General features: G+C 38.7%; 4 protein-coding genes and 1 pseudogene across 4 annotated transcripts; 2 read left to right on the forward strand and 3 right to left on the reverse strand.

Moving 5' to 3' along the window:
- Positions 1-2,913: 2,913 nt before the first annotated feature.
- On the reverse strand, positions 2,914-18,782 carry LOC109561020 (olfactory receptor 14A16-like; annotated as a pseudogene).
- Positions 18,783-20,657: 1,875 nt separating this feature from the next.
- On the forward strand, positions 20,658-21,626 carry LOC109561021 (olfactory receptor 6E1-like). Its single transcript, XM_019963451.2, has one exon. The coding sequence runs from the start codon at positions 20,658-20,660 to the stop codon at positions 21,624-21,626; it is 969 nt and encodes a 322-aa protein (XP_019819010.2).
- A 1,272-nt stretch (positions 21,627-22,898) lies between these two features.
- On the forward strand, positions 22,899-23,630 carry LOC139183987 (bromodomain and WD repeat-containing protein 3-like). Its single transcript, XM_070792283.1, has one exon. It carries the CDS (start codon positions 23,055-23,057, stop codon positions 23,628-23,630), a length of 576 nt encoding a protein of 191 aa, XP_070648384.1. The 5' UTR covers positions 22,899-23,054.
- A 5,471-nt stretch (positions 23,631-29,101) lies between these two features.
- Positions 29,102-30,022, reverse strand: LOC109561022 (syntaxin-17). Its single transcript, XM_019963453.2, is given in 4 exon segments — positions 29,102-29,280; positions 29,283-29,475; positions 29,478-29,875; positions 29,878-30,022. Coding segments are annotated over 4 exon segments (915 nt in total).
- A 39,930-nt stretch (positions 30,023-69,952) lies between these two features.
- LOC139183911 (olfactory receptor 11L1-like) lies at positions 69,953-70,924 on the reverse strand. Its single transcript, XM_070792207.1, has one exon. The coding sequence runs from the start codon at positions 70,922-70,924 to the stop codon at positions 69,953-69,955; it is 972 nt and encodes a 323-aa protein (XP_070648308.1).
- Positions 70,925-72,089: the final 1,165 nt, after the last annotated feature.

The raw sequence follows: 72,089 nt of genomic DNA on the forward strand, positions 1-72,089 counted from the left end.
AAAATAGAGATACCAAGGGAACATTTCATGCAAAGATGGGCTCAATAAAGGACAGAAATGGTATGGACCTAAATGAAGCAATTAAGAAGAGGTGGCAAGAATACAAAGAAGAACTACACAAAAAAGATCTTCATGACACAGATAACCACGATAGTGTGATCACTTACCTAGAGCCAGACATCCTAGAATGAAAAGTTAAGTGGGTCTTACCAAGCCTCAATATGAACAAAGCTAGTGGAGGTGAGGGAATTCCAGTTGAGCTATTTCAAATCCTAAAAGATGATGCTGTCAAACTGCTGAACTCAACATGCCAGCAAATTTGGAAAAGTCAGCAGTGGCCACAGGACAGGAAAAGGTCAGTTTTCATGCCAATTGCAAAGAAAGGCAATGCCAAAGAATGTTCACATTACCACACAATTGCACTCATCTCACATGCTAGCAAAGTAATCCTCAAAACTTTCCAAGCCAGGCTTCAACAGTAAGTGAACCCAGAACTTTCAGGTGCTCAAGCTGGTTTTAGAAAAGGCAGAGGAACCAGAGGTCAAATTGCCAACATCCACTGGATCATCAAAAATGCAAGAGAGTTCCAGAAAAGCATCTACTTCTACCTTATTGACTACACCAAAGCCTTTGACTGTGTGGATCACAACAAACTGCGGAAAATTCTGGAGATGGGAATACCAGACCACCTGACCCGCCTCTTGAGAAATCTGTATGCAGGTCAGGAAGCAACAGTTAGAACTGGACATGGAACAACAGACTGGTTCCAAATGGGAAAAGGAGTATGTCAAGACTGTATATTGTCACCCTGCTTATTTAACTTTTATGCAGAGTATATAATAAGAAATGCTGGGATGGATGAAGCACAAGCTGGAATCAAGATTGCCAGGAGAAATATCAGTAACCTCAGATATGCAGATGACACCACCCTTATGGCAGAAAGGGAAGAAGAACTAAAGAGCCTCTTGATGGAATTTAAAGAGGAGAGTGAAAAAGTTGGCATAAAACAGCATTTACAAAACTAAGATCATGGCAACCGGTCCCATCATGTCATGTCAAATAGATGGGGAAACAGTGGCTGACTTTACTGTGGAGGGCTTCGAAATCACTGCAGATGGTGATAGCAGCCATAAATTTAAAAGACCCTTGCTCCTTGGAAGGAAAGTTATGACCAATCTAGACAGCATATTAAAAAACAGAGACGTTACTTTGCCAACAAAGGCCCATCTAATCAAAGCTATGGTTTTTCCAGTAGTCAGGTATGGATGTGAGAGTTGGACTGTGAAGAAGGCTGAGCACCGAAGAATTGATGCTTTTGAACTGTGGTGTTGGAAAAGACTCTTGAGAGTCCCTTGGACTGTAAGGAGATCCAACTAGTCCATTCTAAAGGATATCGGTCCTGGGTGTTCTTTGGAAGGACTGATGCTAACGCTGAAACTCCAGTACTTTGGCCACCTCATGCGAAGAGTTGACTCATTGGAAAAGACTCTGATGCTGGGAGGGATTAGGGGCAGGAGGAGAAGGGGATGACAGAGGATGAGATGGCTGGATGGCATCACCGACTCAATGGATGTGAGTTTGAGTGAACTCCAGGAGTTGGTGATGGACAGGGAGGCCTGGCATGCTGCAATTCATGGGGTCACAGAGTCGGACATGACTGAGTGACTGAACTGAACTGAACTAAATTTTTGAAGATGTAGGTGTTTTATGTTATAATTTTAATTAAGCATAAATATGTGTCAATGGCAATAGTGGTAAAAATTATAATTTATTGAAAAAAACTATGTAAGTGATTTCAAGGAATATCTATTTTGCAAAATAATGACAGTATAAGCAAATCAAAGACATCATCACCCATTCCTTATACACTAGTAAATTCTAACTACTGTCTAAGTCGAAATGTTTGTTGGCTAAATATTTGCATTTAACCAAGATTTGAGCAAGAAAAATATAGAATATTATAAACAAAACATATATATCAAGCAGCATAGTTTTCTGAGAAACCTGTCTGAGTTTGGTTTATAGCAGCTTGTTTTTCTCCTATGTTATTTGGGCAAGAGTTTGAATGAGCAGTGCCAAAAGAAAACACTAACAGATCATACATCAAAAGATACCACATAAATTATTTCTGTGTACTGGTCAGTTATAATAAAGAATTTAAAAACTTTTCAAAATATTGGATAAGAAAAAATAAACAGCCCAATCAAAAAGTGAGCAGATCTAAATAGACATTTCTCCAAAGTAAATCTTCCAGGAAAAAGCATCTCTCCTGTTTTAATTTTCAGTGATACTTATGAAAACTTTTGAGACAGAAGCAAATGTTTTATTTAGCTATGTTCCAGTCTTATAGATTTAGATTATATGAAAGACTGACAATAACCTATCAATGCATACTCAGAAAAGGTTTGTTACTGTAAATTGTACAATGCAACAGGAGCAAGAAAGTGTAATGCAATATTAAGGAGATTCAGAACGCCCTGGCTCAGCTTCCAGGGGCCATTCTCAGTCACATTCTCCAGAGAGGATGTACTTCCTCTCCAGAATACAAAGCAGGACACCTGGGAATCCAGGTTCACTCAAGGAGGAAGCTGCTCTCTAGTTAAGAATCCAAAACCAGGATGTGTGAGCTGACTCAATAAACAGAAATTAAATTGGCCTAATGGTAACTATTTATGAACTATGAATGCACATTTTCTTTAGCAAGTCTCCAAAACTGGAACTGTCAGACCTGAGTGCAGCTTCATTAATACTAGATTTTATAGTTTATTGCAGATTGACCAAGCATCATCACCATGGGTCCAGGTAATCCTGGAGATTAACACAACAAATCAGCCAGATCCATCTTGTACTTATACAAATATTAAGAAGAAAAATACCTCTATTCTTGGAGGAAGATAAGGATATTCTCCTTTGTCAGAGCTTTCTAGTGAGCGAGTTATTTAAACCTGTCTTCATGGCCTTGTTTCTTAGGCTGTATATGATGGGATTAAGGAAGGGGCAGTAAAATATAGAAAGAAGATAAAATGAGATCAGTGAATGATGTATACTCTAAAATAGGTTTCAAGCATGCAATAAATGCAGTTGAGAGAAAAAGTGCACTAACTGCCAAGTGTGGGAGGCAAGCAGAATAGGCTTTGATGGCCCTTCTGTAGACAGAATCTTTCTGACAGTAGAGAAGATGTAGATGTATAAGATTATGATGCACATAAAGCAACAGAAATCCAAGACTGCATTAGCAAGTATAAGCACAATTTCTGCAGTTATATTCTTTGAGCAAGTAATAGCTAACAACTGGGGAATATCACAGAATTGTTGGATCTTGTTGAGCCCAGAGTAAGATAAAGAAAATGTTTCTGCTGTGGGCATAACAGATAGTAAGCCACCACTGAACCAGGATAGAACCACTGTCTGGACACATGTGCCTCTGTTCATAATGACTTCATAGTGCAGGGGATGGCAAATGGCAACATACCAGTCAATGGACATGCTTGTGAGGAGAAATTGTTCTGCCACTGCTGAAAAAGGCACCAGAAACATCTGGGTGACACAATTAAGAAAGGTGATGGAATTCCTGTGGGTCAAAAAGTTGACAACAGCTTTGAGCACAACAACTGAAGTGAGGTAAGTATCAAACAGGGACAAATTTCTTAAGAAGTACATGGATGTGTGGAGGCATGGGTCTAAGGATGTTATTGAACTATGGTGTTGGAGAATACTCTTGAGAGTCCCTTGGACAGCGAGGATATGCAACTAGTCCATCCTAAAGGAAATCAGTCCTGAATATTCATTGAAAGGACTGATACTGAAACTCCAATACTTTAGCCACCTGATGTGAAGAACTGACTCATGTGAGAAAACCCTGATTCTGGGAAAGATTGAAGGCGGGAGGAGAAGGGGATGACAGAGGATGAGATGGTTGGATGCCATCACCAACTCAATGGACGTGAGTTTGGGTGAACTCTGGGATTTGGTGATGGACAGGGAAACCTGGTGTGCTGCAGTCCATGGGGTCACAAAGAGTCAGACACGACCAAGCGACTGAACTGAACTGAAGGATGTTATAGTAAAAATGAGGCCACTCCCCATTAGGGCTGCCAGGTAAATTACTATGGAAAAACCCAGCTTGTAAGAACTGAAAGATTCATGGGCCAGAAAACAAAAGATAAGAAATTTGGATACCCGTGGAGATATTGTTCATTCTTGATGAAATATTCTGCATTAAGAAAAAAGAAAAAAACTTTGGTTAAAGTGGTCATAAATCCTAAATATAGTTAATATTACCTCAGCATACCTGAAAAATAACAACTCTAATAAGTGTTCCTATTTAATGATCATCTTTTTAATGAACGTGTTGAGTGTGTGTGTGAAAGAGATAGAAGTAAAAAATAATTTCAATAGTATATGTTCTCCATCAATATAAGCCTGTACATTAATCATATACTTTATATGTACTTTATGACATTTTTTAAAATTTCTCTTCATGTGTCTACAAACTGTTATAATGTTATGCAACTATATAACAAATTGTTTCAGATTCTCAACATAATAGAATCCTAATTTACATATGAATTAGTAAGAGAAAGATATGGAGTATACAATGATGCTGTGTCACATCTTACATCTATTTGTCTTGTATTTTTTTGTCTTTCAATCAATTGACTGACATAATTATTTGCTCCAATTTTTGTCTTAAAAATAAACTTCACAACATAATAAAAATTCTTCTCTCTACTTTAAATTTGCTTCCTTTCTACACAACTCTGGGCTTCCCAGGTGGCACTAATGGTAAAGAATCTATCTGCCTGCCAATGCAGGAGATGCAAGAGATGCAGGTTTGATCCCTGGTTTGGGAAGATCCCCTGGAGTAAGGAAATGGCACACCCCACTCCAGTATTCTTGCCTAGAAAATTCCATTGGCAGAGAAGCCTGGTGGGCTCCAGTCCATGAGGCCCCAAAGAGCTGGACACAACTGAGCGCACACACAATTCTAATCTTTTCTTATATCTTCTAAGATTTTAGATTATTGAATAATGGATTAAATGTCATATCTCAGAATTTCTTCTTTGGGCCTTTTGGGTTTCTCTACATTCTCCCTTGACATTCTCATATCATTTTGATTACCCGGTTTTCACCTTTTTAAAGTCAATTCGTTTATTTTTAAAATTCATCTGCCTAGATAGATGATAGAAAGTTAGAAACAGATATAAACTCACACATATGTTTATTAGATCATACTTCAATATATTACTACAAACATGGAAATATAAGAAGAGCTAAATTTCTATCTACAAAACTACATTTCCTTTCTCTATATTTTAATTGCCGATGTCATTTTTCTCACCCCTGATGTGTATGCTTCCTAGATGTCATGAGCTCTTTCCAAATGTTTTGCCTAAGTATAACTCCATATTAAAATGTAAATTCTGCCTTCTTCTCTACTTGATTTAAAATCTGTCAATCCCTTGGTAGGAAAGATATAGACAAATGAAAGCATAGCTATAGACATAGGCATAGATAGAAATATACATGGGTACATATATTTAAAAGCATATATTTATAAGTTTATCTCTCTATCATCTATATATTTATTAATAGTCTTACCTCAACATATTTCTGGTTTAATTTTTAATGCCATAATTGAGACTATTATCTCTGGCCTGTCTTTCTCACTCAATGATCAACAATTATTTTTTACCCATTTAAGAATTCAATTAATAAAACTGAGTAAAATGGTTAAGAAAATAGAGTTGTTTAAAAAAGTTGGGTGAACAAATTTAGTGTAAAATGCTGAAATTAATTGACATCTCTGATATGTGTGTATCCTTTCTTCAGTGCATGGTTTTTATTAAAATACACCTTCATGTGTTTTGTGATTATATATGTGTGTGTGTGTGTGTATATATATAATTTCCCAGATTGGCTAGTGTCATTATATTTTCACTTAATGTCATCTAAAATCTCTCATACTCTCTGTCAACCTGTCTCTATAGATAGATAGATAGATCTCCTGTTTTTATACTTTGAATAATGTAGATAAATAAAAATTAAATGAATATAAAATATTTGTGATGGAATATTTAGAAGGCAATGTATTTCCTCTTATACTTTATTAGAAAAAATTACCTAAAACTAATCATTCCAAAATTATATTCATTTAAGAGTTATCAAATTTAACAAAGTGGAAAGATATAGTTGAACTATAATTGAGCTTACATTTTAGAGGCTCAAATGTATAGAATTCCAAAAATACTTTAAACAATCTAACCTCCATATGTGTATTGTGTAATTCAAAGCAATGCTTTACATAAATCAAAACTAAACAAAGCTAATTGATAATTACTATAGTAATTATTTGCTTCCTCCAGTAATATCCAGTACATTTTAGTGGTAATGCACTGCCAAATTATATATAATTTTTGATCTCTCACTTCAGCATTTTATTTTCTTTGCTATTTTTTAATTGTGGTTAATTTACCTAGTATTTTCAACTGATTTTTCATTCATTACAGTGAATCAGAGTGCTGTTGTGCATTACAAAGAAGTTATGTAAATAAAGAGTTACAAAGACTAATATATCTTTTGTATATGAGTTCATTTTAGAATATAGATAGATACCGAAAACTTCTTGTGGCCTATACTTAGCAACTCATGTTTTAGAGATATTAAATTAAGTATTATTACAGAAGAAACTTTCTAAGTACAAAATTTAAATAAGACTTTTTTTTTTTTGCAGGTTTCTCATATTCTGACTGAAATTATAATCAGCAGTCAGAATGAAAGAAAATAAAACTCACTAAAGTATCTGTTTTATAGATGAAAGAATACAGCAGGCTTCATGTCGTAGTCACTGTTCAAATTATTACTGACAATTCATCCAGATGGACAACACTAACTTTGACTTTCAAATATGAAAAAGCTCTTTTTCTCTACAAGAGGCACTACACTTTCTGTGAGCAAACATATTTGTCGGTGAGTACAGAGAGATTAAGAATGGTGACGATTTTATATCTGCTGCCCATGTCTCAGTGGCTTAAAATTGGAAATATTCCAAAGAGAGAGGCTGCCACTTTTGTTGAAATTGGCTTATCTATCCCTTTCAATTATGAGACAAATCTTGGCACTATCTGATATGAAGAAATTAAGTACGACAACTGACTTTTCCTTACCAATAAGTAATTTCAAGGGTTTCGCTGGTGGCTCAGACGGTAAAGAGTCTGCCTGCAATGTAGGAGACCTGGATCCCTTCCCTGGGTCTGGAAGATCCTCTGGAGAAGAGAATGGCTACCCAGTTCAGCACTCCTGCCTGGAGAATTCCACAGATAGATTAGCCTGGTGAGCTAAAATTCAAATACTGGCATGTAAATCAAGAGACCCCATAATTAGTAAGAAGGTATTTAAGGAACATATTTATCCTATCACCTATTGAGCTCATACAGACAATAATATATGTAATTAGCATATTCTTAGGTATTGGTTATGTCACTCATAGAGAGCATGTATGTGCTAAGTCACTTCAGTTGTGTCCGACTCTTTGAGATCCTATGGACCTTAGCCCATCAGGTTCCTCTGTCCATGATATTCTCCAGGCAAGAATACTGGAGTGGGTAGCCATTCCCTCCTCCAGGGGAGCTTCCTGGACCAGGGAGCAAACCCGTGTCTCTTACCTCTGCTGCATGGGCAGTTGGGTTCTTTACTGCTAGCACTACTTGGCAAGCCCTGCAGCACAAATATATTTTTATTAGTTTCTTGAAATAAAAAAGCCATATTTGCATTTATAATGGTGATATGTCAGTCATATTTTCTACTAAAGAGCTATACTAGCAAATACTTGATTCTATTGAGTGAAACCAATCAATCAATATCATAGAGTCAAAGCCTCCAATTTGTATAGGCAATGAAGCACACAGAAAGTGACTTCACCAACTAAATATTAGTTTGCTTATACTTTGGTAAAAGCATAATATGTTAGCTGGAATTGAATTAGTGTTCATTTGTGATAGACTTTCATGTATACAAATTCCTTGAGACAAAAGTGTAATGCAAACATTCATTATTGTAATACCTAAGTAAATTTCAATCCAAATACTGAAAAATGTGACTTTTTTTTTTATAAAATGTTAGCAAATAAGTTAAATATTTTTAACAATGTCATCACGACTAGGCTGCCATACAAGAAATGCAAAACAGAGTTTTTCAAGTTGAAATAAAAGGAAACTAGTTAGTAATATGAGGACATATGACTGTATAAATTTAAAGGTAAATGTAAACATATAAACACATTCAGCATAATACTGTAATTGTTACATAAAATCATTATTAGCTGTAGTATAAATATTAAAAGACAAAAGTATTAAATAAAGTTGTAACTACAGTAATTAATAAGGGCACAGTAAAGAAATATGACTGGTAATACAAAAAAAATAAAATATTTTAGAAGGCAGTAATTATGCTGAGCTTAAAGCTAAGTTGTTATCAATTTAAAATAGACTGTTATGACTTCTGATTCAAGAGTCAGAGTAGAAGGACATGTGCTTATTTCCTCCTGTGGGAACACCAAAATTGCAACTAGCTGTTGAACAACCATCTACAGAAGGATGCTGGAACACACCAATAAAAGATTCCCCACATCCAAAGACAAAGAAGAAGCTTCAGCAAGATGGTAGAAGAGCCGCAACACAGTAAAATCAAATCCCATACCAACCAGGTGGGTAAGCCACAAACTGGAGAACAGTAATACCAAAGAAGTTCTCCCACTGTTGGAAAGGATCTGAATGCCACCACAGGCTTCCAGTCCTGGGGATCTGATAAAATAGAATAGAGTAAAAGGAATGAAAAGAAATGAAGACAGCCTAAGACACCATTGGGACAACAGTAGGTACACTAACATTCACATTATAGGAGTCCCAGGAGAAGAGAGAGAAAGGACCTGAGAAAATGTTTGAAGAGATAATAACTGAAAACTTCCTTAACATGGGAAAGGAAATAATCAACCAAGTCCAGGAAGCACAGAGAGTCCAAAGCAGGATAAACCCAAGGGGGAACACACCAAGACACATAGTAATCAAACTAAAAAAAAATTAAAGACAAAGATAAAATATTAAAAGTAACAAGGGAAAAATGACAAATAACATACAAGAGAACTCCCATCAGGCTGTAACAGGAGGAAAAGGGGCAGGGCACAACTTTTGAAAGAATGACATAGCCCAAAGACACAACAAAAACCAATTAGAATCAAATAAGACCAAGATGACAGACAAGACTAGACCTTAGTCCTCAATCAACAAATGAAATGACACACCCAGAGGTGCCATGACAGTTCCACAGCACTGTTAAAAGACCAAGGATAGGGAGGTGACCCAAATCCTTGAAATCTCCACCCCTTCCCAAAAATAGTTGAAATAATCCTCCCATTCAATAAGTTCAGTTCAGTTCAGTCTGCCAGTCATGTCCAACTCTTTGCAACCCCATGGAGTGCAGCACGCCAGGCTTCCCTGTCCATCACCAACTCCCGGGGATTACTCAAACTCATGTCCATCGAGTCAGTGATGCCATCCAACCATCTCATCTTCTGTCATCTCTTTTTCCTCCTGCCTTCAATCTTTCCCAGCATCAGGGTCTTTTCCAATGAGTCAGTTCTTCCAATCAGGTGGCCAAAGTATTGGAGTATCAGCTTCAGCATTAGGCCTTCCAATGAATATTCAGGACTGATTTCCTTCAGGATGAACGGGTTGGATCTCCTTGCGATTGAAGGGACTCCCAAGAATCTTCTCCAACACCACAGTTCAAAAGCATCAATTCTTTGGTGCTCAGCTTTCTTTATAGTCCAACTCTCACATCCATACATGACTGCTGGAAAAACCATAGCTTGGACTAGATGGAACTTTGTTGGCAAAGTCTCTGTTTTTTAATATGCTGTTTAGGTTGGTCATAACTTGGCCATTCCAAGGAGAAAACATCTTTTAATTTCATGGCTGCAGTCACCACCTGCAGTGATTTTGGAGCCCCGCAAAATAAAGTCAGCCACTGTTTCTGTTGTTTCCCCATCTATTTGCCATAAAGTGGTGGGACCAGATGCCATGATCTTAGTTTTCTGAATGTTGAGTTTTCAGCTAACTTTTTCACTATTCTCTTTCACTTTCATCAAGAGGCTCTTCAGTTCTTCTTTCTTTCTGCCATAAGGGTGGTGTTATCTGCATGGTGTTATCTGAGGTTATTGATATTTCTCATGGCAATCTTGATTCCAGCTTGTGCTTCTTCCAGCCCAGCGTTTCTCATGATGTACTCTGTATATAAGTTAAATAAGCAGGGTGACAATATACAGCTTTGACATACTCCTTGCCTGATTTGGAGCCAATCTGTTGTTTCATGTTCAGTTCTAGCTGTTGCTTTTTGATCTGCATACAGATTTCTCAGGAGGCAGGTCAGGTGGTCTGGTATCCCCATCTCCTACAGAATTTCCCACAGTTTGTTGTGATCCACATAGTCAAAGGATTTGGAATAGTCAATAAAGCAGAAAGAGATGTTTTTCTGGAACTTTCTTGCTTTTTCTATGATCCACTGGACTTTGGCAATTTAATCTCTGGTTCCTCTGTCTTTTCTAAATCCAGCCTGAACATCTGGAAGTTCTCAGTTCAAGGACTGTTGAAGTCTGGCTTGTAGAATTTTGAGCATTACTTTGCCAGCACGTGATATGAGTGCAATTGTGCAGCAGTGTGAACATTCTTTGGCCTTGCCTTTCTTTGGAATTGGAATGAAAACTGACCTTTTCCAGTCCTGTGGCCATGGCTGATTTTTCCAAATTTGCTGGCATATTGAGTGTAGCATTTTCACAGCATCATCTTTGAGGATTTGAAATAGCTCAACTGGAATTCCATCACCTCCACTAGCTTTGTTCGTTGTGATGCTTCCTAACCCCATTTGTCTTCACATTCAGGATGTCTGGCTTTAGGTGAGTGATTACACCATCATGGTTATCTGGTTCATGAAGATATTTTTTGTATGGTTCTTCTGTGCATTTTTGCCACCTCTTCTTAATATCTTCTGCTTCTTTTAAGTCCATACCATTTTTGTCCTTTATTGGGCCCATCTTTTCATGAAATGTTCCCTTGGTATCTCTAATTTTCTTGAAGAGATCTCTAGTCTTTTCTATTCTATTGTTTTCCTCCATTTCTTTGCATTGATCACTAAGGAAGGCTTTCCTATCTCTCCTTGCTATTCTTTGGAACTTGACATTCAAATGGATACATATTTCCTTTTTTCCTTTGCCTTTAGCTTTTCTTCTTTTCATAGCTCCTCAGACAATCATTTTGCCTTTTTGCATTTCATTTTTTGAGGATGGTCTTGATCACTGCCTCCTGTACAATGTCGTGAACCTCTATCCATAGTTTTTCAGGTATTCTCTCTATCAGATCTAATCCCTTGAATCTATTTGTCACTTTCACTGTATAATCATAAGGGATTTTATTTAGGTCATACCTGAATGGTCTAGTGGTTTTCCCTACTTTCTTCAATTTAAGTCTGAATTTGGCAATAAGGAGTTCATGATCTGTGCCACCATCAGCTCCCAGTCTTGTGTTTGCTGACTGTATACAGCTTCTCCATCTTTGGCTGTAAAGAATATAATCAATCTGATTTCTGTATTGACCATCTGGTGATGTCCATGTGTAACGTCTTCTCTTGTGTTGTTGGAAGAGGGTGTTTGATATGACCAGTGCTTCTCTTAGCAAAACTCTATTAGCTTTTGCCGTGCTTCATTCTGTATTCCAAGGCCAAATTTGCCTGTTACTCCAGATATTTCTTAACTTCCTACTTTTGCATTCCAGTCCCCTATAATGAAAAGGACATATTTTGGGGGTGTTAGTTCTAGAAAGTCTTGTAGGTCTTCATGGAACCATTCAAGTTCAGATTCTTCAGCATTGCTAGTTGGGTCATAGACTTGGATTACTGTGATATTGAATGGTTTGCCTTTGAAATGAATAGATCATTCTGTTGTTTTTGAGACTGCATCCAAGTACTGCATTTTGGACTCTTTTGTTGACTATGATGGCTTCTCCATTTCTTCTAAGGGATTCTTGCCCACGGTAGTAGATACAATGGTCATCTGAGTTAAATTCACCCATTCCAGTCCATTTTGGTTCACTGATTCCTAAAATGTCGATGTTCACTCTTGCCATCGTCTGTTTGACCACTTCCAATTCTTTGTGACACCATGTACTACATAGTCCAAGGAATTCTCAGGCTATAATACTGATTGGATTTTCTTGCAGTCCAAGGGACTCTCAAGAGTCTTCTCCAACACCACAGTCAAAAGCATCAATTCTTTGGCGCTCTGCTTTCTTTATAGTCCAACTCTCACATCCATACATGACTACTGGAAAAACCATAGTTTTGACTAGATGGACCTTTGTTGGTAAAGTAATTATGTCTCTGCTTTTTAGTATGCTATCAAGGTTGGTCATAGCTTTTCTTCCAAGGAGCAAGCATCTTTTAGTTTCATGGCTGCAGTAACCATCTGCAGTGATTTTGGAGCCCCCCCAAACTAAAGTCTCTCATTGTTTCCATTGTCTCCCCATCTATTTTCATGAAGTGATGGGACCGGATGCCATGATCTGAATGCTGAGTTTTCTAAATGTTGAGTTTTAAGCCAACTTTTTCACTATCCTCTTTCACTTTCATCGAGGCTCTTTAGTTCTTCTTCTAAAGGTCCCATACATGCACTGCTGCAGTAAGTGCCCCTGACCCATGCTTCTGCCGGAGATTCCTAGACACTCACAGGCAAGTCTGGGTCAGTCTCTTGTGGGATCACTGCTCCTTTCCTCTGGGTCCTGGTGTGCACAAGGTTTGTTTGTGCCCTCCAAGTGTCTGTTTCTCGAGTCCTATGTAAGTTATGGTGGTTCTATGTTGGGTTTAATGGTGACCTCCTCCAAGAGTGCTTATGCCATACCCAGGTCTGGTGCACTCAGAGCCCCTGTCCCTGAGGCAGTCCACTCTTGACCTGAACCTCTGCAGGAGACACTCAGACACACAGATCTGGCTCCGTCTTTGTGGGGTCTCTGGGTCCTGGTGTGCACGAGGTTTGTTTGAGCCCTTGAGTGTCTTTTGAGGGTATGGGGTTTGAGTCTAAACATGATTTCACCCCTCCTACCATCTTCCTGTGACTTCTTATTTGCCCTTGGACCTGGGGTATCTTTTTTTGGTGGGATCCAACATTCTCCTGTCAACCATGGTTCAGCAGTTAAGTTTTAATTTTGGAGTTCTCGCAGAAGATGAACACACGTCCTTATACTCTGCCATCTTAAGGATATCTCATTAAATTCTTCTCATGCTTGAAACTTTCTGCTTTAGTCTTCTGCTACCAGCCAAAGGAAACTCTTCTCTCAAATGGCTCCTCACCCTTTGGAGAGCCATCAGGATCTCAAATCACCACAAGATCTTTTCAAGGTCAAGTTGTCCATCATTTCAAATTTTGCTGCAGGGTTCTTTTCCTTAAACTGTTCTGCAGGTCAGAAGTCCTAAACATCAAGGTGTCAGCCAGGCTGTCTTCCTTCTGCAGGCCATTGGGAGAATTCATTTCTTCTCTTTTTCCATGTTCTAGAGTTGATTGCACTTTGTGGCTTGTGGGCCCTCCCCCAGAGAGGTGGTTATGTGCAAATGAATTGACTAGTCAGTGTAGGCTTTGAGTTGGAAAGTGGGTATGATCAAGACTCAGCACACATGCACATCTGATCAAAAAACTGAGAAATTCTTTAGAAGCTAAAAAAAAACAAACAAACAAGAAAATGGATCATCCCTTGGAGTTTTCAGAAAATAATATATCCATGTTAACAGACTGATTTTAGTCCAGTAAAATACATGTAAGATTATTGACTACCAGAAATTTAAGTTTAAAAATGTGCTATTTTCAGTTACTTCTTTTGGTAGAAAAATAAAAATATATATGGAAAAAAATGTTAACAAAATTTGTATTTTAATGTTTAAAATTAAAAAAACATTAATGAAATGTTAAAGTGAGTGAATACACCAGGGTTTCTAAAACTAGATGCTTCATCACTACAAATGCCACAAATATTGAAAAGGTAGCATGATATAGCATAAACTTTATGTCATTTTAATGATAACTTTGATGAAGTTAACATGTGCCATGTGCTAAGTCTCTTAGTTGTGTCTGACTTTTTGCAAGAATCCTGGAGTGGGTTGCCATGCTATCCTCCAAGGGATCTTCCTGACTGAGGACTCAAACCTACATCTCTTATATCTCCTGCATTGACAGACAGGTTCTTTACCACTAGCACCAATTGGAAAATTGACATTTTTTTTTTTTTTGCCAAAAAGGTTATAATAATGATACAATAGAAAACATTACTTTGGCCTGCAAAACATCTGCAGAAGAATTTATAGATCCACATGACTTCATAAGTGAAATTTTGTGAATATTATTAAGGTTTATTTCCCTTACACAAATTATTTCAGGAAATAGACATAAAAGAATTCTACCCACCCATTTATGAGCTCAAAAAGACCTATAATAATATTGCAATTATTATAAAATTATGAAATTATATTATAGTATTACTATAATAATAAAGTATAATTTTAACTGAGAAGGCAGGAGGAGAAGGGGATGACAGAGGATGAGATAGTTGAATGGCATCACCGACTCAATGGACATGAGTTTGAGCAAGCTCCGGGTGTTGGTAACGGATAGGGAAGCCTGGCTTGTTGTAGTGCATGGGGTTGCAGAGTCGGACAGGACTGAGGGACTGAACTAAACTGATAACTGAGAAGAACATGACAAAATCAACAGCCAGAGAACAATATTCTTCATAAATATAGATAAAAGAGTCCAAAATATAAGCAAACATGATCATGCTTTCTATTGAAAGGTTAATATATCATAAAATATTGATTCATATTCAAGGAATGAAAGTTTATTTAAGTCTTCAAAAATCAGTTTATTATTTACATGAATAAATGAAAGAAATGATATGATCAACCAAATAAATATATGAAAATAATAAAGGTAAAAATCTATTCACAATAAAACCATAATAGGTGTGAATAGAACCTCCCTTAATGTTGCAGCCATTAAGTGTATAGTATAACTTTTGGGGAAAAAAATTGTTAGCAGGGAAGTGTTTATTTATAGAATACATTTGGCAGGATGGATCGGCCTGTCTAGGATTCCTTATAGCATATAGCACTTTATGTATTTATTGACCAGGACTTCCTGGTAAATGTCATGCAAATTAAAAATGATATGTTTCTTTAACCAAATCATTGTATTCAATACATGTGCTGTGATTACACATATTATACAGAAGTATGAATTGCACTCATCTCACACGCTAGTAAAGTAATGCTCAAAATTCTCCAAGCCAGGCTTCAGCAATATGTGAACCATGAACTTCCTGATGTTCAAGCTGGTTTTAGAAAAGGCAGAGGAACCAGAGATCAAATTGCCAACATCTGCAGAATCATAGAAAAAGCAAGAGAGTTCCTGAAAAGCATCTATTTCTGCTTTATTGACTATGCTAAAGCCTTTGACTGTGTGGATCACAATAAACTGTGGAAAATTCTGAAAGAGATGGGAATACCAGACCATCTGATCAGCCTCTTGAGAAATTTGTATGCAGGTCAGGAAGCAACAGTTAGAACTGGACATGGAACAACAGACTGGTTTCAAATAGGAAAAGGAGTTCGTCAAGGCTGTATATTGTCACCCTGTTTATTTAACTTATATGCAGAATACACCATGAGAAATGCTGGACTGGAAGAAACATAAACTGGAATTAAGATTGCAGGGAGAAATATCAATAACCTCAGATATGCATGTGACACCACCCTTATGGCAGAAAGTGAAGAGGAACTCAAAAGCCTCTTGATGAAAGTGAAAGTGGAGAGTGAAAAAGTTGGCTTAAAGCTCAACATTCAGAAAACGAAGATCATGGCATCCGGTCCCATCACTTCATGGGAAATAGATGGGGAAACAGTGGAAACACTGTCAGACTTTATTTTTCTGGGCTCCAAAATCACTGCAGATGGTGACTGCAGCCATGAAATTAAAAAACGCTTACTCCTTGTAAGGAAAGTTATAACCAACCTAGATAGCATATTCAAAAGCAGAGACATTCCTTTGCCAACCAAGGTTCATCCAGTCAAGGCTGCGGTTTTTCCTGTGGTCATGTATGGATGTGAGAATTGGACTGTGAAGAAGGCTGAGCACCGAAGAATTGATGCTTTTGAACTGTGGTGTTGGAGAAGACTCTTGAGAGTCCCTTGGACTGCAAGGAGATCCAACCAGTCCATTCTGAAGAAGATCAGCCCTGGGATTTCTTTGGAAGGAATGATGCTAAAGCTGAAACTCCAGTACTTTGGCCACCTCATTGGAAAAGACTCTGATGCTGGGAGGGATTGTGGGCAGGAGGAGAAGGGGACGACAGAGGATGAGATGGCTGGATGGCATTGCTGACTTGATGGACGTGAGTCTCAGTCAACTCTGGGAGTTGATGATGGACAGGGAGGCCTGGCGTGCTGCGATTCATGGGGTTGCAAAGAGTCGGACATGACTGAGTGACTGATCTGATCTTATCTGATCATATATTAAATTGAGTTGGAAGGATGCCCTGATATATATAGTACTTCTCTGAAAAACTTCATTGAAGAGCTTAGAGTTCACCAGAAGACTTAGAGGTCAAAAACACTTGGATATTTTTGTGTTTGAAATTATACATTAAAAAAATGGTACTAAATGAGATCTCTGGGTTTTCTAAGCATAATTTGACAATTCAGTAATTTGTATTATCTCAGTTGAAACTCAAAATTATACCATGGAAGACAAGAAAGAAATAAGAGAAGAAAGAAAAATTAAGGTTGATTTAAACTTGATATATTGGAGAAGGCAATGGCACCCCACTCCAGTACTCCTGCCTAGAAAATCCCATGGAAGAGGAGCCTGGAAGGCTGCAGTCCATGGGGTCGCTGAGGGTCGGACACGACTGAGCGACTTCACTTTCACTTTTCACTTTCATGCATTGGAGAAGGAAATGGCAACCCACTCCAGTGTTCTTGCCTGGAGAGTCCCAGGGACGGGGGAGCCTGGTGGGCTGCCATCTATGGGTTCGCACAGAGTCGGACACGACTGAAGTGACTTAGCAGCAGCAAACATGATATATAGAGAGATGTTAGCAAAATGGAAGGCCAAAAATATCTTTCCCCTACAAAGACAGAAAGTTAAAAACAATATAGGGCTAGGAAAACTTTGAGAACTCTAGAGACCAGTTGAGAAGCTACAGCACAGAGGATGATGTAAAATCATGAAAGGATTCAAGCAGAAGTGGTAGAAAAATTCAGAGCATTTGCATGCTTATTTATGATATTCCTCTACCCAAGGAGAATAGTGAAACTGGGAGGAATCCTGTATATCAAGATTCCTTCTTCTGGATTGAAATAAATAGGGCACTGTATGTTCAATGTTTTCCTTGTCTGGAGGCAGCCCAGGAAACTGGTTTATGTGCAGCTTCAGTGTGTTCATGGGCCCTATGGCAGAGTTTGGAAGCCACTGAAAATAGAGGCAAATACCACTGCAATTTATAGCTACCTGTAGTTCTAGAAACAAACACTAAGTAGAATAAGAAATCACAAAAGGTTTCTGAGGTTCTAGAAACTTTAGGTGCGATGAGTAGTGAAGATCTTCAGTTGCCTAAAGCCAGTATATAAGGACTTCATTCAACTGGTGTTCCAAGGGTAAAGAATACACCTACCAAAGCAGGGAACCTGGGGTCCACCTGGTCCAGGAAGATTTCACATGTCATGAGGCAGCTGAGCCCACACACCACAACTACTGAAGCCCATGTGCCCATTCTTTTTTAATAATTTTAATATTAGACAAAATTTATAATTTTTATTTATTAATTTTGTGAAATTTGACTGACTTTTGATATCACTTTTATTTATTAATTATGTGAAAGAGCATAAGTCAATGTAACAATATGGTCTATGTCATATAGTTTCTATAAAATTAAAAAAGATATAAGTACAATTTTTGGAAGAGTTTCCAAGACATAGCATTCAATAAATGTAGTTGGTGATTATGCTGCTGTTGCTACTGATAATGATAAATATCAAGATCCTTCTCATGACCTGATGCCTGTACATGACATTACACAGTAGTTGAAAGACTGAGTCTTGAGCAAAGCATCTGTAATGGTTTTGCTGAGTTTAATGTGTTTCTTATAGAAATTGTGTTTATAAGTTCTCACTTTTTTAATTTGGGGCATTTTTACTTTTCTTTTAATTGGATTTTTAAAATAAATTATTCTCTGGAGGCTATTGTACTAGTAGAAACCCTGCCCTTAGGGAAGCAGAAATAATGAACTCAGGCTTTCCTTCCTTTTCCAAGTTCTAATAATCTGCAGATATACACTGGCATTTCATAGCTGTGAATCATTCATTTGCCAACAAAGTATTTAAAAATTCACATATCAATATTGTTGCAGTCACCAGACTTTGTTTCTTAACTTTCTGAGACTGTCAGAAGAAGGAAGTAAGCTATGATTCCAATCATAGACAAAACCCAAATCCTCAAGTTACAGAGAAGGAATACCTGGAAACCATACACTTGAACATTCATAACAATTTTGAGGTATGCTTCAGCACGTAAAGAGAGAATTTACCATATTCTTTTTTAACTGATACTCTTTGTTGACATTGCTTTTGCATTCTTTGTTTGTTTTCCCCAAAACTATCATTTCCTCCTGTTCTATCTCTTCTTTTTGTTTTGTCATCGTGAAGTCGCTCAGTTGTGTCCGACTCTTTGTGACCCCATGGACTGTAGCCCACCAGGCTCCTCCATCCATGGAATTTTCTAGGCAAAGAGTACTGGAGTGGGTTGCCATTTCCTTAAGCTTAAAGCAAAATTTTGGAATTGATTGAATAAATCTTTATTATTTCCAACTGAGTTTGAGCAAACTCCGGGAGATGGTAAAGGACAGGAAAGCCTGGAATGCTGCTGTCCATGGGGTTACAAAGAGTCAATTATGACTTAGTGACTGAACAACAACAACACCTGAATCTTTAGCTTCTGCCGTGCATCACTATAGCCTTTGAGATGCCCATCAATTGTTCATATTCAAACCAATCATTTATGAGACCACAAGAAACCCTCTTTCAAGTAATATACTCCACAATTACTTTTTCCTTATTCATCATATCCATCAATATTTCTTTTTCTTTGCAAGATTATAGAAAAGTAAACTGGTTGCAGTGTTTCATACCAAGCCACTGTATTGACAAATTTAGTTCATATTTGTTTAAATACCGAATTTGTATTATTGTATTAAGAATGGTCATTGTTAAGAATCATAGTGCTTTAACTTTAATTTTGGTCCAACTTATTCCTCTTACTCATAAAAAGTGTAACATGCATGAATCATATATTTATCTGTTTATTCATTATGCAGTAAATAGATAATAGTAAAAGTAAGTAAAAGAATAAGCTAATAAACATTTAGGATCCGAAAAAAAAATGGTACAAATAAAAAAGACACAGGGTATTGTCTTATTTCTAATCCTCTTATGTAAATTTTAGTTCACTTCTGTCATGCTCATCCATCACATCTATTGAAAAGTAGCAACAAAAATTCCCACTTATATAAAAATAGCCCTTTCATAACCTATCAATATAAATTTTTATGTGTTTTATGATTTGGAATTTGAAATTAGCCCCGATCCAAACCTTTATTTTTGCCTATCCAAAATATCACCATAACCATCCAGCAAAATCACCTTCTCTCTAACAAGTGTCCTGTTTTCTCTGTGCTTTTGGCCCTTGTTTTCTAGTATAAGAATACAAAACTATGCTTTCACTACTTCTCTTGGGAATATTCAAAATTCAAAAGTTTCATTTTTCTACTCCCTCCTAGCTGAGTATTTGCTCTCTCTCTCTGAATTTTAAGAAACATATAATAAATATTGACAAGTCATTTATTTAAACCTTTCCCTTACTCTTGAAATACCTGTAAATATCTCATTTGCTATAAGATGTGATTCTACATGGAAATTACAGAAAGTTGACTTATAGTGGCCAATCTAACAATACAGTGTCTAGAACTTGTAAGTCAAAAGTAATGAACATATTATATAATCATGTTTAGTTGTTTATTTTAGCATTTTTCTTCTCAATGATAAGCCAGCTTTGAAAGACATTTCGTACATATATAATCATATAGAATTAGACTTTATTGCAACTTTTCCAGCACTCTGAATTGCTTTACATCTGAATGGATTAAGGACACTGTGATGTGTTTATCCCAAAGGACACTCTATGCATCTGTTCACAAGACTTCTAAAGAACTAAATTCACTGTTAGGTTCTCTACACTGAGGGGAAACTCACAGGTCTTTCAATAGGATATTTATCACAATCTTATTGTGGAACTAATTCAACTATTATGAGTGAATTTCACACTTGAACTCTTATATCTGGCACAGTTTATCTCAGAAGATGTTTATACACTGGAAAAATAATTATTTGTTTTTATTGTTTTTCTTTAATAAAAAGAAAATATAGTTAAAATTTATATGTGGATTATTTCCAAGATTTAGATACATAGACCAATCATAAACTTCTTTTTTTATTATGCCAGGCAGAAGTGAGAAATTATGGATCAAAGAAACAAGACCATTGTCACTGAGTTCATTCTTCTAGGATTTCAGAATGGGAAAGAAGTAGAAATTCTTCTTTTTTCTGCATTCCTGCTTATGTACATGATATCTCTGATTGGCAACACCATGATTATCCTTTTGGTGTGTGGTGACTACCGTCTGCATTCACCCATGTATTTTTTTGTAGCCAATCTTTCTTTCCTTGAGGTTGCAATTACCTCCACGGTGGTGCCTAAGATGTTAGCCAACACATTTTCCCTCACCAAAGCAATATCCTTTGTGGGATGTCTTACACAGTCTTTCTTCTACTTTCTCTTGGGCTCCACAGAATTCTTCATCTTGGCTGTTATGTCCTTTGATCGATACGTTGCCATCTGCAACCCACTGAGGTATGCCATCATCATGAACAAACAAACATGCATATCATTGCTTCTGGGATCTTACATAGGTGCATTTTTGTCAATTTTGGTCTCATCGATGTTAACTGCCCCTCTGCCCTTTTGTGGGCCAAATGTAATTAATCACTTCTTCTGTGACAGTGCTCCTGTGCTAAAGTTGGTCTGTGCAGATATCTCTGTGGCTGAGCTGGCTGACTTTGTCTCCTCTGTTTTGTTGCTATTGGGTTCCTTGCTCCTGACAGGAGTGTCTTACACATATATTATTATTACTATCTTTAGAATTCCCTCTGTCCAGGGACGACATAAAGCTTTCTCCACCTGTGTTTCACATATCACTGTAGTAACACTTTACTATGGAAGCTCTATCTTCATCTATGTCTGCCCACAAAAGGGTAATGTGACGGATGTTAACAAATTTGCCACAGTGCTAAACACCATTGTGACACCAATGTTGAATCCTTTCATCTACAGTCTTCGAAATGAGAAAGTGAAAGATTCCCTGAGAGATGGTGTCAATAAATATGTGATTATGCTAACAAATTTAAGATCTTTAAAATCTAAAAAATGATATCTTTACAACAAAGATATCTTCATGTCTGGCATTAAAGTTATTTTATCATGTAATCACTTCCAAATTAATATGCTCACATAAGGAAGGACTTCCTTTGTGGCTCAACTGGTAAAGAATCCGCCTGCAATGTGGGAGACCTGGGTTTGATCCCTGGGTTGGGAAGATCCCCTGGAGAAGGGAAAGGTTACCCACGCCAGTATTCTGGCCTGGAGAATTCCATGAACTGTATAGTCCATTGGGTCGCAAAGAGCTGGACATGATTGAGTGACTTTTTTGCAGGGGCTTTCCTTGTAGCTCACTTGGTAAAAAATCTGCCTGCAACGCAGGAGGCCTGGGTTCAATTCCTCGGTTGGGAAGATCCCCTGGAGAAAAAAATGGCAACCCACTCCAGTATTCTTGCCTGGAGAATCCCATAGATAGAGGAGCCTGGTGGGCTACAGTCCATGGGGTCGTAAGAATTGTACACAACTTAGCAACTAAACCTCCCATAAGGAAGGAATTAGGAGAGCATATGTTACTTTCCTATCTCTCACCAGGTTCAACTAATACTGATTCATACAGATCTAAAAACTTATACATATATTCATAACAGACACACACATAATGACAGAGATGAGTGATAAATATGTGATTATTCTATTTTCCTACGCCTCTAGTGTTTTAAAAATCAAATGCATGTACAAGCAAATGATTTAAAGTTAAACAATGCCAGGATTGGATGTCTCTGGTTTAGGCAATTCCTTAACTTTACCGAAGAACATTAAAAAGAAAAAAAAAAACATATACTTTTAAAAGTATCATTATTTTTTACAATTAATACATATGTATTGCCTTAATAAAATAATATAAACATTATTTGAATTTAATTTGAAATATTGTTATATATATTATTTATTATTTAAATTTTTATTTAATTCTAGACTGATCTACTCATGGTTCCATATTCCATATCTCTTACAGTGTATAACTATTATGCTCCTATTTCTGTGCCAGAGTGTGATGAGAAATCTACCTGTGGCAAAAGAATTCACCAAAACTTAGAAGCTAATTATTCACAGAAAGAATAGAAGAGTGACAGAAACATATCAGATTTTTCTATCCAAAATCTTTTTTTCAGGATGGTAGGAAATTAATATAGCCACTGAATTTTCATGTAAAATCATTTATAAGAAGAGATTTTTAAAATGCTAATGTTGTTCTCTCTCTTACTCTCCTTCCTCCTCCGCCTCCTCAGCTCTTGGGCTAGAATATCTATGGGTCGAAACGTGATGCGATGAATCCGAGAAAGACCGAAACTGGGACGCGGAGTGCGGCGGAAGCGGCGGGACTCCTGGGCATGGGGGCTTCACCACAATAGAGACAGCGCCCCCACTCTCCCCCGCCAGCCCCTCTGGAGCGAAGCCCCCAAACCCCCCCAGGAAAAGGATGGCGGCGGCACCTACCCAGATCGAAGCCGAGCTGTATTACCTGATCGCTAGATTCTTGCAATCCGGACCCTGCAACAAATCCGCTCAGGTGCTAGTGCAGGAACTCGAGGAGCATCAGCTTATTCCGCGCCGCTTAGACTGGGAGGGGAGAGAGCACCGAAGAAGCTTCGAGGATCTGGTGGCAGCCAATGCACACATTCCTCCAGACTACCTCCTTAAAATTTGTGAGCGGATTGGTCCCTTACTAGATAAGGAGATCCCTCAGAGTGTTCCTGGGGTACAGACATTACTCGGTGTTGGTCGGCAGTCTCTGTTAAGGGATGCCAAAGACTGTAAGAGTACACTATGGAATGGCTCTGCTTTTGCAGCTCTACATAGAGGCAGACCTCCAGAACTACCTGTAAATTATGTGAAACCTCCAAATGTGGTGAATATCACCTCAGCCAGGCAATTAACCGGATGTAGTCGTTTCAGCCATATTTTCCCTTCAGCTGCTTACCAGCACATTAAGATGCATAAGAGAATTCTGGGTCACTTGTATTCTCTAGACAGGAAACACAAAAACGGTGTATAAACTCGAACCCAAAACAATAAAGTAAATGGCAACGGGAACATACTTATCAGTAATTACCTTAAACGTAAATGGGTTGAATGCCCCAACCAAAAGACAAAGACTGGCTGAATGGATACAAAAACAAGACCCCTACATATGTTGTCTACAAGAGACCCACCTCAAAACAGGAGACACATACAGACTGAAAGTGAAGGGCTGGAAAAAGATTTTCCATGCAAATAGGGACCAAAAGAAAGCAGGAGTAGCAATACTCATATCAGATAAAATAGACTTTAAAACAAAGGCTGTGAAAAGAGACAAAGAAGGTAACTACATAATGATCAAAGGATCAATCCAAGAAGAAGATATAACAATTATAAATATATATGCACCCAACACGGGAGCACCACAGTACGTAAGACAAATGCTAACAAGTATGAAAGGAGAAATTAACAATAACACAATAATAGTGGGAGACTTTAATACCCCACTCACACCTATGGATAGATCAACTAAACAGAAAATTAACAAGGAAACACAAACTTTAAACGATACAATAGACCAGTTAGACCTAATTGATATCTATAGGTCATTTCATCCCAAAACAATGAATTTCACCTTTTTCTCAAGCGCACATGGAACCTTCTCCAGGATAGATCACATCCTGGGCCATAAAGCTAGCCTTGGTAAATTCAAAAAGATAGAAATCATTCCAAGCATTTTTTCTGACCACAATGCAGTAAGATTAGATCTCAATTACAGGAGAAAAACTATTAAAAATTCCAACATATGGAGGCTGAACAACACGCTGCTGAATAACCAACAAATCACAGAAGAAATCAAAAAAGAAATCAAAATTTGCATAGAAACGAATGAAAATGAAAACACAACAACCCAAAACCTGTGGGACACGGTAAAAGCAGTCCTAAGGGGAAAGTTCATAGCAATACAGGCACACCTCAAGAAACAAGAAAAAAGTCAAATAAATAACCTAACTCTACACCTAAAGCAACTAGAAAAGGAAGAAATGAAGAACCCCAGGGTTAGTAGAAGGAAAGAAATCTTAAAAATTAGAGCAGAAATAAATGCAAAAGAAACAAAAGAGACCATAGCAAAAATCAACAAAACCAAAAGCTGGTTCTTTGAAAGGATAAATAAAATTGACAAACCATTAGCCAGACTCATCAAGAAACAAAGGGAGAAAAATCAAATCAACAAAATTAGAAACGAAAATGGAGAGATCACAACAGACAACACAGAAATACAAAGGATCATAAGAGACTACTATCAACAATTATATGCCAATAAAATGGACAACGTGGAAGAAATGGACAAATTCTTAGAAAAGTACAACTTTCCAAAACTGGACCAGGAAGAAATAGAAAATCTTAACAGACCCATCACAAGCATGGAAATTGAAACTGTAATCAAAAATCTTCCAGCAAACAAAAGCCCCGGTCCAGACGGCTTCACAGCTGAATTCTACCAAAAATTTAGAGAAGAGCTAACACCTATCCTGCTCAAACTCTTCCAGAAAATTGCAGAGGAAGGTAAACTTCCAAACTCATTCTATGAGGCCACCATCACCCTAATACCAAAACCTGACAAAGATCCCACAAAAAAAGAAAACTACAGGCCAATATCACTGATGAACATAGATGCAAAAATCCTTAACAAAATTCTAGCAATCAGAATCCAACAACACATTAAAAAGATCATACACCATGATCAAGTGGGCTTTATCCCAGGGATGCAAGGATTCTTCAATATCCGCAAATCAATCAATGTAATACACCACATTAACAAATTGAAAAATAAAAACCATATGATTATCTCAATAGATGCAGAGAAAGCCTTTGACAAAATTCAACATCCATTTATGATAAAAACTCTCCAGAAAGCAGGAATAGAAGGAACATACCTCAACATAATAAAAGCTATATATGACAAACCCACTGCAAACATTATCCTCAATGGTGAAAAATTGAAAGCATTTCCTCTAAAGTCAGGAACAAGACAAGGGTGCCCACTTTCACCATTACTATTCAACATAGTTTTGGAAGTTTTGGCCACAGCAATCAGAGCAGAAAAAGAAATAAAAGGAATCCAAATTGGAAAAGAAGAAGTAAAACTCTCACTATTTGCAGATGACATGATCCTCTACATAGAAAACCCTAAAGAGTCCACCAGAAAATTACTAGAAATAATCAATGACTACAGTAAAGTTGCAGGATATAAAATCAACACACAGAAATCCCTTGCATTCCTATACACTAATAATGAGAAAACAGAAAGAGAAATTAAGGAAACAATTCCATTCACCATTGCAACAGAAAGAATAAAATACTTAGGAATATATCTACCTAAAGAAACTAAAGACCTATATATAGAAAACTATAAAACACTGGTGAAAGAAATCAAAGAGGACACTAATAGATGGAGAAATATACCATGTTCATGGATTGGAAGAATCAATATAGTGAAAATGAGTATACTACCCAAAGCAATTTATAGATTCAACGCAATCCCTATCAAGCTACCAACAGTATTCTTCACAGAGCTAGAACAAATAATTTCACAATTTGTATGGAAATACAAAAAACCTCGAATAGCCAAAGCGATCTTGAGAAAGAAGAATGGAACTGGAGGAATCAACCTACCTGACTTCAGGCTCTACTACAAAGCCACAGTTATCAAGACAGTATGGTACTGGCACAAAGACAGAAATATTGATCAATGGAATAAAATAGAAAGCCCAGAGATAAATCCACGCACATATGGACACCTTATCTTTGACAAAGGAGGCAAGAATATACAATGGATTAAAGACAATCTCTTTAACAAGTGGTGCTGGGAAATCTGGTCAGCCACTTGTAAAAGAATGAAACTGGACCACTTTCTAACACCATACACAAAAATAAACTCAAAATGGATTAAAGATCTAAACATAAGACCAGAAACTATAAAACTCCTAGAGGAGAACATAGGCAAAACACTCTCCGACATACATCACAGCAGGATCCTCTATGACCCACCTCCCAGAATATTGGAAATAAAAGCAAAAATAAACAAATGGGACCTAATTAACCTTAAAAGCTTCTGCACATCAAAGGAAACTATTAGCAAGGTGAAAAGACAGCCTTCAGAATGGGAGAAAATAATAGCAAATGAAGCAACCGACAAACAACTAATCTCAAAAATATACAAGCAACTCCTACAGCTCAACTCCAGAAAAATAAACGACCCAATCAAAAAATGGGCCAAAGAACTAAATAGACATTTCTCCAAAAAAGACATACAGATGGCTAACAAACACATGAAAAGATGCTCAACATCACTCATTATCAGAGAAATGCAAATCAAAACCACTATGAGGTACCATTTCACACCAGTCAGAATGGCTGCGATCCAAAAGTCTACAAATAATAAATGCTGGAGAGGGTGTGGAGAAAAGGGAACCCTCTTACACTGTTGGTGGGAATGCAAACTAGTACAGCCACTATGGAGAACAGTGTGGAGATTCCTTAAAAAACTGGAAATAGAACTGCCTTATGACCCAGCAATCCCACTGCTGGGCATACACACTGAGGAAACCAGAAGGGAAAGAGACACGTGTACCCCAATGTTCATCGCAGCACTGTTTATAATAGCCAAGACATGGAAGCAACCTAGATGTCCATCAGCAGATGAATGGATAAGAAAGCCGTGGTACATATACACAATGGAGTATTACTCAGCCATTAAAAAGAAAACATTTGAATCAGTTCTAATGAGGTGGATGAAACTGGAGCCTATTATACAGAGTGAAGTAAGCCAGAAGGAAAAACATAAATACAGTATTCTAACGCATATATATGGAATTTAGAAAGATGGTAACAATAACCCTGTGTACGAGACAGCAAAAGAGACACTGATGTATAGAACAGTCTTATGGACTCTGTGGGAGAGGGAGAGGGTGGGAAGATTTGGGAGAATGACATTGTAACATGTAAAATATCATGTAAGAAACGAGTTGCCAGTCCAGGTTCGATGCACGATACTGGATGCTTGGGGCTAGTGCACTGGGACGACCCAGAGGGAGGGTATGGGGAGGGAGGAGGGAGGAGGGGTCAGGATGGGGAACACATGTATACCTGTGGTGGATTCATTTTGATATTTGGCAAAACTAATACAATTATGTAAAGTTTAAAAATAAAATAAAATTAAAAAAAAAAAAAATAAATAAAATGCTAATGTTAATGGTGTACTGGGACGACCCAGAGGGATGGTACCGAGAGGGAGGAGGGAGGAGGGTTCAGGATGGGGAACATGTGTATACCTGTGGTGGATTCATGTTGATATATGGAAAAACCAATACAATATTGTAAAGTTAAAAAATAAAATAAAATAAAAAATTAAAAAAAAAGATAATCTGCAAATTTCAACATAACAGCCAGATCACATTACCTTTTCACTATTTGAAGGAACCTGTAAAATATCTTAATTAGATATAAGAGAGGAAGTCATTTCAAAATTGGAGAAGGCAATGACAACCCACTCCAGTACTCCAGTGCTTGGAAAATACTGTGGACAGAGGAGGCTGGTAGGCTGCAGTCCATGGGGTCGCTAAGAGTCAGACACAACTGAGCGGCTTCACTTTCACTTTTCAGTTTCATGCATTGGAGAAGGAAATGGCAACCCACTCCAGCAATTGGAGAATCCCAGGGATGGGGGAGCCTGGTGGGCTGCTGTCTATGGGGTCACACAGAGTCGGACATGGCTGAAGTGACTTAGCAGCAGCAGCAGCAGCATTTCAAAATTCTTAGTTGAATTGTGAAGTACAATCCATCATTGTTACTATAAATTATACATTTCACAGGAGCCAAATTGTCTCCTGTAAGAAACAAGTAATTTTTTTTCCATTTTCTTACACTATTTATTTGCTTTACCATATAATATTGTTAGGCAAAAATGCAATAGGGCTCACCAAATGGATTCCATTATGCAGTTCACTCATGCTCCTTGCTAGATCCTGTTTTCCCTATTTGATATGAAAAGCTCTTAAACTTCCATTCTTTTCTCTGCTAAAATGCCTAAATAATCTACATTTAGGAGAAAAAGAAACATATTTATAATATGCTTAATCTCGGAGTCTCCAAGTCAGGGTCATGGAAGAAACTGTTCCAAAAACTACCCTTCCATAACTCAACATGTCCACACATCACAAGTCCTTATTAAAGTTATGGGTTCAGTTTTCACATTTCCAGGTAAAAATTCTGCTCCCTGCCAGCCTTTAAACTTACCTGACAAATACTGTCAGCCTCAGGCCAAGCTCCTAAGTCTCTCACAACTCCATTAATATCCAGCAAACAACAAAATATATCCCCTTATCACAGTTCAATCCCACTTGAGTATCTGTAGCCACTGTTTCAATATAATCATATTCTGAAAGCCAACTGAGTGTCCAACAGCAGCAAAGGTCCTCATTAGGATAGACATGCTTGTGTCAATAATTAGTAAAGTTTGGTTTTTAACTGCATTTTTTTGTCAGTTGGGCTGGGGAGAGCTGGACAGCTGGAAGTGAGCTTCCCAATCATTTTCTGTTTTTTTTTTTTTTTTTGTATCACTTTTCCACCTGTGAAGCGCAACACCCCACCACCAAGTGCAGCTGCAATTTCTGACGCTTTGAAGCATCAAGGAGGCCAATCTGACCCTTCACCACTCCTCCTCTGAGTGCGCCTGCCACAGGTAGGGCTGCCAGCTTGTATTTTTCAGCCTTCCCCCATGTTTTGGTTCCCTCTTCAATATTCACAGCAGCACTGTTGACATGGTTTTCAGTGCTGTCAATCTTCTCCTGCTGAAAATTCACTAGGAGAGAGAAATCAGTGGGACCAGTTGGTTAAGTTCATTTAAGTCCGCTTCTAAGGTCTCCCATGATTCTGCAGTATTTTAATCTTGAGGCGTTTCAGGCAACGCATACATCTGAGTCATACTCTGAGGATCAGCTTCATCTTCAGTAGTATGAAATGTTGTCAGTCATGGATCTAAAGAAGGCTGTAATAAAGTTTCTTCATCATTAAATTGTTTCTTAAGTTCTTCTACAGATGCTAGATGGAGTTGGAAAAATCCTGCTGTTGCAGCTGACGCGTTTTCAACAGAATCTATCATTCTCTTTAGAAGTCTTAGGTCACCCTTTTGGACTTTAAAACAAAGCTTCTCCACTCCTCCAATATTGCAGCAGAGTTGCTGAACTGTACGTCCTGCATTGACATGCTCTTCATGTACTGGTCCCATGTTCAGCACCTCTAATACTTCTCAATATTTATCTGGCACTTTTGTAACATCTCCAGGTCTGTTGGGATTGCCATTTTAGTAAATTTCTGGATAGCTGGTTCAGGAAGGCATAATTTCACTTTTTCTTCATCTTCAGACATGCTTAAAATATGTTGTGCTTCTCCTATTTGCAATAACTGTCTTCTCCACTTATGCAGAAAAACCTCCCACAACGGTGCTTGAGGCATGGCACAGATATGGGGGCCAAAACCAAGTAATTTTGTAAGTATTCTATTGGCATAGAAGGTGGTTTAAATGCACAAATCATAAAGATACTCTTCTCATATACAGCCTCAGTTTTTGACCATTGAATACTCTGTAAATGATCCAAACATGTCTTTAGTCTGTTATTTAAAAAACCCAGATATAAAGAGCTACAACGATCTGTATTTATTTGTCAGTGTCAGCTTCTTTATAATCAATTTTCCTAATTCCTAGATATTAATTTTCTACCCTCCATTTCTCTGACTTGAAAATCTTGACTGTCCCTCTTTTAGTAAAAATAATGATTGATAACAATATTTTCATTTATATTAAAACAATAACTCAAAATGCACTGTTGTTCCTCAGCACCTAGCATAGTACCTGGTACATAACATTTTTCAATAAATTTTTGAATATTAAAAAATATCATTATCTAAAATATCTCAAATGCTAAAGGAGTATTAAAAGCCTATCTCATTCTACCTCCATCCTGTACCAATTCACTGTACTGAAATTATTAGAAATGTTCACACTTCAGAATATCAGTGGTTGCAACCACTCTATCTTGCTGATGTCTTGTCATCTTGCTGGTAAGTAATCTAATTTCAAAATTTTATTTTGAGAAAAATGGAGCTGAATTCAAAGAGAACTCTTACAGCCACTAGATAATAGGGCTATCTCATCAGTGGGACAAAGTAATATGCCAGTTTCTGTCAGTCACTGATGAAGAACTGAGTACAGAATATATTAGATCTTTGGTGCCATTATTCTGCTACACAGATGGGTACAAGAGGCCATTAACAGCTTTCAGGCAAGAAATACTGGTATTTGAGTGAAAGTTAGCTTGTATAAGGGACTTCTCTGGTGGTTCAGTGTAAAGAATCCACCTGCAATTCAGGAGACACAGGAGACATGGGTTTGATCCTTGGGTTGGGAAGATCCTCTGGAGAAGGGCATGGCAATCCATGCCAGTAGTCTTGCCTGGAAAATCCCAGGGACAGAGGAGTCTGGCAGGCTACAGTCCATAAGGTTGCAAAGAGTCAGACATGAATGATGAGACTTAGCACGTTTGCACATAGCTTATGTAAAATGAAGTATTGTAGTTCTACAGTGGTTTCATCTATTTTCTACAACTATGCTGCTGCTGCTGCTGCTAAGTCTCTTCAGTATGTCCGACTCTGTTCGACCCCATAGACAGCAGCCCACCAGGCTCCTCCGTCCCTGGGATTCTCCAGGCCAGAACACTGGAGTGGGTTGTCATTTCCTTCTCCAATGCATGAAACTGAAAAGTTAAAGGGAAGTCGCTCAGTCGTGTCCGACTCTTAGCTACCCCATGGACTGCAGCCAACCAGGCTCCTCCATCTATGGGATTTTCCAGGCAAGGGTACTGGAGTGGGTTGCCATTGCCTTCTCAGTCTACAACTATGATATGTGTTGAAAAGATTTAGAAATTTCCAGGGAATGAACCACCCATTTCTCATTTGTATTCTTCCAATCATCCAAAGAAATAATGATTATCATTTTAGATCTAATTTTTCAGAGAAAATCAAAGGGCAAATGTTTTTATCTCATTATATTAGCTAGTATACACTTGTGAAAAGTGAAAGTGTTAGTCACTCTGTCATGTCCTACTCTTTGTGACCAAATGGGCTCTAGCTAAACAGACTCTTCTATCCATGTAATTCTCCAGGCAAGATTACTGGAGTAGGTAACCATTCCCTTCTCCAGGGGATCTTCCACACCCAGGGATTGAATCCAGGTCTTCTGCATTGCAGATAGATTCTTTACCATCTGAGCCACCTAGGAAGCCCGGTGTACACTTGTAATCTAAATCAAATAGGGATACTTCAAGAAGAGGATGTTAAAGGATAATAGTGCTCATTAATATGGAGGCAAGTATTATAATAAAAATTTATAAAGTTAAAAATTGAAGCATGTAGAAAAGCATACAGAAAATCTAGATGGCTAAATAGAATAAATATAATTTGGTTTAATGTTTGATGTTTATTAATAAGGGAAGTAATTTATCACTTTAACACAAAAGGAGAAAATAAAATGTATCCTCATCTCTAAAGAGGATAAGGCAAAAGAGGATAAGGCTATATTTCAACCATCTACTACAAAGCAACTTTAAATAATGAAAACAGAGCATTTGCTGGTTTCTTACAGTCAATGATTATGTGAGCAACTCAAATATAAACAAACAAAATTAGTTTGTTTCATATATTTTTAAAATCTCAAAGAAAAATTGATATTCTCATGTCTTTATAAATAAATTACAGGTATATAGGAAGAAATAGTCTTTCAAATGATATTTTCATAAAATAGAAGAAGAGGAACCCCTTCCAACTGATTTAATCCACATTAAAATAATAATAACTTATAAGAACATTACAAAAATAAAAAAATTCTTAATGAATTCAACATATGTTTCTCATAATATTAGCAGTCCATTCAAACTCAAAAGGATGACATGTCATATTTTACTGCTGCTGCTGCTGCTAAGTCGCTTCAGTGGTGTCCGACTCTGTGCGACCCCATAGATGGCAGCCCACCAGATTCATCTGTCCTTGGGATTCTCCAGGCAAGAACACCGATGTGGGTTGCCATTTCCTCCTCCAATGCATGAAAGTGAAAAGTGAAAGTGAAGTCGCCCAGTCATGTCCGACTCTTAGCGACCCCATGGACTGCAGCCTACCAGGCTGTTCGGTCCATGGGATTTCCCAGGCAAGAGTACTGGAGTGGGTTGCCATTGCCTTCTCCGTCATATTTTACTAGGTTTTTATTATAAAAATGTTTTGCTGTTTATATCTTCAAAAACCAACCAATTAATGCAGCAATTACTTATTGGATGAGAAAATTATATTATTGGATGCAGAAAATGGTTAAGAACATACTACATTCTACAATGTATATGTATGTCAAGTTATTAAATTGCACATGTTAAATACAATATGTATAAAACTTTTGTCAATTATACTTCAATAAAACTTAAAAGAAGCTAGTTGTCATGTGGAAGGGGATTTGGAATAAAGAACTTTGTATGATGCAAATTAAGAGTGCCCAAGCCTTTCCCAAGTCTTTTTTCTAAAGTCACCATGAATATCCAGCCACAAAACCAGTGAGAAACAAAAAATACATCCCCTCTTATTTAAGGGAAACCCTCAGTGGCTAAGTGGTAAAGAATCATTCTGTAATGAAGAAGACTTGCAGGAGATGTGGGTTCGATTCCTGGGTTGAAAAGATCCCCTGGAGAAGGAAATGGCAAGCCACTCCAGTATTCTTGCCTGGATAATCCCATGGACAGAGGAGCCTGGCAGGATACAGTCCATGGGGTCGCAAAGAGTCAGACATGATAGCAGCTGAGCACACATGCACATAAATTAATTAAGGCAATATCAGTATTACTGTCGTATTCCAAAGTAATGAAATCAGCTTATGATTCACATTTCAGCTTTGTTATGTCAATTCAGTTCAGTCGCTCAAGTCATGTCTGACTTTTTGCAACCCCATGAACCTCAGCATGCCAGGCCTCCCTGTCCATCACCAACTCCCAGAGTCCACTCAAACTCATGTCCATTGAGTCAGTGATGCCATCCAACCATCTCATCCTCTGTCTTCCCCTTCTCCTCCTGCCCTCAATCTTTCCCAGCATCAAGGTCTTTCCAAATGAGTCAACTGTTTGCATCAGGTGACCAAGTATTGGAGTTTCAGCTTCAACATTAGTCCCTCCAATGAACACCCAAGACTGATCTCCTTTAGGATGGACTGGTTGGATCCTCTTGCAGTCCAACTTTGTTACGTTGCTTTATCCAAATCAAGTTTCCTATCTTAGTGACATACCTAGCTGTAACTTGATGTATTAAAATCGTAATGTAGTAAGAACATATATAGTCATTTTCTTATGTTATAGTTACTTTTTAAAGAATTAAAATCTTAAAGTTAGTAGCAAGAAAGAAATTACAAAGATCAGAGCAGGAAAAAAAGTAAAATAAAGGAAGGAAACAATAATAAAGATAAATAAAACTAACAGTTGATTCTTTGAGAAGATAAACAATATTGACAAACCATTAACCAGACTCATCAAGAAAAAAGAGAAAAGATTCAAAGTAACAAAATTAGAAATGAAAAAGGAGAGGTTACAACAGACAAGAAAGAAATACAAAGAATCATAGAGATGATTATGAGCAACTATATGGCAATAAAATAGACAACCTGGAAGACATGAACAGTTCAATCTTCCAAGACTGAACCAGGAGAAATTATGAACAAGCCAATCACAAGCCCTGGAATTGAAGCTGTGAAAAAAAAATCTCCCAAAATACAAAAGCCCAGGGCCAGATGGCTTCACAGGTGACTTCTATCAAACATTTAGAGAAGAGGGAATGCCTATCCTGAAATTATTCCAAAAAATTTGCAAAGAAACACTTCCAAACTTATTCTATGAGGCCAACACCACCCCTACACCTAAACAAGATAAAGACATCACAAAAAAAAAAGAAAAATGTAGGCCAACATCACTGATGAATATAGATGCAAAAACCTCAGCAAAATTTTAGCAAACAGAATTCAGCAGCACATTAAAAAGATTAAACACCATGATCAAGTTGGCTTTACCCCAGGGCTGAAGGATTCTTCAATATATGCAGATCAATGAATGCAATAGACCATATTAACAAATTGAAAGATAAAAATCATGTGGTAATCTCAATAGATGCATAAAAACATTTTGACAAAATTCAGCAATAATTTATGAAAAGAACTCTCCAAAAAATGGACATAGAAAACCCTACCTCAACATAATGAAGGCCATACATGATAAACTCACAGCAAGCATTATTCTCAGTGATAAAAAACTGAAAGCATTTCCTCTATGATCACACCCATTCTATTATTCAACATACTTTTGGAAGCCCTAGCTATGGTGATTAGAGAAAAAAATAAAAGGAGGAAACTGGATTGGTTAAGAAGAAGTGAAACAAATGTCATGTACTAATGTGTATAATCATGATGGTGTGATCATTGAACTAGAGCCAGACATCCTGGAGTGCAAAGTCAAGTGGGCCTTAGGAAGCATCATTATGAACAAAGCTAGTGGAGGTGATGGAATTTCAGTTGAGCTGTTTCAGACCCTAAAAGATGGTGCTGTGGATGTGCTACACTCAGGCCACTGGAAAAGGTCAGTTTTCATTCCAATCCCAAAGAAAGGCAGTGCCAAAGAAAGTTCACACTACTGCACAACTGCACTCATCTCACAGGCTAGCAAAGTAACGCTCAAAATTCTCCAAGCCAGGCTTTAACAGTACATGAAATGAGAACTTCCTGATGTTCAAGCTGGATTTAGAAAAGGCAGAGGAACCAGAGGTCAAATTGCCAACATTTGTTGGATCATCGAAAAAGCAAGAGAGTTCCTGAAAAGCATCTACTTCTTTACTGACTATGCCAAAGCCTTTGACTATGTGGATCACAACAAACTGGAAAATTCTTAAAAAGATGGGAATTTCCTTGCAGACTACATTACCTGCCTCCTGCAAAATCTGTATGCAGGTCAAGAAGCAACCGTTGGAATTGGATATGGAACAACAGACTGGTTGCAAATTGGGAAAGGAGTACATCAAGGCTGTATATTGTCACACTGCTTATTTAACTTCTATGCAGAATACATCATGAGAAACGCTGGGCTGGATGAATCACAAGCTGGAGTCAAGATTGCCAGGAGAAACATCAGTAACCTCAGATATGCAGATGACACCACCCTTATGGCAGAAAGCAAAAAAGAACTAAAGAACCTCTTGAAAGTGAAAGAGGAGAGTGAAAAAGTTGGCTTAAAACTCAGCATTCAAAAAACTGAGATCATGACAACCCATCACTTCATGGCAAATAGATGGGGAAACAATGAAAACAGTGACAGACTATTTTGGGGGGCTCCAAAATCACTGCAGATGGTGACTGCAGCCATGAAATTAAAAGACGTTTGCTCCTTGGAAGAAAAGCTATGGCAGCATATTAAAAAGCAGAGACATTATTTTGCCAACATAGGTCCATCTAGTCAATGCTATGATTTTTCCAGTAGTCATGTATGGATGTGAGAGTTGGACTATAAAGAAAGCTGAGCACCAAAGAATTGATGCTTTTGAACTGTGGTGTTGGAGAAGACTCTTGAGAGTCCCTTGGACTGCAAGGAGATCAAAGCAGTCAATCCTAAATGAAATCAGCCCTGAATATTCATTGAAAGGACTGATGCTTAAGCTGAAACTCCAATACTTTGGCCACCTGATGTGAATAACTGACTCATTTGAAAAGACCCTGATGCTGGGAAAGATTGAAGGCAGGAGGAGAAGGGGATGACACAGTATGAGATGGTTGGATGGCATCACCGATGTGGTTGACGTGAGTTTGAGTAAGCTCCAGGAGTTTGTGATGGACAGGAAAGCCTGTCGTGCTGCAGTCCATGGGGTTGCAAAGAGTTGGATGTGACTGAGTGACTGAACTGAACTGAAACTAATTCTCTATTTAGCAAATTGTTATAAACCCAAAGAGAGGCAAATGTTTGCCAGCCTCAAACTTAATGTCCTTAACTTGAATACTGAAAACAGATATATGTATATTTTCAAACTATTTAAATTTGATAGCTTTATAATGGTAAGAATGGTTTTTATTTCTGTTTTCTAGCAAGGTGAACAGTTAATTACTTTCTCATCAGAAGAGTTTATATAAATCCTTTAATTAAAATATTATGAGTAAAAGTTCAGTTGTTAAAATTATTTTCATAGCTTCAAACTTTATAGAAATATAGAAAAACTATCCCATAAATAAACTAAACAACAAAATTATCTGTCATATTACTGTGATAAAAGAGTTACCCCAAGTTTAGTCAAACTTGTTTTCTTCAGCTAATTATTTTGGTTTTATTTAGTTAGCAAAGATCTAGCTGGTATTCTTGATGTTAACAGCCCTACATGAAAGTACTTCCCTGGGGAATCTCTCCTTCTTTCAGGAATTCTCCCCAAGAGCTTTTCAAATAAATTCAGAATACTTATTTCTCCTGGCAGTTCTATCATCTCAAACAATAAATAGGATGACTTCTATTTTCACATTCTCTTCATCTTAGGTCACAAGAGGGTATGATTTTACTTTATCAACTTGTTCTATAAAGTTTGTCAGAAATCATATATCTATAAAGGAATTACCACACTATCAACATATTTGAAAAGTTCAATTCATATTTAAGAATTAGAAAAGAATCACCAAGAGGATGATGATTCACACTAAATTAAAAGCTGGTTCTAAATTTAATATAGCCTGGAACTAAATTAAATGCTAGTTCTCTTCTTAAAAAGCACACACACACATTGCATCACCTAACTTTAGAGAATGTACTTATAAGACGGATCTTGTTTAATAAACTTAATATTGACTATGTTTCTGAAAAGTCAGTCAGTTCAGTTCAGTTCAGTCTCTCAGTCGTGTCCGACTCTTTGCGACCCAATGAGTCGCAGCACGCCAGGCCTCCCTGTCCATCACCAACTCCAGGAGTTCACTCAGACTCGTATCCATCGAGTCAGTGATGCCATCCAGCCATCTCATCCTCTGTCGTCCCCTTCTCCTCCTGCCCACAATCCCTCCCAGCATCAGAGTTTTTTCCAGTGAGTCAACTCTTCGCATGAGGTGGCCAAAGTACTGGAGTTTCAGCTTTAGCATCATTCCTTCCAAAGAAATCCCAGGGCTGATCTCCTTCACAATGGACTGGTTGGATCTCCTTGCAGTCCAAGGGACTCTCAAGAGTCTTCTCCAACACCACAGTTCAAAACCATCAATTCTTCAGGGCTCTTCACAGTCCAACTCTCACATCCATACATGACCATAGGAAAAACCATAGCCTTGACTAGATGGACCTTTGTTGGCAAAGTAATGTCTCTGCTTTTGAATATGCTATCTAGGTTTGTCATAACTTTTCTTCCAAGGAGTAAGCGTCTTTTAATTTCATGGCTGCAGTCACCATCTGCAGTGATTTTGGAGCCCCAAAAAATAAAGTCTGACACTGTTTCCACTGTTTCCCCATCTATTTCCAATTAAGTGATGGGACCAGATGCCATGATCTTCGTTTTCTGAATGTTCAGTTTTAAGCCAACTTTTTCCACTCTCCACTTTCACTTTCATCAAGAGGCTTTTGAGTTCCTCTTCACTTTCTGCCATAAGGGTGGTGTCACATGCATATCTGAGGTTATTGATATTTCTCCCGGCAATCTTGATTCCAGCTTGTGCTTCTTTCAACCCAGCATTTTTCATGATGTACTCTGCATATAAGTTAAATAAGCAGGGTGACAATATACAGCCTTGACGTACTCCTTTTCCTATTTGGAACCAGTCTGTTGTTCCATGTCCAGTTCTAACTGTTGCTTCCTGACCTGCATATAGGTTTTTCAAGAGGCAGGTGAGGTGGTCTGGTATTCCCATCTCTTTCAGATTTTTCTACAGTTTATTGGGATCCACACAGTCTAAGGCTTTAGCATAGTCAATAAAGCAGAAATAGATGTTTTTCTGGAACTCTCTTGCTTTTTCCATGATCCAGCAGATGTTGGCAATTTGGTCTCTGGTTCCTCTGCCTTTTCTAAAACCAGCTTGAACATCAGGAAGTTCACGGTTCACATACTGCTAAAGCCTGGCTTGGAGAATTTTGAGCATTACTTTACTAGCGTGTGAGATGAGTGCAATTGTGCGGTCGTTTGAGCATTCTTTGGCATTGCCTTTCATTGGGATTGGAATGAAAACTGACCTTTTCCAGTCCCGTGGACACTGCTGAGTTTTCCAAATTTGCTGGCATATTGACTGCAGCATTTTCACAGCATCATCTTTCAGGATTTGAAATAGCTCAACTGGAATTCCATCACCTCCACTAGCTTTGTTCGTAGTGATGCTTTCCAAGGCCCACTGACTTCACATTCCAGGAAGTCTGGCTCTAGGTCAGTGATCACACCATCATGATTATCTGGGTCGTGAAGATAGTTTTTGTACAGTTCTGTGTATTCTTGCCACCTCTTCTTGATATCTTCTGCTTCTGTTAGGTCCATACCATTTCTGTCCTTTATCGAGCCCATCTTTGCATGAAATGTTCCCTTGGTACCTCTAATTTTCTTGAAGAGATCTCTAGTTTTCCCATTCTGTTGTTTTCCTCTATTGCTTTGCATTGATTGCCGAGGAAGGCTTTCTTATCTCTTCTTGCTATTCTTTGGAACTCTGCATTCAGATACCTATACCTTTCCTTTTCTACTTTGCTTTTCACTTCTCTTCTTTTCACAGCTATTTGTAAGGCCTCCCCAGACAGCCATTTTGCTTTTTAGCTTTTCTTTTCCATGGGGATGGTTTTGATCCCTGTCTCCTGTACAATGTCACAAACCTCAGTCCATAGTTCATCAGACACTCTATCTATCAGATCTAGTCCCTTAAATCTATTTCTCACTTCCACTGTATAATCATAAGGGATTTTATTTATGTCATACCTGAATGGTCTAGTGGTTTTCCCTACTTTCTTCAATTTCAGTCTGAATTTGACAATAAGGAGTTCATGATCTGAGCCACAGTCAGCTCCTGGTCTTGTTTTTGTTGACTGTATAGAGCTTCTCCATCCTTGGCTGCAAAGAATATAATCAATCTGATTTCGGTGTTGACCATCTGGTGATGTCCATGTGTGGAGTCTTCTCTTGTGTTGTTGGAAGAGGGTGTTTGCTATGACCAGTGCATTTTCTTGGCAAAACTCTATTAGTCTTTGTCCTGCTTCGTTCCGTATTCCAAGGCCAGATTTGCCTGTTACTCCAGGAAAGTAAATGTAAATTAATAAAAAATTGAACAGTTTAGAAATGTGTATTTTTATGGATTTTTCCTCTGAAATATGAATGTATTTGTAGTCTCTACTTAGTCCCTTTCATATTATACTGTATATATTTGGGTTTTGTAATTTCCTTATAAAAGATACCTAATGTCTCCAGTCTGTACCAGTACCCAGTGTTTTTCATTTTTCTTTTATTCTTTTAAAATTTTTATCCTGGCCAAGTTGTTCTAACTTCTACTTCTACTGTTGAGAAGCAGATACACTTTTCTGTAGATAGGAAGTAGACAATGAAAAGTGTTATGAAACTTTTTGCTCCTACAGGAGAAAATAGACTTTAATTCAACTGTTATGAAAAAAGTGATAGTTTTAATATATTATTTTTTTAAAGTTTCTCATTAGGCCAAATGAAACACTTATGAAATATCAACAGATATCTATCTTAATAAACTGAGTGGACATAATTTCCAAAAGAGTTATCTACACTACAATTATATGTATTACTAATGGAAGACCTCAGTAAGTTCAAGCTACTGTTGTGCATCTGTTCTTCCCTCAGGTGTGTGGAAGTTTTGAAAATAAAGGTATGCTTAAATTGTGTACACAGGTTTAAATATGAGCTTACTGTGAATAAAAAATAACATAAAACTGTACAAAGAAGCTGAATAACATTACCTGGACAAAAAAGTTTATCTAACTAAGTTGTTAGTTTATTACATGGCTTGATGATGCTTTGGATTATTAATTTTATCAATTGATACAACCTGCTTCAGAGTTAGATACAGTGTTCTCAAAATTTGCGGCAGAAATGTCACATTTATTCAGAAAGAACACATCATATTTTAAACTCTGAAAAATACAGCCAAGTACCTCCTGAATGAAGCATGTATGTTTTAGGTTAATTCCACAAACCAATATCATAATTTTATAACTCAGATTTTTGAAAATAAATATTATTGATTTATAGAAGTTTGAGATTGTTGGAAACATAAAAGAGTATTTGTGTGTGTATACTTATCTTAGTAATGATTATAAAGCTCTGAAATATATATTGTACATTTTATTCAAAATATTCTATTTAGGGGAAGGTAAGAGTTTTAGATATATGTTTATTTTGTATAAAACCTTTTGTCTTTATTGTATATTGGTTTTGATTATTTAGCTATTAAAATATCTTTTAAAATTCAATTACTCTTCTCCATTGTTAAGAAAAATTAGAGAGAGCAAAAGAATTTGCAGCAGTGCTTGAAGTAGTTAAAGATTTAAGCAAAATCAGTGACTGTACAGGCTCCATTTATATTCTGATTGCTAATTATATTGCAAAGATTCATGAATCCATTAAACAAGGAAGTATCAACCCCAGCATCTATGCTACATAAATATATGATTTGAAGCAATTTTTATTGACTCATTTTTATGTTACTGTCAAAATTATACTAGTGATGCTATAAATTAATTTTCAAATTTGATCTATGTATTTACCATTGTGAGTAAAGCTTTGTCCTTCTGCCTAATTCTACAGTTCATTTAATTCTATCAGTAATACTTTTCATTCAAGAAATTTGTTAAGAAAAAATTATATTTTTAGAAATGTCAATATGATATGAATATTGAATTTACTCATATCATAATTATATGACTATGACTAACATCAGAGTTCTTATTCCAGGAAGTATCCTGTAATGGATGTGGGAAGAAGAAATTAAAGACGTAGTTTTAAAAAAGGTAGCATGTTAATTCTGATAGTACAGATATATTAAAAACATTGGAAGCTAAAGGAGATTAGTTAATAACTTTGAGCGGGGTTGTAAGAAAAGTACCCAATGTGCTGAAATATTTAGTCTAAAATTTTAAGGGATGTGTAGTCTTGTTTGATATAGATAAGAAAATTAAAAGAATAGACAAAGTGTATAGTGAGGAGTGATTTCTTAAGGGTCCTGAATTTTTTGATAAAGACAATGTAGTTATTTGTTTGAGACACATAGGTAATTTTGGACTTAGTTGCTCATGTCCAGAAAAGAATCTTAGAACCAGATGCTGAGAATAACTTTCTGATATCACCTGGAGTGTGTAATAGAAAGCAGAGGATTTACATATTAGGTAAGTTTCTCATTGTAGATCAGTTCAGTTTAGTTCAGTTGCTCAGATGTTTGCGACCCCATGGACTGCAGCACACCAGACCTCCCTGTCCATCACCAGCTCCCAGAGTTTACTCAAACTCATGTCCATTGAATCGGTGATGCCATCCAACCATCTCTTTCTCTGTCGTCCCCTTCTCCTGCCTTCAGTCTTTCCCAGCACCAAGGTCTTTTCCAATGAGTCAGCTCTTTGCATCAGGTGGCCAATGTATTGGAGTTTCAGCCAAGTTTAAACCAACTTTTTCACTCTCCTCTTTCACTTTCATCAAGAGACTCTTTAGTTCTTCTTTGCTTTCTGCCATAAGGATGGTGTCATCCGTATTTCTGAGGTTATTGATATTTCTTCCGGCAATTTTGATTCCAGCTTGTGCTTCATCCAGCCCAGCATTTGTAGATAAGAGCAATGTATAATGGTACAGCTATTTTAATCAATTAAATAGTAATAGAAATTATTGTCTGAATAATGTGCCCTTCATAGTCAAAAGAAAACTTGCATTGTTAGCATAACCAGGATGCTATGGAGATGTTATCTGTATGAGACAAATGTAGTTACTCATGGCTAGGATGCCTGTGCCTGGATTCATTCCAGAGGTCCAGTGACTCAATGAATCTGATCCCTCATTGGGTTAGAAATCCCTATTCCTGCATCAATCAATCTCCTATTAGTGGGTTTTACCAGTAAATATGGAGGAAAGTAGAACCATCTCCCCCAAATAGGGCACCAGAGAATCATTTTTATCTAAGAAGTTTCTCCAACTCATGTCCATTAGAGAAAACAAAATGGCAGCTACACTTTATGATCAACATAAAGTCTGAAGATAAATTATAAGCCATTACAATTTTGCAAGATAATTAGGACTTTAAAGGAAAACTGTTTACTAAAAATGGACAGAATAGATGAGAGTTGAGAAACATTTTTATATACTTTATTTATTTCAATTGGAGAATAATTGTTTTACAATATTTTGTTGGTTACTGCCATACATCAACATGAATCAGCCATAGGTATACATATGTCCCCTTCCTCTTGAACCTCCACTCTATCCCACCCCTCTACATTGTCAAAGAGCACCAGATTTGAATCATACAGCAAATTCTCACTGGTTATTTTACATATGGTAATGTATACATTTCAATGCTACTCTCCCAATTTGTTGCATCCTCTTCTTCCCCTACTGTGTCTACAAGTCTGTTCACTGTACCTGTGTATCCAATACTGCCTAGCATACAGGTTCATCAGCACCATCTTTGTAGATTCCATATATATATATATGAGTTAATACAAGATATTTGTTTTCCTCTTTCTGACTTACTTAACTCTTTGTAATAGGCTCTAGGTTCACCCACCTCACTAGATCTGTCTCAAATGTGTTCATTTTTATGGCTGAGTAATATTCCATTGTGTATATGTACCATCATGTCTTTATCCATTCATCTGCTGATGGATATCTAGGCTGCCTCCATGTACTAGCTACTGTAAATAGTGCTGTAGTGAATATTTGGGTACTTTATCAATTGTGGTTTTCTCAGGGTATATGCCCTCATGCGAAGAGTTGACTCATTGGAAAAGACTCTGATTTTGGGAGGGTTTGGGGGCAGGAGGAGAAGGGGACAACAGAGGATGAGATTGCTGGATGGCATCACTGACTCGATGGACATGGGTTTGGGTGAACTCCGGGAGTTGGTGATGGACAGGGAGGCCTGGCGTGCTGCGATTCATGGGGTCGCAAAGAGTCAGACACTACTGAGCTACTGAACTGACTGATTGGGATTACTGGGTCGTATGGCAGTTTCAGAGAAACATTTTTGAAGTAGTTGTATTAAAAAGTGATCATTGGTTGAATATAGTTCAGTTAAGATATAGCCAGAAGAAAATGATTAGAGATGTCTATCAACAAATTAGGGTCATGATGGGATATGCAATAGACTAGCAACAAAGATAAATAAAGAAAAATAGGGCAGCCTGCCAAAATGCACTCTGTTCATTTAAATGTAGTAAATCTCCTATTGTAAAAGAGACTGGGTCATCGGTCTGGAACTCCAAAGATTAAAATAGGAGAGTTTGGTAAACTTGAAACCTTGAGAGGAGATAAAATTATTCACAGAAAGCATAAACAAAACCATGAGAACAAAATGTATGATTTTCCATTTTAAAAGATAGTTTGAATTATGTATGTGATGTATATAAAAGGCATACAAATAGACAGTTTTTTTAATGTTTGGCAATCTTGTATCACAAACATTGTCTAACTTGTCTTGTCTAAATCAATGAAACACAGCCTTGTCTAACTCAATGAAACTAAGCCATGTCTGTGGGGCAACCCAAGACGGGCAGGTCATGGTGGAGAGATCTGACAGAATGTGGTCCACTGGAGAAGGGAATGGCAAACCACTTCAGTATTCTTGCCTTGAGAACCCCATGAACAGTATGAAAATGCAAAATGATAGGATACTGAAAGAGAAACTCCCCAAGTCAGTAGGTGCCCAATATGCTACAGGAGATCAGTGGAGAAATAACTACAGAGAGAATGAAGGGATGGAGCCAAAGCAAAAACAATACTCAGCTGTGGACATGACTGGTGACAGAAGCAAGGTCTGATGCTGTAAAGAGCAATATTGCATAGGAACCTGGAATGTCAGGTCCATGAATCAAGACAAATTGGAAGTGGTGAAACAAGAGATGGCAAGAGAGAATGTCAACATTCTAGGAATGAGCGAACTCAATGGACTGGAATGGGTGAATTTAACTCAGATGACCATTATATCTACTACTGCAGGCAGGAATCCCTCAGAAGAAATGGAGTAGCCACTATGGTAAACCAAAGAGTCCAAAATGCAGCACTTGGATGCAGTCTCAAAAATGACAGAATGATCTCTTTTCGTTTCCAAGACAAACCATTCAATATCACAGTAATCCAAGTCTATGGCCCAACAAGTAACGCTGAAGAAGCTGAAGTTGAACGGTTCTATGAAGACCTACAAGACCTTTTAAAACTAACACCCAAAAAAGATGTCCTTTTCATTATAGGTGACTGGAATGCAAAAGTAGGAAGTCAAGAAACACCTGGAGTAATAGGCAAATTTGGCCTTGGAATACTGAGTGAAGCAGGGAAAAGACTAATAGAGTTTTGCCAAGAAAATGCACTGGTCATAACAAACACCCTCTTCCAACAACACAAGAGAAGACTCTATACATGGACATCACCAGATGGTCAACACCGAAATCAGATTGATTATATTCTTTGCAGCCAAGGATGGAAAAAGTCTATAAAGTCAGCAAAAAAAGACCAGGAGCTGACTGTGGCTCAGATCATGAACTCCTTATTGCCAAATTCAGACTGAAATTGAAGAAAGTAGGGAAAACCACTAGACCACTCAGGTATGACCTAAATCAAATCGCTTATGATTATACAGTGGAAGTGAGAAATAGATTTAAGGGCCTAGATCTGATAGAGTGCCTGATGAACTATGGACTGAGGTTCGTGACATTGTACAGGGGACAGGGATCAAGACCATCCCCATGGAAAAGAAATGCAAAAAAGCAAAATGGCTGTCTAGGGAGGCCTTACAAATAGCTGTGAAAAGAAGAGAAGTGAAAAGCAAAGGAGAAAAGGAAAGATATAGGCATCTGAATGCAGAGTTCCAAAGAATAGCAAGAAGAGATAAGAAAGCCTTCTTCAGCGATCAATGCAAAGCAATAGAGGAAAACAACAGAATGAGAAAGACTAGAGATCTCTTCAAGAAAATTAGAAGTACCAAGGGAACATTTCATGCAAAGATGGGCTCGATAAAGGACAGAAATGGGATGAACCTAACAAAAGCAGAAGATATTAAGAAGAGGTGGCAAGAATACACAGAAGAACTGAACAAAAAAAAATCTTTCCGACCAAGATAATCACGATGGTGTGATCACTGACCTAGAGCCAGACATCCTGGAATGTGAAGTCAAGTGGGCCTTAGAAAGCATCACTACGAACAAAGCTAGTGGAGGTGATGGAATTCCAGTTGAGCTATTTCAAATCCTGAAAGATGATGCTGTGAAAGTGCTGCAGTCAATATGCCAGCAAATTTGGAAAACTCAGCACTGTCCACGGGACTGGAAAAGGTCAGTTTTCATTCCAATCCCAATGAAAGGCAATGCCAAAGAATGCTCAAATGACCGCACAATTGCACTCATCTCACACGCTAGTAAAGTAATGCTCAAAATTCTCCAAGCCAGGCTTCAGCAATATGTGAACCGTGAACTTCCTGATGTTCAAGCTGGTTTCAGAAAAGGCAGAGGAACCAGAGACCAAATTGCCAACATCTGCTGATCATGGAAAAAGCAAGAGAGTTCCAGAAAAACATCTATTTCTGCTTTATTGATATGCCAAAGCCTTTGACTGTGTGGATCACAATAAACTGTGGAAAATTCTGAAAGAGATGGGAATACCAGACCATCTGATCTGCCTCTTGAGAAATTTGTATGCAGGTCAAAAAGCAACAGTTAGAACTGGACATGGAACAACAGACTGGTTCCAAATAGGAAAAGGAGTACGTCAAGGCTGTATATTGTCACCCTGCTTATTTAACTTATATGCAGAGTACATCATGAGAAATGCTGGACTGGAAGAAACACAAGCTGGAATTGAGATTGCCAGGAGAAATATCAATAACCTCAGATATGCATGTGACACCACCCTTATGGCAGAAAGTGAAGAGGAACTCAAAAGCCTCTTGATGAAAGTGAAAGTGGAGAGTTAAAAAGTTGGCTTAAAACTGAACATTCAGAAAACGAAGATCATGGCATCTGGTCCCATCACTTCATGGGAAATAGATGGGGAAACAGTGGAAACAGTGTCAGACTTTATTTTTCTGGGCTCCAAAATCACTGTAGATGGTGACTGCAGCCATGAAATTAAAAGACGCTTACTCCTTGGAAGGAAAGTTATGACCAACCTAGATAGCATATTCAAAAGCAGAGACATTCATTTGCCAACAAAGGTTCATCCAGTCAAGGCTACGGTTTTTCCTGTGGTCATGTATGGATGTGAGAGTTGGATTGTGAAGAAGGCTGAGCACCGAAGAATTGATGCTTTTGAACTGTGGTGTTGGAGAAGACTCTTGAGAGTCCCTTGGACTGCAAGGAGATCCAACCAGTCCATTGTGAAGGAGATCAGCCCTGGGATTTCTTTGGAAGGAATGATGCTAAAGCTGAAACTCCAATACTTTGGGTACCTCATGCGAAGAGTTGACTCAATGGAAAAGACTCTGATGCCTGGAGGGACTGGGGGCAGGAGGAGAAGGGGATGACAGAGGATGAGATGGCTGGATGGTATCACTGACTCGATGGACGTGAGTCTGGGTGAACTGGAGTTGATGATGGACAGGGAGGCCTGGCATGCTGCGATTCATGGGTTCGCAAAGAGTCGGACACGACTCAGCAACTGAACTGAACTGAACTGAACCTTGTGTCAACACTAACCATTGAAGCTAAAAGTCTTTCTAAACCTGGAAGAAAATGGTCTAGAGGCAGCATTGTTTTTCTTTTCTGCAGATAATGTTTTCACTGGGCAATGACCTTTAACAATGAAACTACAACTTGATGAAATTCATCATCCTTGGTTTTCACACTACCTGGGCCATGAAGATCTTGCTCTTCTTTACATTCCTGCCTGTGTATGTGACAGTTTTAAGTAATTCTATGATCATCCTACTGGTGTGGAGTTATAACTGCCTTCAGTTACCCATGTATTTGTTCCTTGCACACATCTCACTTTTAGAAATCATGCTCACTTCTGTGAACACCTAAGATGTTGGCCGTTACAATTTCACAAATAAACACCATATTTTTGAAGGCTGAATCACTCAGTCTTTCTTCTGTTTTCTCTTTGGGACAGTAGAGTTCTTCATCTTGGTATTTGACCGCTATGTTGTCATCAGTATCCCTTTGAGATACCTAACCATTATGAGAATCCAGGTTTCCCTGAAGATGATCATAGCCTCTTGGGTGAGAGGATTATTGTATAACTAGATTATTGTATTATTGTATAATCTATTGCCTTCCATTGCAACTATAAAATTACCATTCTGTGGTCCCAATATCATGGATCACTTTTTTTTGTGACACTGCCTTCATGTTGCAACTGGTATGTGGTGACCTCCAATTGGTAGAAATGGTTCATCTTATCTACTCTGCAGTTTTCCTTCTGAATTTTCTCTTCTTTACTCTGACTCCTTATATCTTCATTATCTTTTTGCTTAAAAAAAAAAAAAAAAAGCCTCTCCCATGCCCTAATTCTGAGGAAGCCACTGACCTGCTTGGACCATGCAATGAATGGTGTACTTCAGACCCTGTGCACAGCCATAGAAAAAGTATTGTGCAGTATACAACATTTGCAAGCGTGCTTAGTCACTTCAGTAGCATCTGACTCTTTGCGACCCTATGGACTGTATTCCACAAACCTCCTCTGTCCATGGGATTCTCCTGGCAAGAATAGTAGAGTGGGTTGCCATGCCCTACTCCAGGGGATCTCCCCAACCCAGGGATTGAACCTGTGTCTCCTGAGACTCCTGCATTGCAAGCTAATTCTTTACCGCTGAGTAACCAAGGAAGCCCAGTACTCAACATACTCGATCATAAACAGCAGTCTGGATACACTATAGGATTTAACACATTAGATTTCTGTCTGTGGGGGGAAAAAACTTTCCATCTATTTGCCATCTATTTTCCCATCTATTTGCCATGAAGTGATGGGACGAGATGCCATGATCTTCGTTTTCTGAATGTTGAGTTTTAAGCCAACTTTTTCACTCTCCACTTTCACTTTCATCAAAAGGCTCTTTAGGTCTTCTTCACTTTCTGCCATAAGGGTGGTGTCATCTGCATATCTGAGGTGATTGAGATTTCTCCCAGCAATCTAGATTCCAGCTTGTGCTTCATCCAGCTCAGGGTTTCTCATGATGTACTCTGCATATAAGTTAAATAAGCATGGTGACAATATACAGCCTTGAAGTACTCCTTTCCCTATTTGGAACCAGTCTGTGGTTCCATGTCCAGTTCTAACTGTTGCTTCCTGACCTGCATACAGATTTCTCAAGAGTCAGGTCAAGTGGTCTGATATTCCCATCTCTTCCAGAATTTTCCACAGTTTATTGTGATCCACACAGTCAAAGGCTTTGGCATATCAATAAAGCAGAAATAGATGTTTTTCTGGAACTCTCTAGCTAACTCCATTAACCACAGTAAAATTTAAAGAAGGCATTAGTAAAAGTTTTAATTTTGCAGAGTTGACCACTTTAAGTACCTAAAAAAATAATAAATAAATTCATTTTGATTTCTACATTCCAGCAGCCAGTATTGGTTGAAGTCAACAATCCACTCTCAAGAGTTAACCAAACAAATTTAGATTCAGCACCTGCTTACATGTCCCCTGAAGATTTCAAGCTAAGTCTTTGTGCTAATTGGATGGTAGCTCAAATATATAGTGCAAGCCAGGTTTTATGAAAGTGAAAATCAGTTACAAAATTAAATTATGAAATAATTACTAAAAGAGGTCTATTTATTAGTTACATTGATTAAAATCATTAGTTTACAAATAATTTGTATGCAGGTCAGGAAGCAACAGTTAGAACTGGACATGGAACAACAGACTGGTTCCAAATAGGAAAAGGAGTTCGTCAAGGCTGTATATTGTCACCCTGTTTATTTAACTTATATGCAGAGTATATCATGAGAAATGCTGGACTGGAAGAAACACAAACTGGAATCAAGATTGACGGGAAAAATATCAATAACCTCAGATATGCAGATGACACCACCCTTATGGCAGAAAGTGAAGAGGAATTCAAAAGCCTCTTGATGAAAGTGAAAGTGGAGAGTGAAAAAGTTGGCTTAAAGCTCAACATTCAGAAAACAAGTATCATGGCATCCGGTCCCACCACTTCATGGAAAATAGATGGGGAAACAGTGGAAACAGTGTCAGACTTTATTTTATGGGCTCCAAAATCACTACAGATGGTGACTGCAGCCATGAAATTAAAAGACGCTTACCCCTTGGAAGGAAAGTTATGACCAACCTAGATAGCATATTCAAAAGCAGAGACATTACTTTGCCAACAAAGGTCCGGCTAGTCAAGGCTATGGTTTTTCCTGTGGTCATGTATGGATGTGAGAGTTGGACTGTGAAGAAGGCTGAGCACCGAAGAATTGATGCCTTTGAACTGTGGTGTTGGAGAAGACTCTTGAGAATCCCTTGGACTGCAAGGAGATCCAACCAGTCCCTTCTGAAGGAGATTAGCACTGGGGATTTCTTTGGAAGCAATGATGCTAAAGCTGAAACTCCAGTACTTTGGCCACCTCATGTGAAGAGTTGACTCATTGGAAAAAACTCCGATGCTGGGAGGGATTGGAGGCAGGAGGAGAAGGGGACGACAGAGGATGAGATGGCTGGATGGCATCACTGGCTCGATGGACGTGGGTCTGGGTGAACTCCGGGAGTTGGTGATGGACAGGGAGGCCTGGTGTGCTGGGATTCATGGGGTCGCAAAGAGTTGGACATGACTGAGTGACTGATCTGATCTGATCTGATCTGAATCATAAGGACATATATAGACAGGATATCAATACATTGTAGTTACTGCCTTTTCATCATTTGTGTTCTGAAATAGAAATACAAGGGTTAATAAAGCCTACATTAGGAAAGTGGATTTTTATATACATTCTAATTACTAGAAACTGGTTTTTATATATTCTTATCTGAAAATTATAAGAAAAAATGAACTCATATTTTTCAATCATGTAGTTTATTCTTGTGAAGATGAAGCATAAGTAAAATGACCTAAACTCCATATAAATGAAAATATTTAATTTTAATTATTGGCAAATCCTGTTTCTTCCTTTTTCTTGACTTATTTTAGAGAATCCTTACTGAGAATAGAGAGGGAGAACTGGACCTTGATGACAGAGATCAGCTTTACAGGGATCCCAACCACCAGAGTCCTTGGGAATTTGCTGTTCTTGCTCTTTCTTTTGGTCTACTTGGAAATACTCTCATCATTACCTTGATTCTGATGGATTTCAGGCTTCACTCACCCATGTATTTTTTCCTCAGCAATCTCTCTTTCAGCGAAATATTAACCACAACTTGTGCTGTTCCACAATGCTGCCAAGTTTCCTGTTAGGCAGAAACAACATCTCAATTGGTGGATACTTTGCTCATATGTATTTCTACTTCCTGTCTGGATGCATTGAGTTTATCCTTTTTGCTGTCATGTCCTATAACTGCAAATGTGACCATTTTCAGCCCCCTTGAGTACCCTGTGATTATGACCAGCTTACACTGTGTTCATCTTGTCATCCTCTCCTGGGTGGGTGGCTTTCTCCTTATCCTCCCACCCATCACCCTTAAGGCAAGACTGCCACATTGTGGCCCCAATGTGACTGATCACCTTTTCTGTGACAGTGACCCCTCCTCCACTTGGCCTGTGCTGATATCCATATCATTGAGCTGTTGGACTTCTTCAGTTCCCTTGTCCTGCTCCTCAGCTCCCTCTCTTACAGTGGTCTCCTATGTTTACATCATTTCCACCATACTGAAGATACAATCAGGCCAAGGTCATCACAAAGCCTTTGCCATCTCTGCCTCCCATTTCACTGTGGTCTCCATGGGCTATGGGGTCTGTATATTTGTCTATGTTTGCCCCTCACAAACGGGCAGCCTGCACCTCAACAAGGTTCTCTTTATCCTCTCCAGTGTCTTCACACCACTCCTGAATCCGTTCATTTTCAGTCTATGAAATGAAACCATGAAAGAAGCTCTGAAGGACACATTAGTCAAATGCCAGAACGGGACTGAGGTTCAAGCAACCGGATCTTTGAGTATGATCTCAAACCTGAGTATATTTGGCTTTACAGAAAATGAGTTCATGAAAATGGGGTATGAATTTGTTATCTTTTTTGTATTATTTGCACTCATGAAAGTATAGCTAAGCTGAATTTATATACAAATTAATTTTCAAGTTGGCTGAATAAGTATTGAAACACATAATTTGGTAGTGAAGATAATGATGCTTATAGTACTACATGTTGCACTAAACCATCATGTGGTAATATTACTGTCAATAAAGATGATCAAGGTAATTAATAATAATGTAGTAAAGAAGGCTTCTATGTGTATATTACTTTATACAAAATCAGGAAAATAAAACCGTTTAAATCTCTGAGGAAGAAAGCACATGCACACACAGATATATGATTAATAAAAGAATAACTTCTGAGATATTTAAGCTTAAACTGTAATCTTGCATTAAGTAACATTACAAACTTCAGTTTTTTATCATTTTGTTAAATCACTTTTTGTCTCTGCACGAGGTCTTCTTTGTAAACCTCATAGACTTACTTCACTCATAGGTAAGAAACAAAATCAAATTCACTTCTTGAATTCAGTTGCATTGAACAATAAAGAGAGGTTGAACTAGCTCAAGTTTGAAATATCCCAGATATTCAATTTTATTTTTTACCTTTAGCCATGTTTCTTCATCATTTCAGCTCAGTCACTCAGTCACGTCTGACTCTTTGTGACCCCGTGGACAGCATCACACTAGACATCCCTGTCCATCACCAACTCCCGGAGTTTACTCAAATACATGTCTATTGAGTCGGTGATGCCATCCAACCATCTCATCCTCTGTCATCCCCTTCCCCTCCCCCCTTCAACCTTTCCCAGCATCAGGGTCTTTTTAAATGAGTCAGTTCTTCACATCAGTTGGCCGAAGTATTGAAGTTTCAGCCTCAGCATCACTCCTTTCAATGAATATTCAGGACTGATTTCCCTTAGGATGGACTGGATGGATCTCCTTGCAGTCCAAGGGACTCTCAAGGGTCTTCTCCAACACCACAGTTCAAAAGCATCAATTATTTGGTGCTCAGCTTTCTTTATAGTCCAACTCTCGCATCCATATGTGACTGCTGGAAAAACCATAGCTATGACTAGACGGACCTTTGTTGGCAAAGTAATGTCTCTGCTTTATAATATGCTGTCTAGGTTGGTCATCATTTTTCTTCCAAGGAGCAAGCGTCTTTTAATTTCATGGCTGCAGTCACCCTCTGCGGTGATTTTGGAGCTCCCCAAAATAAATTCTGTCACTGTTTTCATTGTTTCCCCATCTATTTGTTATGAAGTGATGGGACCAACATTCAACACTCTGAATGTTCTAGAAGCTCAACATTCAGAAGACTAAGATCATGGCATCTGGTCCCATCACTTCATGGCAAATAGATGGGGAAACAATGGAAACAGTGTCAGACTTAATTTTGGGGGGCTCCAAAATCACTTCAGATGGAAATTGCAGCCATGAAATTAAAAGATGCTTACTCCTTGGAAGGAAAGTTATGACCAAACTAGACAGCATATTCAAAAGCAGAGACATTACTTTGCCAACAAAGGTCTGTCTAGTCAAGGCTATGGTTTTTCCAGTGGTCATGTATGGATATGAGAGTTGGACTGTGAAGAAAGCTCAGTGCTGAAAATTGATGCTTTTGAACTGTGGTGTTGGAGAAGACTTTTGAGAGTCCCTTGGACTGCATGGAGATCCAACCAATCCATTCTAAAGGTGATAAATCCTGGGTGTTCTTTGGAAGGACTGATGCTGAAGCTCAAACTCCAGTACTTTGGCCACCTCATGTGAAGAGTTGACTCACTGGAAAAGACTCTGGTGCTGGGAGGGATTGGGAGCAGGGGGAGAAGGGGATGACAGAGGATGAGATGGCTGGATGGCATCACCGACCCAATGGACAGGAGTTTGGGTGAACTCCAAGAGTTGGTGATGGACAGAGAGGCCTGGCATGCTGCAATTCATGGGGTCACAAAGAGTCTGGCTCGACTGAGTGACTGAACTGAACTGAACTAAAAGAAGGACCTTGTTTTTAAAACAAACATGGCCAGAGACCCTGAGGCAGGGAAGAGATGTGTCATGGTGGAGGTGAAAGATTGTGTGTATGGATCAAGTTGTTACTTACCTAAGATCCTATTTCTCAGAGTTTTTGCTCTAGAGTAAAAAATCACAGGGCTTGAAATCTTACAGCTCAAATAGAACATATAGCTCAAGAGGTAGACTGTAACTTATACTACTTCAAGCATTAAACCTGCCAGTTTTAAGAAAGCATTTAGGTCTCAGAGGAGTCAGACTGAGGCTTCTCAATCCAGCTCCCATAGAACAGCTCCTATTCCCAAGGAATGGGCCAAAGATTCTGAACCAGCAGAATTCCAATGAAACACCCCTTGTTTCTGAATGAATGGGCCAAAGGCTTCTCAGTTCCCAGAGGAGCAGCCTCTGATCCTGAAGAAATGGCTTGAAGGCTGGTCAATTATAGTCAATACAGTCTGATTTCAAAATGAGACTGAAATGTAAAGTCAACACTCAAAAACGTAATAAGGTCTTAATCAGAAATGATAAAACTTAAAATAGATACCAAATAAAGCCTGGAGCGGAGAAAGCAATGGCACCCCACTCCAGTACTCTTGCCTGGGGAATCCCAGGGATGGGGGAGCCTGATGGGCTGCCGTCTATGGACTCGCACAGAGTCGGACTCGACTGAAGTGACTTAGCAGCAGCAGCAGCAGCAGCAAAGCCTGGAGAACTTCAAAATACAAAGAAGGAAGAAGATCAAAACCAGGAGAAGTAACTTCATATTCCAGGGTCAATGAGAAAAATAGTTGTTATTAAACCAAACTTGGGTCCACTCATCCACTAGCAGTAAAGACAATCTACTTGAAACTGTGCAACTCACATTGGAATTTGAGCCTACCATCTTTTAACTGAGATCACACACGTGGTTTCAGGACTTAAAGAAGCTCAGATTCTTGATGTCTCATCATAGAAAGAATTCATCAGAAGACAAAGTGATAGGTAAGAAGTGGATTTATTTAGAGGGAAACACTCCACCCACAGACAGAGTGTGGGCCACCTCAGAATGCGAGAGTGGCCTCAAAGTATGGCATGGTTAGATGTTATGGGGTGAGTAGTCTCATAGGTTAATGAATGGGAGGATTATTCCAACTATTTGGGGGAAGGGGTGGAGATCTCCAGGAATTGGGTCATCACCCAGTTTTTGGTCTTCAAGGTCAACCTTAGAACTGTCAGTGTGTCTATGAGTGTCTCATTTAGCTTGCTGATGTGTTACAGTGAACCTATACTGAGGCTCAAGGTTAGTGGATTAACTCATTTGCCATCTTGGACCTATTTGGTTATAATCAGTTTATATCATATCCTCAGGCCATATCTTTCTTTTAAAGTTTGTACCCTGTCTTCTTACCTCCTGTTTCACATTGACACTGGGTTATGGTAAAGTACAGCATTTATTGCAGGGCATCAAGCAAGGAGTCAAGGGAAGCTAGTGTTCAAAATGCCTAGACTCCCTGATAGATTTCAGGAAAGCATTTTTAAAGGAAAGGTGAGGGAAGTGGAGTCCCAGGGTATGCAATCAACTCACGAACAAGTCTCTGGTTGGTTGATAGTGAGGTAACAGGGCAGTGTCACAGGGGTTAACAGTTACAATTCTTGTGTTGTTGTTGCGGGTGCATCCTGGTTAAGCCAAGAGTTATAGTAAGAGAATTTAGGGCCCATGAAAGTCCTGATTGATAGGCTAAGGAATTTAGAAGCTATTTATTTGGTATTTAGTGGATATATGTGTTTACTGCGCTCGGTCATGTCTGATTTTTTATGACCCCATAGATGGTAGCCTGCCAGACCACTCTGTCCATGGAATTTCCCAGGCAAGAATACTGGAATGGATTGCCATTTCCTCCTCCAGGGTACTTTTCCTGATCTAGGGATTAAGGCGATTGCAGCCATGAAATTAAAAGATGCTTACTCCTTGGAAGGAAAGTTATGACCAACCTAGATAGCATATTCAAAAGCAGAGACATTACTTTGCCAACAAAGGTCCGTCTAGTCAAGGCTATGGTTTTTCCTGTGGTCATGTATGGATGTGAGAGTTGGACTGTGAAGAAGGCTGAGCACTGAAGAATTGATGCTTTTGAACTGTGGTGTTGGAGAAGACTCTTGAGAGTCCCTTGGACTGCAAGGAAATCCAACCAGTCCATTCTAAAGGAGATCAGTCTTGGGTGTTCATTGCAAGGACTGATGCTAAAGCTGAAACTCCAATACTTTGGCCACCTCATGTGAAGAGTTGACTCATTGGAAAAGACCCTGATGCTGAGAGGGATTGGGGGCAGGAGGAGAAGGGGACAACAGAGGATGAGATGGCTGGATGGCATCACTGACTCAATGGACATGAATTTGAATAAACTCCGGGAGTTGGTGATGGACAGGGAGGCCTAGCGTGCTGCGATTCATGGGGTCACAAAGAATCAGACATGACTGAGTGACTGAACTGAAATGCGGGATTGTGCCTGCACCTCTTGTGTCTCCTGCATTGGCAGGTAGATTCTTGACCATGGTGCCACCTTGCCAATGTATATTCATGGTCATCAAGTATTTTATTTTCTCCACTTGGTGATGGTTTTAACATCTGTAAAGCAATGAGATACTTTCGAAAGGAGCTAAAGCAAAGGATATAGGGGAGGAGACTGCCTCTGGAAGGCCTCATAAGATCCTGAAGGAACAGTGGGTTCAATTGTGAGGACTGCTCCTGTTTACTCACCAGCTCTGGAGTCATCAGAATCTCCTTTGCTCACCATATGGTTCACCAAAATGTTCAGTTCAGTTCAGTTCAGTCACTCAGTTGTGTCAGATTCTTTGCAACCCCATGAACTACAACACGCCAGGCCTCCCTGTCCATCACTAACTCCCGGAGTTCATTCAAACTCATGTCCATCGAGTTGGTGATGCCATCTAGCCATCTCATCCTCTGTCGTCCCCTTCTCCTCCTGCCTCCAATCCCTCCCAGCATCAGAGTCTTTTCCAATGAGTCAACTCTTTGAATGAGGTGGCCAAAGTATTGGAGTTTCAGCTTTAGCATCAGTCCTTGCAATGAACACCCAAGACTGATCTTCTTTAGGATGGACTGGTTGGACCTCCTTGTAGTCCAAGGGACTCTCAAGAGTCTTCTCCAACACCACAGTTCAAAAGCATCAATTCTTTGGCACTCAGCTTTCTTCACAGTCCAACTCTCACATCCATACATGACAACTGGAAAAACCATAGCCTTGACTAGACGAACCTTTGTTGGCAAACTAATGTCTCTGCTTTTCAATATACTATCTAGGTTGGTCATAACTTTCCTTCCAAGGAATAAGCGTCTTTTAATTTCATGGCTGCAATCACCATCTGCAGTGTTTTTGGAGCCAAAGTAAATAGACATCTAGCTATTTCTCCAGCAAAACTGGGTTTATTTGGGATCAGCAGAGACTTGCACTTCAGGGTCTGCAACCATGGTGATGTTACTGAAAGGTGTGGGGTCCACTTGCTTGTCACTCAAGCACCAATAAACAGGCTAGGTTGGTGGAAAGGAAAATTTGCTTTGCAGATTCGGCAACTGAAGGAGAGGGCAGGCATCTGTCCAAAAGTTGACTCCCCCCACAGACAATCAGTCGGTAAGAGCTTTTATAGTCAGGGGAGGGGAAGAAGGGGTCGATAGGTTACATACAGAAAGAGCATAATCAGCTCTGACAGTCATCTTCAAATTGGTCATCAGTGATCTGATCTAGTATCATCATGGTTGTTTTTAGTAAACTTAATATTCAGTTCCAGGGTCAGTTTCTTTCCAGTTCTTGGAATTGTGGCAGCTTATGTCATGGATATAGTCTGGTCATCATGTAGTTAACTTCTCCACCTGAGGTTTCAGTATCTATAAAACATCTCACGGGATATGGCTCAGAATATTATCTACAGCCCTTAGAAAGACTATAGCCATAAAGGTCCTTGACTGTGTTTATTGACTACATTATTATAATTTGGTCCCCTTTGACTGCTTTCCTTTGTTTCTGCATACTATCATTTCTCTGATTAAACTTATTCTTTGACTAAAGTTTTGTGCAGACAAAAGGCCGGCAGAGGACATGGGAGGTAAAGACCATAGGGTCCCGTTCCATTTCAATGAGGCACATGCAAGTGCCCACACAGCAAGAGAAGGAAAATTCCTTTACAGAGGGAAAAAGGAATTTGTGAGGGTTATATAATAAATGAAGAGTCCATGGCTTTTCATTGACTGAGTTGTTGCCAGGAAAGAAGAGGGGGCCATTCTTATTGGGCACTGCTATTGTCACAGGACGTGAGAGTTCCTCTTTCTAGTCTCTTGACCCTATTTAATTGAGGCTCTGCTTATTGGTCCTGGAGAAGACTCTTGAGAGTTCTTTAGAAAGCAAGGAGATCAAACCAGTCAGTCTTAAAGGGAATCATCCCTGAATATTTATTTGAAGGACTGATGCTAAAGCTTAAGCTCCAATACTTTGACCACATGATGTGGAAAGATTGATACTGGGAAAGATTGAGGGCAGGAGGAGAGTGAGTGACAGAGGATGAAATGATTGGATTGCATCACTGGCTCAATGGACATGAGTTTGAGAAAACTCCAGGAGATAGTGGAGGACAGAGGAGCCTGGAATGCTGCAGTCTATGGGGTCACAAAGAGTGGACACCACTTAGCAACTGAACAACAAAAATAATCTATTTTTACACTTTCATGTTACTCTGGATTTCATTTCTAAACTGATTTTTTGAGGGAACATTGGGGAGATGTAATCATTTATACATCATACTGCCACTCAACCACACATTCTGTCATGACAGCACATGTGATCTATCAATCTCCTTCTCAAAGCACATGTTTTCCCATTATCTGTCTGTACTATTTTTTTATTGCTGCAGAGTTTAAATATATGAGTGTGATTGCATGCATTGTTTGTGGTAGCAAAGGTATTTTACCACATTAAGTGAAATCTTTTGTTGCATTCTCTCATTCTCTCCTCTCTAATTTTATGCCACCTGGGATTGGTATAACTAGCACTGTGTTCTGTTTAGAGGTGGTTCTCTGATGGATAGATACCGGGACAGGAATTAGGGGATTGAAAGACTGTTAGAATCCCTATTAAGAAAGTACTACAGAAAGTGAGAAAGGCAGACATGGGCCAAGGATGAAGCTGCCCTACAAGGCAGTTGTTTCTGAGGCCTCATGCATTTTGTGAAGAACTAGAGCGAAAGGGCGGGTCTCTGTATCCAATCAGGGGTTATAAGCTGTTCTGGGGAACATCCTATAGATGGATGCAACTGTGAGTCCTCAGTAGTGAATGGGTGTTTTGGCCTGAGAAGAAAACCTAAGGAGAACATGAACATATCCACTGCAGATAAGAGTCCAGTAGTTAATAATTACCTAATATACTCAGGGCTCCCTTAAGGATTTTACATAGCAACTACTATGGGGTAGATATTGTTTTACTTCTTTCAAAATTTGAATTACTTAAGGGTGACATTATCAATTAATGTTACATGACATGCTATGCTCCCTGTGTGTTGAAGAGCTGGAATGTGAAAGAATGACTCCCTGATTAAACAGTATGTCCTTTTGACCACTATGTTATATAATAAGTATTTAATTTTAACACCACATTGTAAATGAACTGACAATCTAGTCATCCAAACTCCAAATGTTGCAAAACAATGGGTGAAAGGAACATCATAAATTGATAAGGGGCCAGTAATGTCTTGACCCCCCTGAGCACTCCATCCTGGTTCTTCATCTGTATCTATTCATTTGGTGCCTGTTGAAAGCAAAGCTATAAGTTATGTCAACTAAAAAATTAGTCACAACCAAGAAGTAGAGAGTTACTTTATTCGGTGGGAGTGTTAAGGACTTTGAGCTTGGGAGGTGGCATCTCAGTGGCCCTGACAAAACTGCTCCAAGGAGGCAGGAGAGGAAGTCAGTCTATATACAATTTTGTAATAAAGGGGGCAGGCAAAGATTATGTTAAGTAGTAAGGAAAACCAGATATCAATTTTAGGAATTTAGTGTTCTTCTATGTATGAGAAGATGCAAGCCTCTGGGCTCACTGAATTCATTCCTTTTATATGCACCTCAGCTATCTGGGGTCAAATCCTGTTTTCCGATTGTTTAAATCTTTAATTCTTTGTTCACCTTGAGGGATGGCAGCTGTGGTAGGTGGGATGGCTGCTTCCTGCATTCCCCCAGCTCCTCAGCAATCACTGTGGGGCGGAAAGAGGTGGGGGCGCCATCTGCTGGTTCACAGGCATTGTATTCCATTTTGGGAGTCATTCACATTTGGAGGCCTGAAATCGAAATTGCTGATGGCTGTGACATTTATTTATTGATATGGCAGGAGATATTTCATTTCACCGTTAGAAACCAGAGATAAACTAATAGTCCCTACTCTCACAGGACAGATTTAGGGTAATTAATCTTTAAGATAACCTATATATGACACAGCTTCCCTGGTGGCTCAGACAGTAAAAAATCTGCCTGCAATGCAGTAGACCTGGGTTTCAACCCTGGGTTGGGAAGATCCCCTGAAGGAGGACATGGCAACCCACTCCAGTATTGTTGCTGGAGAATCCCCATGGACAAGGAGACCGGCAGGCTGCAGTCCATGCAGTCGCAAAGAGTCAGACACAACTGAGCGACTAAGCACACAGCAGACAGACAGACAGACACACACACACACACACACACATGACACATGATCACACAAACATACAGTAAAATCTAGTTGAAGTTAATAGAAGTTAAGGTCATTTTTAATTTTGTGTGTGCCAGAGACAGAACAAACAACTTCTGTTATGAAACCACACATTGCTTACTAATAACATAAGAAAGGATTCATTTTATAATACTTTGTTTTGGGTACATATATATGGTCAAGGGCTTAATGGGAGATGGTTTTCAATTATCAGAAAATATTTTTAAGGACCCAAACTCAAGTTAAAAATTACAGAGTTGGACAGATTCCTTAAGACATAAACTAAAAACAAGGGCAAGAAGGGGAAAGCTTTAAATAAGACCGAAGATACTACTTGAATTACATTCCTTGTATCTAATTAGTTAAAACAAACACATGGACAAACAAAGTTATAAGAGATAGGAGTCCAACAGAGAATTTAGATTCACATCCCATTCAATTTCTTTATTTTTGTAATAAGCATGTTGGTGGTTAGGAAGAGTAAATGTAAGAGGGATGTTAATAATATTAATTCTCCATCATTTTCATGAAAATAAATTGTTTCCTCTATTTGCTTCCTTTTCTTTATTATTATTAAGCTGTTGATAAGGTAGTATATTTAACAAAAATAATGCTTATTGCATAATGAATGTATTTTTAATATTTTTTATTTTGTACACTTAATAGGTCAATCACAAGATTCAATTTTTAAACAGCAATCAATAAAATGATGTATTTTTTGATTCCATTGATAAAACACACAATAGCAGAATTTATTTACAGTAGGACAGTCCATTTACAGATGGACTAAAGTGATGGACTAAGTTGAAACTTCTGTATAATTTTCCTAGTCCATGCTATGACAAAATCACTGCACATTTATGAAATGATTCCTTAAAAAATGATACACTTAAACAACTTCTCAATTCTTGAACAACTGAGAATAAACAATTGAAAAACATGTAATATTGGCTCCTTTATCTTTATAATATAGTGATGTGATCCTTTTAAAGGAACTGATATTTAAATTGTGTTTAATTTAAAACATGTTAAATCCACATTCATCAACGTTAGGGACTGTGAGATATGCCACCTGGCATGTTCCATGAAAGGCTCGAGTAACATCTTTAGAGAAGAGTGATAGCCCCACCTCAGGAGAGGTCTTGAAATGTTCTGATGGCTCTAGATCAATCACAGTAATTCCTCCCTTTGGAACTTATGTTCCTTGTTTAGTCATCAGTTCTTTATTAATCTTATACCACTTCCTTGCTTAAATGGAAACTGACCACTAACTCTCTCATGTGGAATTTCTTCACATCTCCCTCCCCTTGATTGAGAGTCAGTCTGTAGAATAATACACTCTTTGCTCTTTAATGCTTTGCCCTGAATATTGTTCTCCCAATCGTTAAAAAAAAAAAAAAAGAAGAAATCCTTTAAAGCTCATGCTAGAAAAATACAAAACCCACTCACATCATTGAGACAGTTCACTAAGCTACTGGCTACTCCCTCTTATTTACAGACAATACAAGCATCATGACTTTCCTTCCTTTCAGAATTTTTGCCCTCAGCCATGTGACCAATTCATCCTTCTTCTCAAGACCTAATTTATCTCAATTTTTTTAATACTTTTGACTTTTTTTGTGATTCAAAACTAAACTTTGTCTTATATTGCTATTTCAAGTCAGTAAATTTCTACGTATCACTTCCTATCAATCCACATAGTATATGCAAATAATCCTATTACAACTGCATTTTTCAAAAACTTTGAACTTCTAGTCAATGTTTGTTTCATTTCCCTCCTATGTATTTATTTCCCTTGTTGACAACCTAAGACTCTAATGTCCATTATTTCCTTGCTTATACCTCTAGTTCTAATCACAGAGCTAAGCCTCAACTCAGGGTGAACTTTGTCTTTTACCATATGGGATTGAGTTAAAGTAGCTGAGTGGTCTTAAAGTAGAATACACAGACAAGTCGCTTAGATTACAATAAATTAGCGATAGCCTACTTTCCTAGGGGGCTTCCCAGGTGGTGCTAGTGGTAAAAACAAAAAAACACCCACCTGCCAATGTAGGAGACGTAAGAGACAGGGGTTCAATCCCTGGGTCTGTAAAATCCCCTGGAGGAGGTCATGGCAACCCACTGCAGTATTCTTGACTCAAGAATCCCATGGACAGAGGAATGTGTGGGGCTAGAGTCCATGGGGTCGAGAAGAGTCAGACACTACTGAATGGACTTAAAATGCACACACTTCTACTAGGAACACATCTTTGCTTCCAAATTCACCTATCTGCCTTCAGTCAGCTATCAATCCTATTTAAAAAAAAAAAAAAAGTGAGTCTAGACTGCATTACTATTTTCTTCTGGTGGCTTCCCTGGTGGCTCAGCTGGTTAAAAATCTGTCTGAAATGTGGAAGACCTGGATTCAATCCCTGGGTTGGGAAGATCCCCTAGAGAAGGGAAAGGCTGCTCACTTCAGTACTCTGTCCTGGAGAATTCCATGGACTGTATAGTCCATGGGGTAGCAAAGAGTCAAACACGACTGAAAGACTTTTTTCTTTTCTTTCTTTTTAAACCTTAACCTACATTCTTTATGGTAAATAAGAGCTTCTGATCTTGTCTCAGAAATATAAATCATATAAGTCCTTCAATGGGAATTGTAGAAGTCCTAAATCTATTTCTTTCTAGTCTCATCAAATTAAAATGATTCTCTCCCTGCTGTCTCTCACACTAAATAAAATGCTTTCCCTATTGAATACTGATCTCCTCACATTTGCCCCCAGATCCCAACCTCAAGCTGTCACTTATTACTCTCTATATTCATTCCTCAAATTTTTGCTCACTAGTGGACTCTTGATGCAAGTCTTCAAACAATCAGATCCTAAAATCTTGCATCTTACATAAACACAACAACCCCTCCACTATAAGCATATTTATCTCATTTTTTCACAGTTGCATTTCTCAGGGTAATTATTTGCATATACATAATTGCTTCTGTCTCCTTATAAGTCAGTCCCCTCCTCCACTGTAATCAGTTTGGTGTGTACTCTTTCCAGTCCAAAGATGCTGCCCTTCCCAGAAACAATGGTATCCTCTGTGTTGAGAACTTTGAGAAAAGCACCTTAATCCTCACCTTCCATGCCCAGTGCCCCTTCCTTCAACATTCTCTTCCTTTGCTATGCTATGCTAAGTCACTTTAGTCGTGTCCGACTCTGTGCGACCCCATAGACGGCAGCCCACCAGGCTCCCCCGTCCCTGGGATTCTCCAGGCAAGAACACTGGAGTGGGTTGCCGTTTCCTTCTCCAATGCATGAAAGTGAAAAGTGAAAGTGAAGTCGCTGAGTCGTGTCCGACTCTAGCGACCCCATGGACTGCAGCCTACCAGGCTCCTCCATCCATGGGATTTTTCCAAGCAAGAGTACTGGAGTGGGGTGCCATTGCCTTCTCCGTCTCTTCCTTTAGAAGACTCTATATAATCACTTCACAAATGCCCTTCCATCCCTGTGCTTGTTCCTCTTTAATCTCTTTTCAGGTTCCTCTTTTCTACTTAAAACTTATGAAGTTATATTTTGACATTTTTCCACACTTTTTTTTTTTTGGTTTACACTCTTTCCTTTGGAAATCTTATTCATTTCCATATTTTCAAAAGTGATGTATATGTAAAAATTCCCAATTTTTATCTCTCAGTCAAGTTACTCCTCTGAGCTCCAGATCTATACATCCAAATGTCCATTGGGTATCATTTTTTGAAGTTCCTCATATGTGGATCAGCAATCTTTTTCTCTCCATAGTGTAAGTGAAAGTGAAAGTTGCTCAATTGTGTCCAACTCTTTGTGACCCCATGGACTATACAGTCCATGGAATTCTCCAGGCCAGAATACTGGAGTGGGTAGCCTTTCTCTTCTCCTGTGGAGCTTCCCAACCCAGGGATCGATCCCAGGTCTCCTGCATTTTAGGCAGATTCTTTATCAGCTGAGCCACAAGGGAAGCCCAAGAATATTGAAGTGGGTAGCCTATTCCTTCTCCAGGGAATCTTCCCAACCCAGGAATAGAAATGAGGTCTCCTGCATTGCAGGCAGATTCTTTTACCATCTGAGCCACAAAGGAAACCCATAGGCAGAGTCAGGCACCCACCAAATTTAAAATTAGAAAGCATCTTCTGGTAAGATAATTTAAGTCTCATTAAATACAAGGCACAGTGAACATAATCAAAGGCAAAGGCTTGCAAGAAAAGATATCTGGTTGTTTTTGAATACTCTGCCCCAAGGCCCAGATAAATGATGTTTTCCTACCTATATCATCCAGTGCATTGCTTTCCTTCTACCTAATGTTTGAACCAGATGGATCTGATAAGGACTAACAACAGTTCTCACAAATAAAGTCCCTGGAGGAAGTGTGAACTTGAGCACTGGAAGAAGGTGGGGAAGAAACACCAGGGACATGTGTTGAGATGAAATTATATGAGCTAAAGCATCAAACAACACTTACTTCTGAAGCTCAGGGGTAGATGTGGAACATATCACAAGTGTGTGAAGAGACTACAAAATGGTGTCACTGCACAGGAATAAATGATTCCAGATTGTCTGTTCCCAATGTCATAGTTGGGAGGCATTACTGTGATGGGTTACATCATCAAACCTAAATCAAACCAACCTTGTCTTCTGTGTGGACTAGTGTTATGGCTCCAGAAACTCTTGTTCTCTTTCAGTCTTTTCTCTAAACAGTAGTGAGATTCGCAAAGGCAAAGTATATCATGACTTTCCAAATGGATACCCTTTGATAATCAATTACATTTCTTATTGTAAAAACAACAACAAAAAAAAACCTTACAGGGCTTTGAAAGGCTGACATGGGCAAGCTTCTGCCTTTCTCTCCAGACTTGTCTATTTCCTCCATCCTCAGATTCTCCTGGATGCTTCACCTTTCATGTTATATTCTCTTCATGGACCACTATTTCCATTCTTAATTCTCCTCATCCTTAAAGTGTAGGTTAAAGCACTATATAAACATATCAGTAGAAAGCTTTGCTAGCCTTCTGTGATAATTTAGACCTTATTGTTCTATATTAATGCACAAGCTTACACTTTATCATTTCATAGCAATCATAATACATATCAAGAAGTCAATTCTTTCTTTGATGACTCATTAAATATTTCTCTCCCCCTCAAGACAAGAGGGTCCCTTAAGGCAAAGTAGTCACTGGCCATTTCTTGAGTAACACAGGCTGCAACAAGCAGACTGGCATATACCAAGTGGTTGAAAATATGTGTGGAATTAATCAGTGGAATAGTAAGCAAGATTAGTAGAGGCCTTCTTTTTTTTATTATGGTATAGTTGCTTTACAATGTTGTGTTGGTTCCTGCTGTGTAACAAAGTGAATCAGCTCTATGTATACATATATCTCTCCCTCTCGGACCTCCCTCCCACCCCCACTGTACCACCCATTTTGGTCATCACAGAGCACCAAGCTGAGCTCCCTCTGCTACTCAGCATGTTCCCACTAGCTATCTATTTTACACATGGCAGTGTATATGTCAATCCCAATCTCCCCATTCATTCCACACCCCCTTCCCTCCACCTTGTCCACACATCCTTCCTCTGTGACTGCATCTCTATTCCTCCCCTGGAAACAGGTTCAGTTGTACCATTTTTCTAGATACCACATACATGAGTTGATGTACAATATTGTTGCTTTTTTTCTTTCCGACTTACTTCACTCTGTATGATAGATTCTAGGTCCATTCTTCTCTCTGCAAATAGCACAATTTCATTTATTTATATAGTTGGGTAATGATTCTATTATATATATGTCCCCCCTTTGACTGTATGGATCACAATAAACTGTGGAAAGTTCTGAAAGAGATGGGAATACCAGAGCAACTGACCTGCCTCTTGAGAAACCTATATGCAGGTCAGGAAGCAACAGTTAGAACTGGACATGGAACAACAGACTGGTTCCAAATAGGAAAAGGAGTACGTCAAGGCTGTATATTGTCACCCTGCTTATTTAACTTCTATGCAGAGTACATCATGAGAAATGCTGGGATGGAGGAAGCACAAGCTGGACTCAAGATTGCTGGGAGAAATATCAATCACCTCAGATATGTAGATGACACCACCCTTATGGCAGAAAGTGAAGAGGAACTAAAAAGCCTCCTGATGAAAGTGAAAGTGGAGAATGAAAAAATTGGCTTAAAGCTCAACATTCAGAAATCGAAGATAGTGGCATCTGGTCCCATCACTTCATGGGGAATAGATGGGGAAACAGTGGAAACAGTGTCAGACTTTATTTTATGGGTTCCAAAATCACTGCAGATGGTGACTGCAGCCATGAAATTAAAAGATGCTTACTCCTTGGAAGAAAAGTTATGACCAACCTAGATAGCATATTGAAAAGCAGAGACATTACTTTGCCAACAAAAGTCCATCTAGTCAAGGCTATGGTTTTCCCAGTGGTCATGTATGGATGTGAGATTTGGACTGTGAAGAAAATTGAGGGCTGAAGAATTGATGCTTTTGAACTGTGGTGTTGGAGAAGACTCTTGAGAGTCCCTTGGACTGCAAGGAGATTCAACCAGTCCATTCTGAAGGAGATCAGCCCTGGGATTTCTTTGGAAGGAATGATGCTGAAGCTGAAACTCCAGTACTTTGGCCACCTCATGAGAAGGGTTGACTCATTGGAAAAGACTCTGATGCTGGGAGGGATTGGAGGCAGGAGGAGAAGGGGATGACAGAAGATGAGATGGCTGGATGGCATCACTGACTCGATGGACGTGAGTCTGAGTGAACTCCAGGAGTTGGTGATGGACAGGGAGGCCTGGCGTGCTGCGATTCATGGGGTAGCAAAGAGTTGGACACGACTGAGCAACTGAACTGAACTGAACTGAACTGATCTTCTTAATCCATAGACATCGATTGACTTAAAGACAATATGAAAGACAATATGAAAGCCTTCTGATGTACAGTCTTTGACTTCTAGGGCTCACAAGAATATATATACTTTGGAATTTTCTTTCACTTCGTTTTCTTTCTCTTTTCTTCCCTTGTCATTCCTTTCTTTCTTTTGCCTTTTTCTCTCTCCTTTTCCTTCAAATTTTGAAAATGCAGCAGAGGCCACAGAACTGGAAAAGGTCAGTTTACATTTCAATGCCAGAGAAATGCAATGCCAAAGAATGCTCAAACTACCGCACAATTGCATTCATCTCACACGCTAGTAAAGTAATGTTCAAAATTCTCCAAGCCAGGCTTCAACAATACATGAACTGTGAAGTTCCAGATGTTCCAGCTGGTTTTAGAAAGGGCAGAGGAACCAGAGATCAAATTGCCAACATCTACTGGATCACGGAAAAAGCAAGAGAGTTCCAGAAAACACATCTATTTCTGCTTTATTGACTCTGCTAAAGCCTTAAACTGTGTGGATCACAACAAACTGTGGAAAATTCTGAAAGAGATGGGAATATCAGATCACCTGACCTGCCTCTTGAGAAATCTGTGTGCAGGTCAGGAATCAACAGTTAGAATTGGACGTGGAACAACAGACTGGTACCAAAAAGGGAAAGGAGTACATCAAGGCTGTATATTGTCACCCTGCTTATTTAACTTCTATGCAGAGTACATCATGAGAAATGCTTGGCTGGAAGAAGCACAAGCTGGAATCAAGATTGCTGGGAGAAATATCAATAATCTTAGATATGCAGATGACACCACCCTTATGGCAGAAAGTGAATAAGAGCTAAAGAGCCCCTTGATGAAAGTGAAAGAGGAGAGTGAAAAAGTTGGCTTAAAATTCAACGCTCAGAAAACTAAGATCATCGCATCTGGTCTCATTACTTCATGGCAAATAGATTGGCAAACAATGGAAATAGTGACAGGCTTTATTTTGGGGGGCTCCAAAATTGCTGCAGATCATGACTGCAGGCATGAAATTAAAAGATGCTTGCTCCTTTGAAGAAAAACTATGACCAACCTAGACAGCATATTAAAAAACAGAGACATTACTTTGCCAACAAAGGTCCATCTAGTCAAGGCTATGGTTTTTCCAGTAGTCAAGTATGGATGTGAGAGTTGGACTATAAAGAAAGCTGAGTGCCAAAGAATTGATGCTTTTGAACTGTGGTGTTGGAGAAGACATCTTGAAAGTCCCTTAGACTGCAAGGAGATCCAACCAGTCCATCCTGAAGGAAATCATTCCTGAATATTCATTGGAAGAACTAATGTGGAAGCTGAAACTCCAATACTCTGGTCACCTGATGCGAAGAACTGACTCATTGGAAAAGACCCTGATGTTGGGAAAGACTGAAGGTGGGAGAAGGGGTCGACAGAAGATCAGGTGGTTGGATGGCATCACCTGCTCAATGGACATGAGTTTCAGTAGTCTCTGGGAGCTGGTGATGGACAGGGAGGCCAGGTGTGCTGCAGTCCATGGGGTTGCAGAGTCGGACATGACTGAGCAACTGAACTGAACTGAACAGAACTTTCCTTCCTCCAGTTATTCCTCTTCCATCTCCTCTCCCTCTCTCTCCCTCCCTTCCTTCTTTTCTTTCATATAATTTCATTAAACAACAGAAAAACTCTAAATCACTATACTTAATCTTTGGCACTGCAAAAATCCTCCTTTGCTTTTTCCTGTCACTAGAAGATAATTCAGGTCAACACATATTTCATTTATCTTTTCTTTTTTCATTCATTCATTTCACAGATATTTAACAAGGACCAATAACATCAGGAGCTGAGTCTACAAGACCAATTTCCTAATAGTATTTAAAAGATGCATAATTTTCTGTACACAGGGTTATGAACTTAAGAGTAACCCCTTTATAGACTCTGAAAATATTACATATGTAATCTTCATGCCTTGGAATTACACAATCAGATTCCCATCAGAAATGAAAGAACGTGTCCAGGACAAAATTGTACCCTAATTAGTTTGAAAGAGGCAATTTATCTTCTGAGCACCTGTTGGCAAATGGTCATGCAGACACTCTTTTATTATGACTTGTGGAATTTCAGTTTAGTTCAGTCACTCAGTCATGTCTGACTCTTTGTGACCCCATGGACTGCAGCAGACCAGGCTTCCCTGTCCATCACCAACTCCTGGAGCCTGCTCAAACTCATGTCCATCGAATTGGTGATGCTCTCCAATTAACTTGTGGAATTTAATGTAATGAAAATGATGGCATTCATGTTTCAAGGCTCTGAACCTGCCACTCACTTTTCCTGAACTTAATTCACTGTGTTCTATGTTGATTTTCTTTATCTGATAAAGAGATTTTCCTTCATTCTTACCCCATAAATGCCACAATTTCTTCTCATGACTTTTCTAAGAGCATTTTTGAAGTCTTTGTTCCTCAAGCTGTAGATGACGGGGTTCAACAGTGGGGTGACCACAGTGTAAAAGACAGAAATAATCTTGTTGATATCTGGTGACAGGGGGGCACTGGGGCGGACATACATGGAGATCATGGTTCCGTAGTAGATAGTCACAACAGCTAAATGGGAGCCACACGTGGAAAAGGTTTTCATTCGGCCAGAGGCTGAAGGAATTCTCAGTACTGATGATACAATAAAAACATAGGACACCAGTGTAAGAATAAAGCAAATGCACAGCACAGCAATTGACAGGATAAAGATTACCATCTCAGTGACATAAACACTGGAACATGAGAGCTGCATGAGGGGAGGGAGGTCACAGAAGAAATGATTGATCTGGTTGGGCCCACAAAAATCCAACTTGGAAATCATTAGAGAGGGCAGAAATCCTGTGCCAACTCCTGTCAACCAAGAGATAGCCACCAACTTGGTGCAGATCTCAGGCCTCATCAGGAAAGAGTAGTGCAGTGGACTACAGATTGCCAGATATCGGTCATAGGCCATCACAGCCAGAAGAAAGCACTCAGTAGCCCCGAAGAACACAAAGAAGTAGAGCTGTGCTATACAGGCGTGGAAGGAGATGGCTTGGCCCTGGGAGACCAGAGTGGCTAGGAGAAGGGGCACAATGGTGGATGTATACCAGATCTCCAGAAAGGAGAGATGTTTAAGGAATGTGTACATAGGTGAGTGCAGCTGCTGGTCCTGGCTCACCACTACAATAATGACAATATTCCCTGTCATTATGAGGAAGTAGATGAACAAGAAAATGATAAAAAGCAAGGTCTGCCACTCAAGAAGGTTCTGGAATCCCAGCAGCTGAAACTCAGTAACAGTGGACAAATTTTGAGACTTCATTGCCTGTAGAAGAGGAAAACATTTTGGAAAAGTATTGTTTGCAAGGCATAAAAATATTTAGAAATACTGACATCTTGAACTTCAGAGACTAATTTTTAAATTAGTTCAGATCTCTAGGTACTGCATTTTAGGAGAGCAAATGCATGATTTCATCTTGCTTTTAAAGAATACATTTTGAGATTAGAACCTGAATGTGGATATGAAGTCTTGTAAAGAACTTCAGAAAACTTCATTTGTTGGATTCTCTGAATTCTACAAGTGGTCTCAGGTTCAAAGACATAGGCCAAAAAGGACTCTGACTGAAATCAAACTTAGAAACCAACAATAAGAGCAAAGTTAAAAAAAAGTCAAGCACATAAGGAAGCAAATACCTTCCTTTTCTCATATGTGGGCTTTGTCTGAAAAAGAAATTAGACACAGCATAACTCCTAAGATACCTTGGAAAAGTTTCTCCTTTCAAACAATATTTAAGGATAACCTGCTCTCTGTGTGCATATGTGTATGTACACTTTTGTGAAGCTTTGTACTGAGCTAACTTGTACCTTCATTGCTGTCCTTGTCCAGCTGGATACCATGCTCAGCCACTGTAATCACTCCTTTCTGTATATACTTCAGTTCAGTCACTCAGTCATGCCCGACTCTTTGCGACCCCATGGACTGCAGCACGCCCGTCTTCCCTGTCCATCACCAACGCCTGGAGCCTACTCAAACTCATGTCCATTGCGTTGGTGTATATATTCAACAATAAATTTTTTCCTTTGAAAGTGAAGTGAAAGTGAAATTCGCTCAGTTGTGTCTGACTCCTTGCGACCCCATGGACTATAAAGTCCATGCTATATAGTCCATGGACTTCTCCAGGCCAGAATACTGGAGTGGGTAGCCTTTCCCTTCTCCAGGGGATCTTCCCAACCCAGGGATTGAACCGAGGTCTTCCGCATCGCGGGCAGATTCTTTACCAGCTGAACCACAAGGGAAACCCAAATTTTTCTTTTGCTTTCATTCAATTCATTGTCATAATCAGTTTTTGTTAGTCAACATTCATCTGCCATACGTGAGTTTTCTTTCTGTAAGGGAGGTGAGAGGCAACAATGTAGCCATTTTAAAATTTACAACCAATACATTCCAATGCATCCTTATTGCTTGGAGCATTCATTCTACATTTCCT

The sequence above is a fragment of the Bos indicus genome, chromosome 7, assembly GCF_029378745.1.
Source record: "Bos indicus isolate NIAB-ARS_2022 breed Sahiwal x Tharparkar chromosome 7, NIAB-ARS_B.indTharparkar_mat_pri_1.0, whole genome shotgun sequence".
In the NCBI taxonomy this organism is placed as follows: domain Eukaryota; kingdom Metazoa; phylum Chordata; class Mammalia; order Artiodactyla; family Bovidae; genus Bos; species Bos indicus.

Excerpts from the sequence above, each read along its gene's own strand:
- LOC109561021 (XM_019963451.2), top strand. The coding sequence starts at position 20,658 with ATGGATCAAAGAAACAAGACCATTGTCACTGAGTTCATTCTTCTAGGA.
- LOC139183987 (XM_070792283.1), top strand. The coding sequence starts at position 23,055 with ATGGCGGCGGCACCTACCCAGATCGAAGCCGAGCTGTATTACCTGATC.
- LOC139183911 (XM_070792207.1), bottom strand. The coding sequence starts at position 70,924 with ATGAAGTCTCAAAATTTGTCCACTGTTACTGAGTTTCAGCTGCTGGGA.